The sequence below is a fragment of the Eleginops maclovinus genome, chromosome 19 (genome assembly GCF_036324505.1).
Source record: "Eleginops maclovinus isolate JMC-PN-2008 ecotype Puerto Natales chromosome 19, JC_Emac_rtc_rv5, whole genome shotgun sequence".
Classification (NCBI taxonomy): Eukaryota; Metazoa; Chordata; class Actinopteri; order Perciformes; family Eleginopidae; genus Eleginops; species Eleginops maclovinus.
The window spans coordinates 23,666,304-23,735,976 of NC_086367.1; the positions used below are offsets into that span (position 1 = coordinate 23,666,304).

At 43.3% G+C, this 69,673-nt stretch overlaps 8 protein-coding genes and 1 long non-coding RNA gene across 10 annotated transcripts in view; 4 read left to right on the forward strand and 5 right to left on the reverse strand.

Moving 5' to 3' along the window:
* The first annotated feature begins 4,693 nt into the window (after positions 1-4,693).
* ccdc177 (coiled-coil domain containing 177) lies at positions 4,694-8,212 on the forward strand. Its single transcript, XM_063908330.1, has 2 exons — positions 4,694-5,099; positions 5,707-8,212. The coding sequence occupies exon 2, from the start codon at positions 5,719-5,721 to the stop codon at positions 8,128-8,130; it is 2,412 nt and encodes an 803-aa protein (XP_063764400.1). The 5' UTR covers positions 4,694-5,099; positions 5,707-5,718; the 3' UTR covers positions 8,131-8,212.
* A 170-nt stretch (positions 8,213-8,382) lies between these two features.
* LOC134881179 (uncharacterized) lies at positions 8,383-10,803 on the forward strand. Its single transcript, XR_010168011.1, has 2 exons — positions 8,383-8,644; positions 10,427-10,803. It is a non-coding gene; the product is annotated as an uncharacterized LOC134881179 (long non-coding RNA).
* plekhd1 (pleckstrin homology domain containing, family D (with coiled-coil domains) member 1) lies at positions 9,930-20,116 on the reverse strand. The gene is made up of 13 exons (XM_063908331.1): positions 17,932-20,116; positions 16,483-16,576; positions 16,149-16,238; positions 15,209-15,285; positions 14,964-15,055; positions 14,829-14,881; positions 14,481-14,575; positions 14,288-14,381; positions 13,740-13,966; positions 12,613-12,745; positions 12,259-12,403; positions 11,215-11,358; positions 9,930-11,132 (listed from the first exon to the last, which is right to left on the reverse strand). Exons 1-13 carry the CDS (start codon positions 18,084-18,086, stop codon positions 10,975-10,977), a joined length of 1,557 nt encoding a protein of 518 aa, XP_063764401.1. The 5' UTR covers positions 18,087-20,116; the 3' UTR covers positions 9,930-10,974.
* Positions 20,117-20,467: 351 nt separating this feature from the next.
* Positions 20,468-26,046, reverse strand: slc39a9 (solute carrier family 39 member 9). Its single transcript, XM_063908189.1, has 7 exons — positions 25,508-26,046; positions 24,273-24,381; positions 22,741-22,938; positions 22,590-22,661; positions 22,192-22,277; positions 21,548-21,682; positions 20,468-21,469 (listed from the first exon to the last, which is right to left on the reverse strand). The coding sequence occupies exons 1-7, from the start codon at positions 25,601-25,603 to the stop codon at positions 21,233-21,235; spliced, it is 933 nt and encodes a 310-aa protein (XP_063764259.1). The 5' UTR covers positions 25,604-26,046; the 3' UTR covers positions 20,468-21,232.
* An 857-nt stretch (positions 26,047-26,903) lies between these two features.
* On the reverse strand, positions 26,904-39,459 carry rbm25a (RNA binding motif protein 25a). Its single transcript, XM_063908766.1, is given in 19 exon segments — positions 26,904-27,407; positions 27,540-27,587; positions 27,737-27,835; positions 28,556-28,860; positions 28,963-29,267; positions 29,269-29,396; positions 29,639-29,789; positions 29,859-29,932; positions 30,044-30,133; positions 30,223-30,334; positions 30,612-30,874; positions 35,513-35,596; positions 36,664-36,864; positions 37,094-37,254; positions 37,362-37,419; positions 37,916-38,083; positions 38,189-38,238; positions 38,871-38,977; positions 39,284-39,459. Coding segments are annotated over 18 exon segments (2,496 nt in total). The 5' UTR covers position 38,977; positions 39,284-39,459; the 3' UTR covers positions 26,904-27,314.
* A 5,653-nt stretch (positions 39,460-45,112) lies between these two features.
* Positions 45,113-54,187, forward strand: arg2 (arginase 2). Of its 2 annotated transcripts, XM_063908169.1 has the most exons (8): positions 45,113-45,395; positions 45,491-45,563; positions 50,200-50,374; positions 51,287-51,446; positions 52,146-52,240; positions 52,348-52,452; positions 52,532-52,668; positions 53,340-54,187. In XM_063908169.1, the coding sequence occupies exons 1-8, from the start codon at positions 45,282-45,284 to the stop codon at positions 53,528-53,530; spliced, it is 1,050 nt and encodes a 349-aa protein (XP_063764239.1). In that variant the 5' UTR covers positions 45,113-45,281; the 3' UTR covers positions 53,531-54,187. The 2 variants fall into 2 exon arrangements, with proteins under 2 accessions (XP_063764239.1, XP_063764240.1); XM_063908170.1 differs by lacking the exon at positions 45,491-45,563 and having other exon boundaries at positions 45,173-45,395.
* A 406-nt stretch (positions 54,188-54,593) lies between these two features.
* On the reverse strand, positions 54,594-59,961 carry vti1b (vesicle transport through interaction with t-SNAREs 1B). The gene is made up of 6 exons (XM_063908172.1): positions 59,651-59,961; positions 59,487-59,545; positions 58,367-58,558; positions 57,782-57,955; positions 57,306-57,367; positions 54,594-56,474 (listed from the first exon to the last, which is right to left on the reverse strand). The coding sequence occupies exons 1-6, from the start codon at positions 59,745-59,747 to the stop codon at positions 56,384-56,386; spliced, it is 675 nt and encodes a 224-aa protein (XP_063764242.1). The 5' UTR covers positions 59,748-59,961; the 3' UTR covers positions 54,594-56,383.
* Positions 59,962-60,708: 747 nt separating this feature from the next.
* On the forward strand, positions 60,709-68,061 carry rdh12 (retinol dehydrogenase 12). The gene is made up of 7 exons (XM_063909652.1): positions 60,709-60,834; positions 63,154-63,272; positions 64,163-64,318; positions 64,399-64,503; positions 65,105-65,314; positions 65,527-65,716; positions 67,065-68,061. Exons 1-7 carry the CDS (start codon positions 60,758-60,760, stop codon positions 67,165-67,167), a joined length of 960 nt encoding a protein of 319 aa, XP_063765722.1. The 5' UTR covers positions 60,709-60,757; the 3' UTR covers positions 67,168-68,061.
* Positions 68,062-69,043: 982 nt separating this feature from the next.
* zfyve26 (zinc finger, FYVE domain containing 26) overlaps positions 69,044-69,673 on the reverse strand; it is a 27,294-nt gene continuing 26,664 nt past the window's right edge. Inside the window, 1 exon segment of the mRNA XM_063908702.1 lies at positions 69,044-69,673. This exon segment is cut by the window's right edge and continues 1,882 nt beyond it. The gene's annotated coding sequence lies outside the window, so the exon portion shown is untranslated.

A 69,673-nucleotide genomic window follows, 5' to 3' on the forward strand; every position in this document is an offset into this window, starting at 1 on the left:
CTGCATTGTGAATCTGTTTCTGCTGCCCTCTTAACCGATAGGAATCAGGCGTACTGAGTTCCTATTCTACCTGCTCAGTTATTTCTCTGGTGTCGGAGTGTCTCGCGATGTTTGTGATTTCTTAAAAACTAAACACCACATCATTTAAAATGTGTTGTACTGCGTTTCTGAGAATTGTAACGGGTATTATATTACCAACATTTCAGAAGTAATGCGTTTTATTACTGCGTTACTTTTGTAACGCGTTACACCCAACTCTGATAATAATAGATATAGGGTGGGGGTAAAAACCACCTTAGTTGTCCCATCAGAATAAAAGCTCATCTTCCTGTTTGAGTAGCTTATGGTATTACTAATAATAGATTTAGGGAAACATAACGTAACTCTTTAGTTGTCCAATTTGTTCTTTTTTCAAAATAAAAGCTGTGATATTGCAATTTAGTACGTATTTCCTGGCATGACTACAGGATCTGAGAACGTCCTCCTGCAGTGAAGCTTTACATGGTTGAGGTACCGGCACTCCAAGTTATACGACTTCATACTTCTGTACATTACGTTTCATTTCTAAATGTATTATAACTTAATGTACGTCCTCAGCTACTTCATTACAGTCTACACGCCAAACATCCGTTATTAGTATATGTGTATCGACTTCGTCTTAAATGCTGCTTACAGAACAGTATTAGGGAAAGTGAGTGCTTTGATTTAGATATTTGAACATACTGTATGCTGATGATACCTCCGTTTATTTAGCCAATACAAATCATATTCATTGTAACTTAATTACAGGTCTGACACGACGTCTTAGAGTACAGTTCACTAACAGGACATGTGTGATGCCTGAAAAGTGAGCGTTTACAACACAACCAAAGACACACAGACGGGGGGGGGGCACTCCTTTTAAGAATCTTCTGGATTTCATTTCATAAATTCCTCATATCTTAAATGTACTGGCCGCAATTTTCATTAGCTCCTGAAAGAGAGGAGCCGGCCCTCGGATCAGAACAGAAACCTGGCCTCTTATTACCCTCTTCAGACACACACTCGCACGTAAACACACACACTGAAGCATGCCCGGTGAGCACAGTGCACTGCAACAAACAAATAAGCCCACAAAGGGGATTATCCGTCAGAGAGGGGAGGGACTCTGACGCAGGGAGACCAGCACAGAGCCGGGGTGTGAAAAGGGCTTCTGAGTCTGGACCGGGGTGTCCCGCACCTGCGCTGCTATTCACCCCTCTGTTTACACACTGTCAGCCACAATTAATACCTCGTGGGGACGGGGCCTGCCCTCTGCGGGGCCCCTACACCCATCCCGGGCCCTTATGGGTGCCTAATTGAGCATAGCGCTCTGCTGATTGAATTAACAGCTCTGTCTCTGGGACCTTTTCCCCTTCCAGCGAGGAGGGGGACTGTTCGACACCTGCATGGGACCCCTGTACCGTCCCACAGAGGACTGTTAGTGGCTGCAGAAAGCGGAGGGTCAGAGGGGGGGTTGTTGAAACTGTCCACAGAGCGTGTCTCTCTCTGTTGGCAAAGCCAGGCTGGAAATGTGAACTGGGGGCAACGAAAGGTCTCCGCCTTCACAGGACCGCAGGGTTCCTGCAGGGCAGCGCTGAGAACCAGCTTCCTGCAGAACCAAATACAAGTGTTCAGTCGTATTCACCTCTTCTATTAATACTCTATTAGAGTGTGCATTCATCATGCAACCTGCAGGCAGCGATGGGGAGGAATTCAGATCCTTTATGGGGGGCGAAGTATTGTGTGATCTATAGGTTTTCGTGCAGGGAAATGATCTGCAGAGACTCAAATCCCTGTTCCCTCCACAGCGAGTTTCTCTCCAACACATCGTACGTGATAGGATAAGGGGCGGGACATCTCTCAGTGGTTGACCAATCAAAACAGAGCTGGCCAACTAGCCAATCAAAGCAGATTAGGCTCTGGTTTCAGACGGAGGGTGAAAAGAGGAGCTGCAGCACAGTATGAGAAACATGAAGAGCTTTCTGGACATTAAAGCACTCAATTCTATTGTCAACCTGGAGATGAGCAGAATAAGTGAGTGTTTGAATGCAGGAGTTATCTATTTGCTTCAGTAAAGCTCAGGGGGTTTCTCCCCCGCTGCTCTGGAGCAGAGCTTGTAAATGCGTATCACGATGGATGTATAATAATAAATGACAGGAACATGTTTTATCTTCCCACTCACTGAACAGCATTATCCACCTTATAAAATGCTCTGCTCTGAGCGACCCCCCCCACACTGTCCTCTTGGCACGCTCCACTACAATAGTAGTCAAATTTAATAATGTGGAAAATCAGAAGCCCTCCTGAGAGCTGGAGCTGCAGGATGAATATCCGCCTCATGTCCAGGTCTGTGAAACGGTTTGCCATGTCTTTATCCACACTTGTCAAAGTCCAGAATCAGATCTCCGTCCTGAAGGGAAATGAAACGGCTCGATTCATCTCAGCCGAGGCCGCTGAGTCATGAAAGCAGAAGTGATTATTGTCCCCAGAGTTCCTGTCCGGCTCTGATCTCCTGGCTGGGTTTGCTGCTTCCTGCAGTGGAGAGAGCGGCACATACATCCTCTTAGCTGCTCTGATCCTGCTTTCACTTTGTTTTCAGGTTCATTTGCATAATTTAAAATCCACAAACATCACAAAGATAAAGAAATAGAGTGCAGGGAGAGGCTTGTTCGAAACCTCCATATTATTAAAGTTATAAGAGCAGAATATAAGTTAGTAATGTCTTCATCTCAGCGCTATTTGATCTGTGCTGGAAGGGACATTACTCCATGCCTAAGAAAGAACAGAACCAAACAGAACCTCTATGATCATTTTTTGAGGTGGGAAAGCCTTTCAATAATTTGGTACCCCTAATTATGTCGAAGGAGGCTCCAGTTGAAGTTGAATGAGTGTGAGACAGTGGACGGGGTCTCCAGGACAGAGGGGTCTGCAGTATGATGTCCGGTGTAGCTCACATCGTACAGAGGGGGGTCACAGCGGCTCTCCGGGACCGTAGCTGTGTCGACAGTAAGTCAGAAACCACAGATTATTATAAAGGTTTTAATCGATGGACTGTTTTAAAGCGGCCTCTGCAGAGAGCGGCTCACCTCTCGATGAACCCCCAGTCCCGCCCCGGTGCTGGGGAGCATGCCCTACCAAAAACAAAAACAGAGATTGTGAGGACATACCCCCGCAGCAGTGACCTGTGCAGCGTGCCCCCGCTTAACAAGCCAGCACGCTGCCTGCGGTCACTCGCTCCCCGCGGCCCTCCTCACACGGCTCCCGGGCGGGGCCAATTAAACCCGCACTGTTCCCCACACCGGGTCAGGAGTTTAGTGGGTCACCAGAATCTCTGGGTTATCTAAACCTGGTTGAACCGGTCCGGTCTGACTGGAGAGAGTTTCTATAAACATGTGAAGTAGCTAAGTACATTTACTCAAGTACTGATCGTAAGTACAATTTTCAGGTACTTGTGCTTTACTTGAGTATTTCCTCTTCATTCTGAAATGGACCAATCAGACAATGACTACTTTTACTGTCACTACTTTAAGTACATTTAGAGGAGAGTACTTTCTACTTTCACTGGAGGAACATTTAGAATACTTTCACTGTGACACAGTATTCCTACACTCTGGTACTACTACTTTACTCAAGTACAAGACCTGAGTACTTCTACTTTACTCAAGTACAAGATCTGAGTACTTCTACTTTACACAAGTACAACACCTGAGTACTTCTACTTTACTCAAGTACAAGACCTGAGTACTTCTACTTTACTCAAGTACAAGACCTGAGTCCTTCTACTTTACTCAAGAACAAGATCTGAGTACTTCTACTTTACTCAAGTACAAGATCTGAGTACTTCTACTTTACTCAAATACAAGATCTGAGTACTTCTACCTCCTCTGGTCTCAGTTGTATTTGAGTTGTGTAGTAATGTGTGCAGAGACAGCATGCACAATAACAGGACCAAAGAAATGAAGCAGCTTAAAATAATTCAGGCATGAATATGTTTTGAAATTACATTAGTGCTTTTAAGTATATGTTGATTTTTAACCAAACACTCCTTATTGAGAACAGCTGTCTGTGTGAAACTCCACATTACTTCATCATCATACACATTAAGAAAGCCTAACAGATATATTAGAAGGTTGTCTTTGTAGTGTGTGTGTGTGTGTGTGTGTGTGTGTGTGTGTGTGTGTGTGTGTGTGTGTGTGTGTGTGTGTGTGTGTGTGTGTGTGTGTGTGTGTGTGTGTGTGTGTGTGTGTGTGTGTGTGTGTGTGATGCTGATTGGCTGCTGACCCTCCTTTGTCTGCAGGATACCAAACCCTCATATCTCTGATGGTGTAACAGCGCCCTCTAGCGGCGGACTGTGGTCATTACAGTGTTCGTATTTCCACACAACCAGGATGACAGATGGCAGCTGTGACTCCTGATGGAGGAGCCTGCCCACAACAAACCTCCATTTATACAGAGATATATGCACATTTCATAACATGTATTTAATGTTTGTTGTACTTACTATCTAGATACAAATACAATGATGAAGCGTAAATCATTTGTACTACTGGTTTAATGTAGTATTATAACGGTGTAATCTCTCAGGTAGAATGACAGGCCTTTATAAACAGCTTTGCCCCTTCAGCACCTTCATGATTACGTCACATGTCAAACGCATGTAACGTGACTGAAAGAGCGCTTGGTTTGTTGCACCGGGTGGACCGTGTGATTTTAGCATATGTGGCACAAGCGGGCGGAGCTAAGCGGGCTGAGATGCAGATGCTGCTGAAGCAGGTGGATGCTCTGTGCAGCTGAGGGACCATCACAGGAAACTGGGAAACAGATTTGGAGGTTTTTTCCGTCGTGGGGAACACATTTCGCTCCACCTTTTCTACTTCTCTATCCTCGCGGATCCCCCCCCCTCCTCCCCCGCAGTGAGAGGCTCCGTCTGTCTGTCTGCGGCTTGCGGGGATGTGAAGCTCCATCGGCCGCAGCCTCTCCCCCCTGAACCAGCCTGATATTATGCGGGGAACCAGGCGCTCTGCACGGACACAAGGGGAACAAAGCACCGCTGTAAAGAACCGCTCACAAACTGGCAGGTCAGTGCGGGGGGGGGGACGACACCGAAACAACCAAAGCTCGGGAGGAAAATGCAGTAAATAATCTCTGTGTGATACAGCAGCTCACAGGAGCTACACATCTGTAATATCCTCTGCGTTTAGATCCGTCTCTAGTCGTTTGGAAGTGAGGATGTTTTCCTGTGCGGGCCTCGGTGTGAGCAGCTTGTTTACCTCACAGAATGTCCCGGTTCTGATCCAGATTTCACTACCGACTGGTTCATAATGTATATGATGCAGAACCTGGTTCTAATCCAGATGTATTTTTAGACTGATTGTGATGTAGAGTGAAAAATATTGCTGTGAGTAATCAGATTCTCTCAGCCCAGTAACTCTGCCAAAAATAGCCTCTATTAAAGGACTCGTGTGTGTGTGTGTGTGTGTGTGTGTGTGTGTGTGTGTGTGTGTGTGTGTGTGTGTGTGTGTGTGTGTGTGTGTTGTGTCAGTTCCCTGAAGGGGAAATGTCTCATCTGGTGTAAAATCAGTGCATGAATATGTGCTCATGCATGCTTCTGTGACCCCCCCCCCCCTTTTAAGCTGGGTCTGAGTAGTCCTCTAATAAGAACTCTCCCCCCGACTCCTCCTGCAGTATTCGCCAGCCATGGTCGACCCCTCGGAGGCTGAGGATCAGTGCAAGGGCCCGCAGCTCAACGCCCCGGCTGTGGCCCCTGAAGACCCCCGCCTGCCGGACCAGGCCGATGGCACCACGGAGGAGGACGGGGACGCCGGTTTCGAGACGCCGCCGTCCGGCAGCTCGGTGGCGAGCCCCTCCCATGTGCCTGCCCCCGCCACTTCTGAGACTCCGCCCCCTGCTCCTGAGCAACCACAGACTCAGACTGACAGACCCCCCTCCCCAAAGCTGCACCTGGACCTGTACAACTTCGAGTCCCCGGTCGCCGAGGGCAGTCGCTACGTGCTGACGAGCCCCCACTCCCTGGAGGCCTGCGCCCGCTGCGGGGTCAAACCGGTGGAGCTGCTGCACCGGCCGCTCGGCGACTTCGCCCGCGAGGCGCCGGGCCGCTCCATGCGGGTCGCCACGGGTCTGTTCGAGGTCTTCGAGAGGGAGAGACACGGCAAGCTGCGGCAGTGCCGGGAGGAGCGGGAGAGGATCCTCAGGGAGGAGAAGCGCCGGCTCCTGCAGGCGGGGGTGAACACCGGCAGCAGGGAGTCCGCCCCCCCTCAGGACCAGCAGCACAAAACCCCCTCTGGACCTCAACCTCCCAAATCTGGGTCGCTGACCTCCAGCTCAGACTCTGGAGCTTCCTCTAGAGTCCCCCCACCCTGTCCCGCATCTAAACCGGCTCTTTTAGCTAAAGCCTCGACCGGTTCCTCCCCGAAATCTCAGTCCTCCAAAACCGGTTCCCTGCTGTCCTCCAAGTCTGAAGTAAAGACCAGCCGCCCCCTCTCCGGCCCCCCACCCATAATCAGGAAGTCCTCAGGCGGTAAATCCTCACACACCTTCCCCAGACCCACACCCAAACCCCCGTCCTTCCCTAGAGCCAACTCCACCCTCTCCTCCTCGGGGACTAAGCCCCTGAACGGGGTCTCAGGTCCGCCTGTCCCCCAGCACAACGGAACGGGCCTCCAGTCCAAGGTCCGATCAAAGAGCCATTCCCTGGAGTCCCTGCAGCGCCGGATGGACCCCTCCTCCACCTCCAACACCACCACCACCTGCACCTCCTCAGAGTCCGGCGCCTCCTCCTCTTACAGCTGGGACGGGGTCCGGGACCACTGGGCAAAGGTCTCCAGCCCCCGCGCCCGCACCATGGCCACCTTCAACTCGCTGATGGGCCGCAGCCTCAGCCTGGGCGACCTCAGCCACTCCCTGCAGACCACGCAGAAGGTGGAGCGCATCGTGAAAGAGGTGAAGCGCCGGGGCCTGAAGGCGGTGTCGGAGCGGGACCGCAAGATTGCGGCGCTGATGCTCGCCCGGTTCCAGGAGGAGGACATCATGAGCCAGACGCGCTATGTGGCTCACCTGCAGTGGGACAGCGAGCGGCGCATGGACGAGCTGCGGCGCGAGCAGGAGGACCGGGAGAAGCAGCGGGCGGTGCAGGAGTGCCAGCGGGTGTGGCAGACGCAGGTCTCCACCCGGCAGAGGAGGCTCAGCCAGCAGGAGAGACTCTCCACCGCCGCCAAGATGCGCCAGGCGGAGGAGAGCGAGGAGCGCTGGAGGGAGCTGTCGGAGCAGCAGGAGCGCAGCCGGCTGCTCCGCTTGCAGCAGGCAGCGCGCGAGGAGAAGCACAAGAAGTCCCTGCAGGAGCAGAACCTGAAGGCGCTGGAGGAGGAGCGCGCCGCCATGCTGGAGCAGGAGCGGCTGTTGCTGAAGGAGAAGCTCACCATGGCTGAGCTGAAGAGGCAGGAGAAGGAGCACCAGAGCCAGGAGGACCGGCGGGGGCTGAACAAAGCGGAGAAGAGACGCCACGCCGCCCTGATCCAGGAGATCGCCCGCCGAGAGCAGGAGGAGAGGGAGGAGGCCCGGCGGGCGGCGGAGGAGAAGCTCAGCCGCTCCCTGGAGAACTACGAACACATCGTGGAGCGCCGGGGCCAGGAGCTGAAGGAGAAGGCCAGGCGCGAGGAGAAACAGATCCAGAAGGCGCGCAATGCGGCGGGGAAGCGCGAGAAGCAGCAGCAGCAGCTCCTGGAGGCGCGCGCCAAGGAGGCGGAGAAACGGGCGCAGCAGGCGGCGCTGGTGGCCGAAGTCCGGGCGAAGGAGAAGGCCCAGCGCGCCGTGCAGAGCCGGCAGGAGAAGGAGAAGCTGCAGAAGCTCAACCGGCAGCGGGTGGAGGAGGAGGAGAAGCAGAGGAGGCAGGAGCTGCTGCAGTCCATCGAGAGGAAGCTGGAGAAGAGCGAGCAGATCTTCAAGGAGAAGCGTGCGGTGCTGGAGAGCGCCCGCTCCGTCGCCCAGGCCTCCTTCCACGTGCGGGACAAAGTGCGGGAGGAGACCAACATGAGGACCTTCGATAAGATGGCTCTGGAGGCGCAGCTCAAAGCCAGCCTCAACCCCCAGTAGGCTCTGAGGTCACTTCCTGTGCCGACAGCTTTACCTTTTCTCCCAAAGTGTGTTCTTTACTTCCTGACATCACCCCCCCCCCCCCCCCCCAACCCATCAGCTGATTATCGTTTCTGAGAGATCATTTTGTTCCGTGGACCGTGTCACATAGCAGCAGCAGAGCCTGGACGGGACGGACTTTATAAAGAGGGTAGAGGGCTACAGCAACCCCCCCCCACCCCCCCACTCTCCTTCTGCTCTGTTTGTGCAGGGATGAAAAGAGTCTTTGTTTACCAGGAAGCACAACTCCATGACGACTGCAGAGGCTTTTAAGGAAGCGGGGGGGAATAATCACAAATGGGTTTCTGCCCCCCCCCCCCGGACCCTTTCTATGACACGGCTTTGAAAAGCACTGAGCTGCTGACAATGCAGGAGGGGCCGTGTGCAGCCGCAGAAGACGGGTTCTGCAGCAGGACCCCCCCAACCCCCCCCGCCCCGCACCTTCAAGACACCTTGACATCGCCGGGGTCAACAGGTAGGAGCTTCCTCTCATTATGCAACGCCTCCCGGCTGATCCTCAGATTAAAAAGAAAAGGATATACAGTGGGGTGGGGGTGGGGGGGGGGGGGTGTTAGCTCTCTGATGTTGCCATAGCGATCTGAATCACGATGGAGCGGAGAGAGAGAGAGTGCGTGGGAACGTCAGGATGGTTCTGGGTGTTTCTGTGCACGGCGCGACTGGAAAAACACTCCGACAGTTTGTACTCACATCTGGGGGGGGTGGGTGGGGTGGGGGGGGTGGGGGGGGTTAGCAGCATTCCTGCTCCTCACTCAGACAGGAAGTCTTTTCAGATAGACTCGATGTTTCTAAACTACATTTATTGCACAGTGGAGTTTGAATTCCTGCTGAAGTTCTGACCCGGTTGTCTCTGCGTTCTGAGGATTCCTAACCCGGTCATCGGTCTGTTTATGACTTTAAGAGTAAACTTCAATGAGGATGGAGTGAGGGTATCTGCCAAGGCCGAACGGTGCGTTCAGGGGCTCCTCATCTTCAAATGGATCAGCTTCATTTGGATGAAGTTTAAAAGAACCGATTTCTGTTTCAGGATTACTGTCCCGGCGTTAATGTGAATTATTCCAGTCGAGAACTCATTGTTGGGATTATTCCCTGAGCACTTTAATGCAGCACCAATGCCCTCTGTTATCCCGGGTTAGATGTGTCCCCTATATCTGGATGGATTCATTGGGTTCTTCCCTGGCCTTCAGACACGTTTCATGAAAACAGCGCCGGTAGATTCCTGTTATCTGCTGCCGACAGATAGTAAATGAAGTTATCTATTGACTTATGTTATATTTATTATAGGAAAGGTTAGTAAAGCAATCATTCAACATCAGAAAGGTGATGTATTCAGCTTTGTGATGAAACCCTGGGATTGGATCGGATCTCCAGACAATACGAGGACTGATCCTGTCCGATGTCCAGGAAGTAGACGGGGCCGAGCGTGTCTCTGACTGATTCCTGCTCACGTCACAGATATAAAAACCAGCCTGAGGTTAAAACACAGCTTCAGAGCGGGGAGTGAGACACGCTGTCCCCACAGATAATCTGAGAGGTGACGCAAGAGGGGAGGGATGAGTCGGCACAAAAAGGATGAGGCTGCTGATCTGGAGAGGGCTGGGTTTAAACGCAGCGGAATGTAAACTACAGGAGAAGGATCATTAAAAAGAAACCACGCGAGGTAACGCTGCAGCGAGGACACGGCTAATTGATTCATTGACAGAAAATCAATTAACGATTCCATTTGGAAAGTTTTTCTTTCAACGGTTTTTATTTAGTTTAATATTTTCAACATTGTAAATGAATACTGAACACATCACCTCTATGAAACATGGAATTATGTAGTAAACTAATACAGATTTTAGACTCTTCAGAGTAGCCCGGCGTCTGTCAGTCAGGTTTTTCAATTAACAGGTGTGCCTCGTTAAGAGTCAAGCTTCTTCATGTGTGTGAGACCCTCAGGTGAGCAGAGGGGGGGTTAGTGCACGAGTTTCTCCACAAACCAAAAGAGAAAGCACAGACGTAGTGAGGCGTCTTCATCTTATTCAAGGCAGCTCAACTCAAGACCCTCGTTTTTAATTTAGCTTTTAACTGAATTGTTTTCGAGTCTTCTTTTATTTCTGTGTGTGCATGTGTTTGTGTGTGATCATTAACGGGGAACAGTATCTGTGAATGGTCTGTGTTTCTGTGAAGCCCTTTCTTCAGCTGTTTCTGCACACTGTGTTCTGACTGAACCTCATCTATGTCTTATATCTCGCAGGTCCTGCTGAGAGCTGGTGACGCTAACTCCTCCTCTTCCTCCATCAGCGAGGGAAACCCAACATCCATATCAACAGAGCGTTTTGTTGTTTAACACCAGTCCCAGCGCCATTTCTAGAAACCCACGGCCTTCCACCTGCACATGCTCCAGGTTCAAACCAAGCTTTATTAGCATCAAGGCATGTTCAGTCCATCCTGTTCCCCCCTCCCCCCTCCCTCAGTTCCGGTGTTCACCTATCATTCAGGAGATGCTTCGTCCAGGAGACATTTTTTAAAGATGTAGCAATAATGACAGGTGGAAATCCCAACGTGTGTGAGTCCATTGTTTCCTGTGCATCCAATCAGAACCAGAACAATAAAAACAAACATTTTACAAGATCTGCCGCGTGTGCTATGTGCTAAATATATGAATGAGTATCATGCTGTGTTTGCACCTCTAATAAATACTCTGGCTAAATGAAACCAGTGGGAGCCCTCAGACCTCCCCCTCTACAGCGCGTGTGGTCAGGATCTCTACTCGTTCGAGGTGGAGAAGGTCAGTTTCCTCCTTCAGTCCTCCGGTTTACTGGCGGCGTCCTGCCGAGCGATGATCTTGTAGACGCTCTCCCTGAAGCTGCTGTCAGAGGTCAGCCGCCGGGCCGTCTCACGCAGCTCCTCCATGCTGCTGTCGTCGGCGCTCGCCACCGCGAAGGACTTGGAGTGTTTCACTGCAGCGGGGGGGAGAGAGGAGAGGGGAGTCAGGGGACAGCGGGCAGCTTTCATTCAGACGCTCAGAGGCTTCGTACTCACACCAGTGGCGTCTGGAGGCCCTCCTCTGGATCCGGCAGCTCTTGATTCTGCGGGCGGCCGCTTTGTGCAGGTACACGGCGTTCTTCATGATCGCCGGCAGCTTCGCCTCGATCTCCGCGGCGCTGATGCAGTCCTCGAAGAACCCTGGGAAACGGAAACACACACACACACACACACAGAAACACAGCGTTCAGACACAGGGAGCTGCAGTTTGATATCAGGCCCCAGAAGCTCATCCAGAGTCCTGCAGATGCATCGGACAGATTCTCTGCTGATTCAGAATCGAGCGGTTTTAGTGAAACTGGAATCTATAAAATGAAATATGAAAATGCTTCTGTCCTTTGTTTTAAAAATAACTTTTTATGGAAACAGATCAGCAAGTGGACCTCTGCCTGTTAGATATGCATCACAATTGTTCTCCCTATAAGACAAAACTAAATGACAACATCATCTAAATCTAAATATGTGAGTGAAGTATTTCAAATATAAGGAACAATTGAATTTATTTTCCAGCATTTTACTGGAAAAAATCCAAACATTTTGCCCAAAAATACATCATTTATAGTGATTTAAACTTGAGAAGTATGAGCCATTATATATTAATAACCATTTAGATTCTGAACTATTGAATTAATACACAGGTTTGGTTCACTACCATTTTCATACTGTGTACTTTTAGAGCTGCAACGATCAGACACTAAACTATTTAGTAGAATAAATCTCTTCTTTTTCACTGAGAATTTGATGCTTTATTTCTCATATATTATGAAAGGGTTATAATAAGAACATCTTCAGGTTCAGGGATTTGTTAAATATAAAATATCTACATCATTGGATTACCTTACTAACCCTGATTGAAAACACCAAAACTATCCCTTTAAATGCTTATTACTTGATGTTCTTCACTGGGAGATACTCAGGATATTCTTGCTGCCATCCAGGAGCCTCTCATCCTCCCACAGCTCCCAGTGGGATACCCCTGCAGCACATACTGGGAACACGCATGAGTATTTGAGGTGTTCAGGTATCAGGGAGAGCACTCACTCCTGAGCTGGGTGACGTCGCCCTTCATCTTCTCCTCCGTCTCTTTGGTCCGCTCCAGAGACTCCAGGCCTTTCTCCAGATCCTGCAGAGCCTCCTCTGCCTGGTGCAGCCGCTTCTCCAGCTCCACCCGGGACTCGATCTCCGCCTGGCAACAGCAGGGAGACACACAGGACGTCAGGGGGGTAAATGTGTGTGTTGATATTTAACAAAGCTTTTGGACCCGAACAAATGTCTGTCGGATCATTTTGACTCTCTATGAAACCCTAAACCTCCCTGCTGGTTATTGAGTGACCTTTGCCCCCTGACATTGATTATTTTTTGCCGTGTCATGCTTGCTGAGTCGTGCCGAGTCACCTTGAGCTCGGCCTCGGTCTGCTGCTTGTCCACAGTGAGCTGAGAGAGAGACTGCTGCAGAGCTCTGGCCTGAGACGAGAAGAACTCCCTCTCCTGCTGCAGGACCAGGGAGCGCTGCTCGTTGTCCCTGAGCCTGAGGACACACACACACAGTCATTTAAAGCTTTGTTTCAACCAGAAAAGTGAATAACTCTACCACCTCTTCATCAGTGCATGCACATACAGTATGCCCTGTGTGAGTGTGTGTGTATGTGTGTGTGTAAGTGCATTGCATCTGGGGGTCCGTTTGCTTATAAATGCTGATGCTTCGTGCACCAAAACTAATTATATTTCAGTCTTTGTATTGGCTGAGGACATTGCCCTGCAGACAGGGTCAAATGAAGCAGATTTAAGTTGTGCAATAGTGTTTAAATACGAGATGCAAAAACTACCAACAACATATTGGAGTTATAAATAAGTATCACCTTTGATTCCTGAAAAACACGTTTCAATTGTTTAAAAGCTCAAAGATTAAGTAGAAAGGCTGTTTCTGCTGCTCCATCAGAGGTACAGTTAGTCTTATTCAAAAGCTCTCACAGATTTGGGTCAGCATGCATTGAAGAAAGCTGACCCGTTTCTGAGCATCTATAGATTCTGTATTTGCTATGAAAACTATTGTGTTTGTTTGCTCAGTATTTGTTCCGTGCAGTCTGGCTCCGTGAGGCTGATGGAAACACGGCAGCTCGTTCCCCTCAGAGTCATCAGAGCCGCCCAGTCGATACGAGCTGCGGTAACATCCCACTCTCCGCTCATCGATGCCCCGCTGCTCCGGATCGATACGCATTTCCACTAGCACTCACTTCCTCTGCATCAGCCACAACCCTGACACTCAAATGTTATTTAAAACACCGTCTAAACGTCGTCTTTTGGCAGAAATTGGGCTTTAAAGTCCTCTGTTCTGATTGGTCAACCGCTGACAGCTGTCCTATCACGTACAAAGTGTTGTAGCGTTAGCCAATAGGAGCGCAGGTGTTACATAGAGACATCACTGTGATAATGCAGTAAACAAAGGAGGCCTCTTTAATGAACTAGTTTGAATCTGTTGTTGTTGTTGTTGTTGTTTTGTTTACTCCCCGTCTCTGACTCACTTCTCCTCGGCCGTCCCCTTCTCCTTCAGCAGGATCTTCATCTGGTCCTCGATGTGCTTCAGGTCCTGCAGCAGGTCCACCTCCTCAGGATCCCCCCCGCCCTCAGGCTTCTGAACCTCCTCCTCTTCCTCCTCCTCCTCCTCTTCCTCCTTATCCTTCACCTCCTGCTGCTGCTGCTCCTTCAGCCCCAGCAGCTCCAGAGTCCTCTGCTTCTCCTGAGAGAGCTCCTGCAGGGAGACAGTAACCTCGAGGGTTTAAAGTTACACAACGTATGACATCATCAGTAGTAACGTCACATGATCTGATCCATACGTTAAACTAGAGAGAGGGAGGGAGAGAGAGAGAGAAAGAGAGGGACAAAGAGAGAGAGAAAGAGAGAGAGGGACAAAGAGAGAGAGAGGGAGAAAGAGAGAGGAGAGGGACAGAGAGCGAGAGAGAGAGGGAGAGAGGGAGGGAGAGAGAGAGGAAAGAGAGAGGGAGGAGAGGACAGAGAGAGAGAGGGAGAGGAAGGAGTCTGTGGATGATGACAAACGTTTATCATCTCTAACCTCGATGGACTTCTGCAGCCGGACAGTCAGACTGCTCAGCTCCTCCTTCTCCGTCTCCACCCCCCGCAGGGACTGAGCCGTGCCGTCCAGGTCTCTGAAAATAGGGGGGAGGGGGGGAGGGGGGTGAATGGCTTTATTGGCGGGTTTCTGCAGAATAATGAGAGATGGGCGAAAAAGGAGGAACGGTGTTTACAGTTTGATATTCTCCTGCTCCGCTTTCAGCTCCACCACCACCTCCTCAAACTTCATCTTCTCCTCCTCCAGGACCTGGTTCAGACGCTCCAGCTCCTACACACACACACACACACACACACACACACACACACACACACACACACACACACACACACACACACACACACACACACACACACACACACACACACACACACACACACACACACACACACACACACACACACACACACACACACACACACACACACACACACACACAATATAAGAAATAAAGACTAAAGTAAAGTTTATAAATATTGAGGTTTCTTTTGTGAGGCGTTGTGCTGACAGCGTGCAGTCTGACCTCTCTCTGGGCTCTCTGCTGACTCAGCTCTTCCGTCTCCTCCATCAGCTTGTCTGCAGAAGGAAGCGTATTCACCATGAGCTGCGTCCGCTCCTCAAACCTTTATCAAAAAGCTGATTTACTGCAAAGCTTTACCCAGGTACTCCTGCTTCTCCTTGGCCAGCTGCAGCCCCTGAGCCTCCAGACTCTCGATCATCGCCTCGCCCAGCTGACAGTTCTTCCACGTGCTGACGGAGGAACACACATTACACTGATCATCAGCTCATTTAACACAACTGGCGTGACAACAGATGCCCTCCCTCCTGTCAGGGATGATTACTCGTCACATATCGCACTGCCTTTGAAATGTTTGTGCAGATTGAGAGGAGTTGTGCACTCACACTTTCCCAGAGTCCTGTAGCATCTCCATCCACTGGAGCTGCTCCGCCTCCGCCTCAGCAGCCAGCACGATGGTGCCCTGAGGGACCACACACACACACCATCACACACCAGCGTCTCAATCATAAAACAGAGCGTGCAGGACCCCCTCTGGGCCGCTGAGGGACTGAACACTGTTGTGTGTCAGTTGTCTGCAGGATTAGGATGATGGTTTTAAACTCTGTAAACTGCTTAGTCATGCAGCCAAACTGTGACTCAGCACTTTCTGTACGTTCATCTTTATACTGGAGACAGGGGTATTTATTCAGATCCCGTATTCAATTAAAAGTACTAATATAACATACAGAGGAAACACACTTAAGGTAACTGGAGTCATTAATCAGAGGAGGGATTAGTCTGTATGTGTCTCACCTGCACACACAGTGAAATTGGACCTGTGCATTTAACCCATCTTAGTACTGGGAGCAGTGGGCAGCTATGGGGTGACCTAAGACTCCATATTAAGGTCTGTTCAGGGACTTGAACCATAACCCTGACCCAGGCCAAGTCCCTACTCACTGAGCCACTGCTGGACGTAAGAAATCTGCTGAATTGACTTTAATTATTCAATCTAAAAGAACCCAATGCAGAACAGACTCAAAAAAATGTTCATAAAACACAAACAGTTTAAAAGAAATGACTTTAACTCTCTATTGAACCCGGAGACTCATCGAGATCAAACGTGTGTATGGATGTCTTTCGATTCCAGAAGTGGTTATTTAACTGTTTGCAAACTTAATTTATGAAACGAGAAAAAAACCATCATATTTCAGAAACTCTGTTTTTATTCAGATAAAGTAAAGTAAAGTAATAAAGTAATAAAGTAATAAAGTAATAAAGTGAGTATGGATGAAATAGATAGATGAGGCGGGGGCCCGTCTGAGAAAGGATCATTAAACTCACGGTGAAGTCCTCCAGGTTGATGACGATGGCGAAGGGCATCCCCATGTTCTCGTTAGCCGACACCACGCATCCTCCCAGAGGAATCACTCCCTGACACACACACACACACAGACACACACACACACACAGACACACACACACACACACACACACACACACACACACACACACACACACACACACACACACACACACACACACACACACACACACACACACACACACACACACACACACACACACACACACACACACACACAGATCAAACCCTTCAGCAGAAAGTGACGTGATCACATGGTTCCTCTTCCTGAACCTCCCGGATGTTCCTCCTCACCTTAGGATGGATGTTGAAGATCCTGCTGCTCTCGAAACTCCTCTTCTCGCTCTCTGCGTAGTAGAGCAGGAAACTGTCTTTGATGATGAAGAATCTGTGAAGACGAGAGGAAGAACAAGTGATATAACAGAGGTATGTTTGGTGTTTCATCCATGACTTCCTCCTCTGAAGCAGCTGCTTTGTATTTCATGCTTTCAGCGTCTAAAACGCTTTCAAAATGGCTTTTATTGGATTTCACTTGATGTTTTCGGCTGGTTTTCAGGTCTGAAAGCTGCTTTATGAACAACATTTATCCAACAGCTCTTTTTCAATCACAACTTTTATTACTGGTTATGCTTTGATAAAAAATCCCGTGCAGAAAGTTTTTCCTTCTAAATGATTCGAATCATTTCAGATGTTTTTTCTTCCTGATTTGAGGAACTGTATTTATTTGTTGCAGAATCCTTTTAGTTTTCATTCATCACAAGTTCCCACAGAGACCCTTCATGAAACCCTCAAAACAGACAGAACAATTATGGTTATTTAGAGATTTCCAGTGAGAGTTGCTGTAATGGTTTCTCTGGATCCAGTTTATTGTATTTTTATGCGTTACGTAAACTAAGAGCATTATGGTGACATAAGGTCCCAATCCAGCCCACACACACACACACACACACACACACACACACACACACACACACACACACACACACACACACACACACACACACACACACACACACACGCTTCATAACAAACAAAAAATCTCCATCCTTTTTTATAACTTCTAAAAGAAAAGAGATGTTTTAAAGTGCTTTATATATTTGAAGTTTGGCTCTCAATGATCAGATATGATATTAATGATCTAAGAATTAAATCAGCCTTTTTTGTTTTTGCTGAAGGAAAACTTTCTCCCCACTTTAAAGAATGATAAAAGCAGACGTCCTTTAAACTTCACCTCCAGGTTTGAAGTTTCAGTTCTAACGAGGCTTATGATCAGCTAAAGCTCCTCTAAAATAATCAGCATTCTGTAAGAAAATGTAATCAATATTTATATTTTTCAGTGAATAATCGGGCAGAGGATAACTTCCCCCGCACTAAAATAAATATCAATTAATAAGAAAAGCAGATTTCCTCTAAACTTTTCCTGGTTTTTAAAGTTCCTGCTCTTTTTGACGAGGGTTTTTAAGCAGCACATGCAGTTCAATTAATTACAGGTGTTGTTACCTGTGAGTTTCACATCTTAAATATGAAGCATTTAATACTCATGGTGCAAAGAAGTCAATTTAAGTTTAGCTCTACCTCTAATTCTCAAACAATCCGGCTGTTTGTACAGAACAGAGAATCTTTCCTCTGGTTTTTAAAGTTCGTGAATGTTTAGTTGAAGCAGCTCAGAGGCAGACCCCCCCCCTGCTGTATAAAGCTCTCTCTGAGTTAAAACACAAACCCCTCAGGTGGACCCCCCCTCACCTGCGGGACCACTTGGCAGACGGCCGTCCGAAGGGTCTCTTCCACAGGACGCCGTGCAGCTGCACCTTGGTGCTGATGTCCAGCGCTTCGCTGTCCGACTGCTCCATGGACGACCAGGGCGAGAATAGAGAGCTCCTGGACGAAGAGGAGAACATCCTCAGCCCGGAGAGGAGGGGCCGCAACACAACAACAACAACACAGAGAGTCAATAACAATCACTCCCACAACGCATCGAGCTGCAGAGGAATCCCGATAGCTCAGCAGGGTGGAATAACGCAGCCGCCGATAAGAGCTGCGGGCAGACTGAGAGGAAGAGGAGCAGGGAGGGAGCTTTAGGAATCTGAAGCCGCTCGATATCCAGTAAGAGCTGTTCAGATTACTGAGCAGGTACAGAGAGCCACATCTGGGCGGGGGCTGTAAAGAGGATGGAGAGAGAGGTTAGCACGCGGCTCAGAGTATCAGATTAATTCACACAACATGTTGTCAGAGCGGACGGACGGCAGATTACAGAGATATCGACAGCTCAGCCTCCACAGAGAAGAGCCTGAGCGGGGAAACATCCCGCCAGCGGAGGAAAGCCTCTTACACGTTTCAGTCAGGAGGGAAACTGAAACACCTCAGACATCCAGTCATTACATTCTCCTTCTCCTGTACTTCTATAGGTGTTAGTGCATGTCAATGGTCTGCAGAGGCTCAAATCCCTGTGTCCCCCGTCTGAAACGCCTCTATTGGACTCCTTTGTTTACTTCCTGATCATAGTGACATCACTATGGAACACATTGTACGTGACAGGCGGGGATAAGGGGCGGGACATCTCTAAGCAGGTTGACCAATCACAACAGAGCAGACTGGGCTCTGGTTTCAGACAGAGGGTGAAAATAAAGAGCTTTCTGAACATCATCAGTTGAATCATCAGGAAGAAAGGACTTTCGTTTTCACCAGTTTTAAAAAAACTTTAATTTAGTCATAAAACACTTTACAACCGATGCTCACAATCGAAAGTTTGGAAATAAGGCAGACTCATCCTGGAATGACAGAAGAAAATAACCCCCCCCCCACTGATATTAACATTACACATTAAATAGATCCTCCTCTCAGCCCCAACATGTGCCGTTACTCACACCTGACGCACCTCTGAAGTCTTAGAGTTTCTGCAGATTCACACCTGATCACACGGACACTGCTTGATCCTGATTGGTCAAAAACAACCCCTTAATGACCAAAATGCATTTGTGCAAAGACAACATTTTGTCCCACATGAAATCAAATCATAATGGGATCCTTTCAATGCACCTGTGGAGACGAACAGGAGCTCTGTGCCACAAACAAACAAACAAACAAACAAACAAACCACATTTTGGAGAAACATGAGATCAGAGAGACGGCCGCACTCCCTCACAGCCCTGAAGATGGATTTATTTCACACTACAGATCTAAATATCCTTTCCTCTCTGCTTCAAAGTGGGCAGTGCATATAGGCTGAGAGTCATTTTGAGAAATGCAAATAAATAAAAGTAGGGATGATTTTTGATCTCGTTATATAGTCAATCCTTTTTTTTAGGGGGATTTAAAAACTAACATTATGCATTTTTGGTAAACAATGCATAACACACACAGAGCAGCAATCATTTCCACAATCCATTCATGTTTTTAAGCAATTTTAAAAGAGAAAAAGGGCAACATGTTCTGCGTTCAGCGTCTCAAATGTGAATATTTGGGGAGTTCTTCAACAGTTTATTGGATATATTTCAGGTTTTTGATGCAAGAAGACACACAGTGATCATGTTGGTTAACTAATGAAGTAATCATAATCTGCAGCCTTTCGCACGTTCACCAGAGGACGCGTTTGATTTACAGCGTGTTTCTGTAAGGACAGGAAGGACCCCTGCAGAGACTCGGTGTGAAGGAGAGGCGCATGATGGGGCTGTCCTGCAACCTGGGGGGGGGGGGGGGGGGGGGGTTGTATCCCTTTTATACACACACACACAGCGTCCCGTATTAGAAAATAAAAAACAGTCATGCAGCTGCTGGTCAGCATGCGACCCCCCCACCGGGTTTCTTCTCCTTTGTTAAACCGCTTCAACCGGAAATCAGATAGAAAGGTGTGTTTGTGAGAAAGCATCTCACTCTCTGTACAGACCATACATGACTTCAATTCATTTACATGAGCTGAGCACAGTGACCCACCCCCTTGTGGAAACTGACACACAGAGAAAAATCTCCCCCTTTCCATTAAACTGCAGCACGAGGGGAATTAACCTGCAAATTTTCAAGATGAGTATTTTTTAGATAAAAAACCTCAGATATTAGATTTTCTGCTTTCCTGGATTTTTTGTTTCATGAATTTTATTTTGGACCAAAAACAAGACATTCAAAGACTATTTTCTGACCAATTCATTGATGTCGTCATTAATCCTCAGATGAATCGATAATGAAATATTGCTAGCAGCCGTTCTAGCCTACAACATGTTTATGCATCAACAATGCCTTGATGGTGTGGTGCCGTTTCAAAAGCAATCTATTATAGACCCCCTGAAAAAAACCTTCTGCAGCAATTTCGAAAAAGACTCGTTATTGCTCAGGCTCGATCCACTACTGACGAACAACCCCAATAAAAAAAGCTAAATTCCCCAGAGCGATGGTCCCATAACCTCCAGAGACGTCCTTCATTCAGAGCTGCGGAGATCAACCCTAACCCTCCACCTCTAAATACCTACAGTCACTTACTCTACACACATTAACTGCGCCCCCCCCCCCCCCCCCCCTTATTTATAATTACGTGAATCAGAACAGCAATAAGTGAAGAGAGAAAGTAAAATGTGGCGTTCAGGGTCTCTCTTCCTGCAGGATTCAGCAGGAGCGCTGCTTTCCTACTGAGATCAGGAGCCATCACTTCTATAAAGCTGAATCCTAATTATTATTTATTATTCTGTGAGGAGACGACTTCCAACACGTCCTCCGTCCTCTCGTCCCGCTCATATGGCACTTTGACATCAGCTCTGATCCCTCCTGATGCTAAGGGCTTAAACTCTGTACAGGTACATTATATAAAAAAGGAGAGTCTGGATATCATGACCGAATCTCGCTGTGCAACACGCTGTGATGATCTCTGGACGAGCGCGACACCATGCCGGGGACAAACGGAGCTCCCCCCGGGACAGAAAGACTCCCGGGCGGACAGACAGGCAGAGAAGCTGTGAGATGTTTCAAAGAAAAGCTCCGTCTGAGTCACAAGAACTCCTCAAAGAATCCTTAAAGTTTGAAGTCTCTGTCTCCGTCCGTCCCCCCCCCCGCTCCGGGTCTAATGGTGGTGCCCGACGGACAGCACCAGCGGGATGAGGCAGCCCAGCACCAGCGCTCCCACCTCCACCTTGCTCAGTCCCTTGCCTCCGTTCCCCCCCGTGGGAGAGTGGCTGTGGCCCCCGCCGCCGCCCACCTCGGGGAGGACGTGCACGGTGGCCACGTACAGGAAGGTGCCGGCGGAGAACAGCATGGCCACTCCGGTGGCGTTGAAGTCGGACAGCGCCTCCTTACTGCTCTGAGGGGGGGGAGATAAAGAAAAGTCAGAGTCAGACTGCTTTATATTTTGGGTCTCCCCTACCCCTCCGGTATTTACCTGGCTGAGGCCGAGGAAGGTGAGCATGGCGAGGACGGGCGCAGCGAGGGCGAACACCAGCAGATGTTTCCGGATCCGGTTCCTCTCCAGACCGGCGTGCATCAGGAAGGACACGAGGCCGAACGCAGCGGGGGCCTGCAGACCAGAGAGAGGGGAGATCACATTCAGTAAGTGCTGAGCTGCACATAACGAGTATCCCGCAGCTCTGGTGAGTTCAGGGCTGAACAGCTGCTTGTGTTTCTGAGTGTCTGTACGTTTGTCTTTAAATGATTCATTTTTTCATCAGTTATTTTATTTGTTTCCTTTGTTGGCTGCGACTCGGTTGGTTGCGTATTAGTGAGTAAAACACTGTATATTACTCTGTGTCGATATCTGGATTTGTGGATGTCAGTGTTTGTACTAACTCAATAAAAAAAGGTACCAATGACTTCTTCGTTCAAACATCGCTTATGTCAGAAAAACTGCTTTAAACCTAAAAAACATTACATTTCCAACACGATAAGACCAAGAGGAGCAGCTTATTCCCACAAAGTAAAAACACTAAATATTATTGATAATGCAAACACTTGCCAGTCATTTAATCTGCTACGACATAACCCTTAATTACATGTTGATTTACGGTAGAAAAGGAGAGCGACGGTCACCTTGTGCAGCATGATGGCTACGAACACGATGAGCTGGACGCTGGTCTGAGAGGTGGAGGCGGCGGCGCCCAGAGCCACTCCGTCAGCTGGAGACCAAACACATGGAGGACATTAATAACAGCTGTTCATATTCTGTCAAAGATAACCGTTACCGCTCAAACACTGATCACTGGAGAATATTTCCTGATTTATGTAAATATTTTGAGGGTTTGGACTAAAAGAACTGACACCTAAAGACAGTTTGGGATTTAGAGTAACGAGGATGATGCTAACAGATTGAAAAGCACCATCACAGTTAATGTTTAAACGCACAGACCATACTTGATCTGAGACGTGTAATATGTGCCTTTGAAGAACATCTTTAGCCGGAGCATGGTCAAAAGAAACAACAGGTGTACCTGCAGCGTGGACCACCAGCCCCAGGGTGGTGGTGATCTTTGAGGAGGCCCTCGCTGCCTCTGGATCTAAAGCTGAAGAAACAACGTCAGTAATAATGAAGCTATGAGCATTTAATGTAAACTGCAGCCTGGACTGTTGAACTCTGCTGACCTTCGCTGCTGTGCATGTGAGAGCTGCCGATCTGGTCCACCAGCAGCATGAAGACGAAGCCGAGCACCAGAGAGACCCCGATGCAGGCGTGCAGCTGCTCGTGGCTGTGCTCGTGTTTCCCGCCGGCACTCACGTCAACGTCACCCTTCGCCTCCGACACCTCCACCACTCCCACCTGGCCGTGGCTGTGGTGAGCTCCTGCAGGGACAAACAGAGAGACATATTTAGTGTCTCTCTCCCATGCGCTAATGTTCAGAAAGCTCTTTATGTCTCTCATACTGCCTGTGCTGCATCACCTCTTTCACCCTCTGTCTGAAACCAGAGCCCAGGCTGCTCTGATTGGTTAGCTCTGAACCGCTTAGGGATGTCCCGGCCCTTAGCCTATCTCGTACAATGTGTGGGAACACTAGCCAATGGAAGAGCTTAGTGTACTTAGTGTTTTAATTTACTAAGGCTGTGTCCGAAATCACTCACTCATTCCCTAATCCCTACTCACTACACAGTGGACTACACAGTGACTCATGGGTTAAATGAAAAGCCGTTTCGGACACTACTTGGCCCCGCAGTTAACGACGTCATTACTGTGGCACAATGAAAACGTGCCAATTCAATGCAACTTTTTCAAAATAGATGATAGATTAATTATTTCTTGTGATGAATTCATATTATACCGAGCGTGTTTTCCTCAGACCAACACACAGAAAGTGTCTGCTGCAACTTTCAGTTGTTACTCAAGACTGAATGCTGTCCTTTTCCCGCTGACTTTAAGTTATATTTAATACAGATGTTTGATCAGTTCCTCGCGCCGCACTGTAGGCCTGCGTTTATTCCGTTCCTTTGCTTGTTTTCTATTCTCTTGTACTTGAATCTGTTTGTAATGCGTCTCCTCCGTAAATCCAACCCCAACACGCGCGACAGATTATTAATTTGGCGCCATAGCTTTATAAAAAAAACTGTCACGTGGGACGCTGCTCCGTCTCACTCCGCCTTGGTTCGTGCGTCGCGACTGCAATGCATGATGGGATATATTGCTTGGTAGTGACCATCGGTTGCCCACTACATTTCACGGTGCATTTTGGGAAATAGTGAGTGCACTATAAGTGAATATCAACACTCACTCAACATTCGGACACCACTACAAATGTGAGTGATTTCAGGACGATAACTTTTGATGCCTAAATGCGTCAGAGGTTTGGACTTTAAGACAAAGCAAATAATTACAGGACAAATGTGTGTGTTTGAACTCGGACTGTTACGTAAGAGAAGACGTCGTCATGTTTAACTTTACAGCTCTCTGAACTTTGATCCGTTGCAAAGGGATTCAAACTGTATGTCTATATGTTCGGTATTTAGTTTGCAGAGTCAGAATAAGGTCTTGATGTTTTTTTGCACGGATTATTCAAAGTTTTCTGTCATTTCTTTCAATAAAACATCGAGTAAACAAGTCTGTGTTTCACTGGACTTCAGCTTCAAACATGATAAAAGCCTCCATGGGGAAATACAGTCAGGATCCAGAGCCTGTTGAACTCTACCTTCAAGTATTTCTTCATAAAGTGCGTGGACGCCCTCAGGAATGATGACAGCCAGCGCGGTGCCACACAGCAGCCCGGCTCCCAGCACCGTCACCAGCTTCAGCTTCTCCTGCAGGAACACAATCCCACACAAACCATCAGCTCAAATATGTGTTTGTCTATAGACACCAGATCATGATTCAAACAACCAGAAAAGATCTTCAGGGCGGAACAAGACTCAGAAATATTGCACACGGAATAAATTGTAAACTGTGAGATTTTTTAATCCGTTAAAATGTAGAGAAAAGGAAGAAGTGCTTTAATGTTCTGGACCTGTTGCATGGATTATTCTGCAGAAAGGCTTCTCAATGTAAAACAAACGTAAACAATAATAAAAACAACTAACTAAGCATTTTTTCTCCTACACTTACACCTGTGACTCTTATAAATGTCTCTTCTGAAGTGATTGATGTTTGGTTCCTATGTCTATATTTTATGCGTTCTATCTGTGGCTTTGAGTTTTTGTGAAATAGACATCACAATGAGTCCGTTCGAGTTTTTTAATGTAATTCTGCATTTACTTCTCTATATTCTCAACAATGATTGTGTTTTTACAGTCAAACAAAAGATGATATTCATCCCAACAAAGCATTTTATCCATCTCCAGAACTTTGTATCGTCCTGTTATTTGTTATTCATGATGAAATCAGTGTCTGTGATGAAAAGACCCTGACTGATGAACATCTACCTCTCTGTCAGAGGTGGAAAAAGTACACAGATCCATCCACTCAAAATCTTACTTGACTTAAAGCACAAAAGTCAGCAAAATGTTCTGAAAGTATAAAAAGTAAAAGTCATCGATATGCAGAAAAGGTGTGTATTTAATGATATTTATATATGTGACATTTATAGATAATATTGTTGCATTTTACTGTTGTATACAAACGCATTTCTGATTGACTTTTTGGTAAAATATTTAAATAATGTGACTCTTTTCTGAAGAACTAGTCCACCAGTTTACGTTTGAGAGATGCATTTTGTAAAATCAGCATACTAAATGACAGTATTTCCTTTGTAATTGTAGTGGAGTAGAAGAACAAAGTAGCACTAAATGGAAATACTCAAGTACAGCACCATACAGTTGTACTGAGGTACAGTACTTGAGTAAATGTACTTCCCACCTTTGCTCTCTGTGAATCTGGAACAAAGTTAGCCCAACATCAAGAAGCCCTTTAAGCAAAACGTCCCACACTCACCTCTGAGAAGTTGACAGCCAGAGGAATGGTTCCTGCCACATAACATCCCACCAACATGGAGAGAGACAGCAGGCTGATGGAGCTGAAGTCGTCCATTATTACTGCACTTTATGCTAATGCTAAGCTAACCAACAACAACCAACCGCCACCTCTTTATCAGTAGTAACGCTTACAGTTAGATCACATGCCACGAGATGCAGCTGTTAACTAACAATGGTTACTAATTAAATACACGTCTCTGTAATCTGGTGTTGGTTCAGGTAGCTGCTAAACATCCACGTTTATGTCTAAACAGAGACGTTTCACCGAGCTAAGCTAACTATGCTAAGCTAACTAGCTTTGGTATCAACGATTCACAAACTGAGAATCCCCGACACGTTCACGTTCACTTGCAAACAGCCGCTACTCCTCATAGTCTCCTCCAGATTTAGCTGTCAGTGATAATAAGGTAATTATATTTGCAGCTTCCCGACTTGTGTAGCAGCTGGAGCTCAGACTGCTAACCGAACATCCTGTTGTTAGGGGCTGCTGGAAGAACATCCGGGTCACAACTCATCTCCTCAACCTGTGGGAGAAAGCTGCCACGTTTCATCCTCACAGGAGGAAGTCAGAGCAGCGATCATAACAACAACAACAACAACAACAATAATAATAATACATGTTATTTAGAGGAGCCTTTCAAAGCACCAAATTACAATTCATAAAATATGATTGTATTAATAAACCTTAAAAATGATTTCATACAAATATTTTTAGTTTTGTTTTTTTAACTGATTCTTTTTGGGGTAGAATTTCACATCCACAAGAAGGAATAGACTGACTCTAAACCACGTTTTTTATATTAAAAATAAGAAGGCAATCCTACAGGATTAGGGCCACATGAGAAAGATGTGCTGGGATGTGATCAAGAGTTAAAAGAAATGTTGACTTTTTATATTATTTTTCCATGAAAATCTCAGAACTCAGACATAATGTGTTTTTCTGGAAAAATATAATATTATTTTTAGACTTTTGTATATTTTTAAACACTTTTTCTGTTTTTCCTGAATATCTAAAGAAATTCTGATTAAAAAGTCTGAACTCTGACTTTCATATTGTTTTGTACTTTTTCTGAAAATCTCTGAATTCTGAGAAAAGACTCTTTTAATCAGACAAAACAATATCACATGATTAAGATGTTTCTGTACTTTTAGTCACATCCCAAAAAATGTTCTCATATGGCCCTACTCCTCTTCCATACTATGAAAACCAAATGAGTATTTAATGGAGAGTTTACTTTAAATGTTACATATCGTTTTTATATCTTCCAGATCTTCCCCTGATCTCAATATTCTGAGTACCGTTTCTCAAGGACTCATGAATCAAATTAAAAGAAGGAAGGAAAGACCAGCGACCCTTTCTTAGAAAAAAGCATATTTATTATCAGTTCACAAAACGGAGCCTCAACAGGACGACAGTAAATCAAAGCAGAGTCCAAGGTGTTGCAGAACCGACGGGAGGTGGGGGGGGAGGGGGGGTGCAACTGTCTCCTGCCTCAAACGGCATCAACAAAAGGAACAAAACACAACCAAAGATTCATCATGCAGTTTCATGTTTTGTGCAAACCCTTTCTGTTCACAGCTCACACTCTCCCTTCCAAACACACTCTCCCTTCCAAACACACTCTCTCTCGCTCTCTCACACACACACACACACAAACACACAGAAGGCTGCTCCTGGCTGATGGAATGGAGGGTGTGATGTGTTTACAGTCTGTGGGCAGCAGATCTGGGATTTGAAGGAAGTCAGACGGAGAGACGAGCGCCCTTTATTTCGCCAGTCCGATCTTCTTGGCCTCCGTTTCGTAAATCAACAGCCTCCACATCTTCACGATGAACACTTCTGCCTCTTCGTCCAGAACCTGAAACACACCAGAGCGGTTCTTTAGACACACTTTACATCAAACAGCTCAATAAATAATGGGAATTAATCTGACGTCTACATCAACGTCACATGGATTACTGAGCAGATTTCTATCTGTAGTTCAGCTTACCATTGCAACATCATCAAGAATACCCTGAGGGGTGCCGTGAGCCATCACCTGGGGGGGGGGGGGGGGGGGGGGAGCAGTGCAACACATTATAGACACACAAATACAAAATACATAAACATCAACTAATTATAAAAAATAACATTCAGAACCTGACATTTATTCAACGGGGACTTTCAATTAACGGAACCATCACAAACCTTTGAACAGACGAAGTCCACCAGCGTCGCCTCCTCCTCTCCGATGTATTCTATGATCTTTTTATTGATCCACGGTTTGATGCGGCGATCCATCAGAGACTGCAGGGAGAAACACAGAGTATTACTGATCATAGTATGTACTAAAATGAGTGATGCAGCGATTGCAATTTTCTTGGTTGATGTCTGATTTATTTTAAATCCAACCCATCGACTCTGATTTTCAAATCATTATTTAAAAATAACGATCGCTGACATTTTAGAAACATTTGAGATTCTTTTTTTGGAAAAAAGTCTGAATTCTTATTTGGGTTTTTTTTCCTGAACATATTTTTTGTTCTAGAAAACAGACATTTAATTTGATTCAGATTTTTCTTTTAAACTTTCAGTTTTTTCCAGAAAATCTAAAGAAAAAAAAAGTCTTATTTTTCCTGAGAATCTCAATATTCTGAATAATGTTTTTATTTATTTATTTAACTGAAAATGTCAGAATTCCGAGCAAAAAGTAATAATTCAGAAATGTTCATGATTATCAATTATAATGAAATGAAATGTTCCCCATATTGACTATTAAGTAAATGATATTTCCCCCAAAAGGAAATTGGACAAATAAAATCCTACAGATAATAACATGTTCCCCTTTCGCAGAATGTCCTCTACATCAGGTTTCTATCTTCTTGTTGGTGAGGCGTAATGCTGGAGGTTTGGCGTCACCTTTGACCTTTTTAACTTTGGTTAGCAGCAGACTGCAAATCCTTGATCTACACGAGACTGTCTCTGCATCTCCACCATAAACCTCCATCAATCTAAGAAGCCCTTTACCGAGTCCACCATGGTCCAGTCCAGCGGGTAGGAGAAGAGCTCCGGTCTGGCGGTGGGGATCTTCTCGATGAGGCTCTTTATGTGTTTCCGTTTCTCCTCCGTGTTGACGCTCCCTTTGGCCCCCGGCATCTCGGCCCCGTCCAGCCCCAGGCTCTTGTCGTCGTCTCCGTAATCCAGAGGAACCAGTTTCCTTTTGCGAGGCTGCTCATCCGCCTCCTCCTCGTCAAACTTGTTGAACACACTCTCCACGGTCGCCAGCTTCTTCCGCTTCCCCACAGTCAGCTGGCTGGGGCTGTTGGTGGCGCCTGGGGGAGAAGCACAGGTATTTATAGTCAAAGCTACATCTATTTCTCATGGATCCACAGAGATGAGCCCAATATCAGATCCTGAATCAGTTCACAACTCACCCAGTTTGAGGCTGAGGCCTATCTTGGGCCGGAGCTCCTCTGGCGGCTGCACCTCGGGAGAGTTCTCCCCCGGGATGATGATGCCGCAGGGGGACTCGTTGCCGGGTGAGTTGGGGGTGGCGTTCCCGCTGGCGGAGGACACCGAGGGCGCCGTGGTGATCGGCCTCATCACGGGTTTGACCTGCGGCTTGGCCTCCTGCGAGTCTTCGTTGTCGGGGAAGTCTTCCTCCATCGCCTCCTCTTCGTCGTCGTCGGATTGCTGCGGGGGGGGCGCGGGGAATCGGCTCTTCTTCTCTTCTTCCAGAGCTCCTCTTCTCCCGATCCCGATCCCGGTCCCGGTCCCGGTCCCGGTGAGACTTCTCCCGGTGCACGACCTCCTCCTCCGGCTCGAGTTTGAGAGGAGGCTGTCGTCGGCGCTCGGCCTCCTCCTCCATCTGCACAAACACACATCATGCATCAACATAAACTGGGGGCTCCTTTTATTTACGTGTTGCATTATTTATACCTGGTAGCATTTAAAGAGATGCATTTTGGGATTTGGTGCCACAAATTCCGGCTACAGGGGTATGTCAGTTCAATTTTTTACCCCATAAAGCTTCCCTCAATCAAATCAGTGGCAAGAGGCCGAGTTAGGTAAGGCCGCTTGGTATGCATTAAAGCATCCTGCAGGACTCACCCTCTGCAGCTCAGCGTCCGGGTCGGGATGACCTTCAGCCAGCAGCCTCTGTCGGATCTCCTCGTGCTCCTCCTTCTCCCTCTTCCGGTCTCGCTCGTCCAGCTCCGTCTCCTTCTCCCGGTCGCGGAGTCTCTTCTGCAGAGCGCTGCCCCTGAGGACGAGAGGCAGAGGTCAAACAATGAAAACCTCACGCTTCTACAACGTGCACAAAGATATCTACCTGTAGTATTTGGGGTCGTCTCTATCGTCGTCATAATCTTCAAGGAACTCTTTCAGCCTTTTGGCTTCCTTCATCTGAATCAAACACAACAGTTGCTTTAGAGGCATGAATCCTCACATACCCAACCGCTTTATTGTCTGAAACCAACAGCTGTAATGTTATATGGAGTATGGCTTCATGAATACCATTTCTCGACGCCTCTCATCGTCCCGCTCCGTCTCTTTGCTGTAGTCGCGCGCCTTCTTCCTCTCCCGGATTTCCCAGTTTTTCAGGCGCTTTAAGAGCAAACAGAACCATCACTGAGTCAGATATAAACAAACGACAGGTATTCAATTAAACTTAGAGCGGAGACGATGAACCGTACCTCTTGGTAAGCGGCCTCCTTGTCTCTGAGCCTCCTCTCCAGTCTCCTTCGCTCGTAGACGTCCTCCTCGTCTTCCTCACGGTCTCTCTTCTTGTCTTCTCGAGTCCTCTCTCTAAAGAACACTTGCATTAGCATGCACCAGACTCATTGTCCACGTTAGCCACTCAAACACATACATTTATAATGCGTTAATTAAGATTCACTACCCAGATGCAGCTTAAGAGGATCTCTGCCAAACAAGGACTTCTTTATCGAGTCGGTTCAATACTGTAAGTAGTATTTCTGCAGCTCTACAATAAAATCAGGTATTTTGTTTCCTGAATTTTAGGAAAGCAATGAAGACACGAAGATTGCAGGTGTGCAAATGCATTGAACTTCCTCCCACTGACCTGGACCTGCTGCGACCTTCGCTGACATCTCGACTCCTCTCTCTCTCCCGCGTCCTCTCTCTCTCCTTCGTCCTCTCTCGCTCCCGATCCCTCTCCCGGTCCCGGTCTCTCTCCCTCTCCTTGTCTCTCTCTCTCTCCCTCTCCTTCTCCTTCTCCCGATCGCGGCGTTCCCTCTCTCTCTCCCGCTCTTTGTCCCTCTCCCTCCTCTCCTTCTCGATCTCCAGACGCTCCTTCTCCTTCTTCCCTTTTTCCTCCTCCAGTTTCTGCAGGAGCGCGACAGGAAGAGACGGGAAACAAAGTGTGTTACTAGATTCTGCATATTTAAAAGATCATAATTAAAAACACAAACATGTTTTAACTACTGGAAATAATTCGCCTCCGTTGGCCAGACATGCTCACATACTGCCAGGACTCACAGCGGCTCCTCTTGTTTCCTGCAGGTCCGCTGTTTAATGCACACACACTAACTCAAAACCATAAATTACAGATAAATCCTGAAAAAAAACACCTAAAACTTCTGTTAAGGAAGGAAAGGAAGTCAAAACCTGACTGACGTTGCACATTATTTACTCATTTTATTTGAAAACCGTCCAAACAGCTTCATCTTACATGTGAGTTATACAGGGAGCGTCACCACTGGTCTCTAGTGATTCATATTTAACCTTTTGAGAAGCCTCCTGTGTATGAAAACCGCTCTACAAATAAGGCATTTTCATTATTATCATTCTGTATATTTCTTAATATTTTATAACTATTTTAATAATAATTAATATATTCTTAATATTTTTAATGTTTACAAAAATTATGGATTTATAAATAATTGTTATAATTGTATTCTTGATGTTTAAATTGTGTATTATAAAGATTAATATTATTAACATAATGACATTTATTTTTGATATTTTGTACGTTTACAATTATTGAGAGTTTATTATTTTATTTATTCTTAATATTTCTTATCAGATCATTATTTTGTATTCTTCATATTTTTAAATAATAACAATTATTAATAACGGTATTTTATTTATTATGTATTTTATTCTGTAAATTGTAGTTATTTTTATACTGCATGTACCTCTTTTGTATATTGGTCATATTGATATACTTAGTATATATATTTTCCATTATTCTGCACTTTACTGCTTCTCTTGCATCATCTTTGTTGTCCTCGTACTTATACAATGACAAATCAGTGGAATCTATATCTGAAGGGGAGCGCAGTCCTGTGTTTTACGGACGTTTTCTGGCTCTACACGTTAATAATATTGTATTTTTGTTGCATCAAAGTGCCGCATGGATCCCTTCCTGTCCCATTCCTCACTCTAATATTGAGTGTTTTATTCCCACATATAACAGGTCATCCCGTCCTCTGCACCGTGGGGATCTGAGATTACGCTCTGATGTAATACGAGGGCCAGTCTGATTAATACTCTATATAGTGGAACACATACTGTGTCCATCTACTCTACAAACAATCAATTCAGGCTATAAGTGCTGAAAAGGTAACAGATTTGACCTGATGCAGAAACGCACGGTGGGTTAAATGCATGACGTTTGACACCACAGCGTCACCGAGCAAATATTATGCAAGTGGTTGATCTTTATTTTACATTATCCTTTGGGTTTAAATCAAAGCAGTGCTGTTCATACTCAACCAAAGGAGGGCTGCCACAACTTAGATTTGATTTCTACATTTGGAGCTTATTTGGAGGTGTTGGATGAAGCATTACATGTGTCTGGTCATATTTGATATCATTTGGTCCTAAAGAGAGGAATCTGCACACACCATCCTGAAGTGAAGAATCAGATCTAATGACTTAATAATAACATGTTTCAACTGGGGTCAAAATATAGTTTTTAAAGCTTAAAGGACAGAATTATGCATGGGAACAGAATATTAGGGATAAAAGTGCATTTTGACAATTATTACAATTATATTTATGATAAATTTCTGCCCTTAAAATCCCTCCAAATGTTTGCATCACACAACTAAAATAAATGATACAAATAATATTAATTTAGCCTCATCTTGATATTTTACTGAGAGTTCAAAAATCATATATTTAATATTAGTGCCAACTCCGCTTTGAATCAGCAGGTCATTCAGTTCCAACGTCGCTGTAAACGTCACCACTCACTGCGTAACCCTGATCTCACCTCGGGGTGCCAAGTGGATTAACACAAGCCCCAAGATTAACGTGGCGACCGGCCCGACCCACAGAATTATAGAATCGGCTGCAGTGGCTTTTATTGCGATGCAGTGTGTTTCTTTTTAAACTGTATTAACCTTTATTATCATGTGGTACACTTTGCATCGTTGCTATTTCAATAAACACATCTTTAAAACCTGTATTTAGAGAACAGATATTCTGTACAGCACCAGATACTTCTTGGAAATCCATAGTATATATCGTAGGGAACATTTTTACTCCAAATGATTTTGTTTATACAAATATTTTTAAGGACATTTTGAATTAATTTCTTATTTTATATAAAGATTTTTACACTTCTTTATTTATCTTTTATTGCACATTTATCTCAAACCTATTATTTTTATAGAAATATTGAAATGTTTTACATTTTTTATTTGACCTATCTTCTACATCTAAATATGTTCACTATTTATTTACCTGTTAATATAAATATCTTCCTATTTTTTTAGAATTTATCTTCTATTTTATTTTATTTTTAAATTGCAATTTTCCAACAAAAATAAATAAATGAACCGGGGAAATTAAGTATTCAGATTCTCTTGAAAAATCTATTCCCTCAGAGCGAACACGAATTATGCCTTGACTGAACTCTAAATACGTGCGGACCATTGGTCTGCTTTCCAGCTAGGCCTCATAAGAGATCATGGTGTTTTCTACAGACCGTTGTGGAGCTACAGGTGAGACACTCACAGGTGGTGAACTACAGGCTACGTGTGGCAGCAAAACAGCTCATGTGTAAAGTCAAAAATAATCTGGAACCAAAAGCTCCAAACGACACCTGTGAAGCGTCTGATTACAGCTCATTCAGCCACAAAGTAAACATCAACAACAACACATTTCATTTTGTCACAAGGAAATGAGAGAAACAGTCTTACCTGGGGGAAGTCTTCTGGCATCTCTATGGTCTCTCCAACCCCATAAATAATAACAAAAGCCTCAGCTGTGGGATTCAACAAACCTCTAAGTGTGAGAGCGCCAAGTGCTGTCGGAAAACCAGCGATAAATTATAAAGAAATAAGTAAAAAAGGAGGAAACTGGATCTACTAGAGCTCCTAATATGAGGTTCTTTCCAGTTATTTGAAGGAAGGGCTTCAGAACATCGAGGTGTCCTTTAATCACGGCGCTCTTATTGTGTTGTCCGGTTTTCCTCCCACAACTTACCTCAACTAAAGCTCCATTTATAGGGAAATGCTGATTTGTAAAGAGCTACTTTGAGATGAACTGTGTGAGAACATCCACATTTCAAACACTGTCACTGAGGCGCTGTATTCAGATGCACGCAGAAGTTGTTCACAACCTCATCGTTGCGTTTGAAGCTCTTCCTCTTTATTTTGTGATATCCATCATGCATCTCAACTTCAAAACACTACCGTCTATCTGTGGGCAAGTTGCAAATATAAAAAGGGACATTTTCTGCACTCACTTTTCCCCTCTGCATGCATCTGAGTAATCAATACATTATTATATAAGTATGTGCAGGAATTGTTCTTCTTGTTGTACTTAAAGTGCAGTGTTGTGATCTTTCAGGGCTCTGTTATTACTATAAAAACATAGCAGCACTTATTTAGTATTCTTTTTTTATACAGAAGTACAAAATAACTTCTCTATAACACTTTAGCCACCTAGGGCTGCAACTAATGCCAATTATTCTGCACATTATGGGTTAAACTATAAGGTTTGAAGTCTTGCTTTTCCATTTGATATGATATAACACATGTGTAATGTAAGGATTTCTATATCTGAGGCAGAAAGAACCTTTCTCTGACATTTTGTATTAAAAAAGGACTGAAATTTACAGCCAAAATTTGCTGGAGATGATTTTCTGTCCAAAGATCAGTAACAGTGTTTGAAGTTCAGCCTCGTCCTCCTCGTTAATAACACTTGTATATTTCCTTTTCCTCTCATGTCTTACTAAAGGAGCGGGGCTGGAGTCACTAAAACAGAGACCAGAAGGAAATCCGCTTACCTTGCATGTCTTCAGACCCAGAGTGCTGTGGACGGGCGCTCCCTGCTTCAGCTACACTACAGGCTGCAGTTCAAACTCCTGCAGTGGTTAGACTCATACAGGCTGTGTCCCTCAAACACATCATCTATCATGTGAGGATCTGCAGAGGTTCACTGAGCTGCCCCGACATCTGTGCATCACCAGAAATGTGTATAAATCCCTCCAGAACACCCCCACGTTTAACTTAAAGATATTCACAGTGACCTGAGAGCCAGTTGCCCCTCTGCAGAGCCTCCAGCAGGGGGCGCCCAACACGGGTAGAGAAGAAATGGAGGATCATACTTACATCCTATCCTCGCAACTTTTTCCCAAAGTAGAGATTGTGAGATTCATCTTGCTCTAGTCACGAAATGAACTCTACCACATTGGTGGGGTTTAATCAATAGATTAGCTTTAGAGGGAATTTAACATCGTGTCCATGCACTCTGAGAGAACACCTTTAGTCTCAAATCAGAATTATAGAGACTAAGATGTACTCTGGTCCAATGTGGAAACACTGACAGACACTATCAAGCTAGAGATAGAATATCATCTTTATATAAACACATTGCTTTTTACTGGAGTAACAATCTTACGGAGGAATTCACCCTACAGGTTATCTTAACTGCAGCTCCACAGAGGTGTAGAGGAACTATAACAGGATTTCATATCCAAAATGACTGAGTAATAAGTCTGATCGTTACCTTGTGTGTGTCTCTGAATTTACTGATCTCTCGGGAAATCAAGTCCCTCTTGTCATCCTCCATCTCCATGGCATTGATATCCTCCTTACACAAAGGAGAGAAGGAGCAGGAACACACACTAAGTACTCGAAAGCAAAAACATCCATTGGAAAAGTAAATTAAAACCCTGAGCAAAAGAAAAACTGGCTCTAAATTAAACACTGACTGATTTAGTCAATACGGACATGCTGCACGTCGTTGGATTCCCCATGAATAAAAGGTTGAGTTAATTGACAACGAGCAGCAACCTATTATAAGTCAGACTGACCAGTGTGGGAAACAAGTTGAGAGGAAATAAGAGGTCACATCCTATTTTTAAGCTGTCTTCAAGTCAGACTGCATCCATTACATCAATTATTCATATTCCTTCAGTTAGTAATGGTCTTCCACACCGTCACACTTACTGTACATATCATACCCTGCTCTATATTTGATTTTTGTTTATATTTTATGTACATTTTCAGTCTTTCTTTTTAAAGGTTGTTTTATTGCCTTGTTTTTATGCTGCAACGAGAAAATGTCCAAAATTGGGACCAATAAAGTACTTCTATCTTTCCATCTATTAATCAACTTTGTTTTCATAGAAAATGTATTCAAGGTGTAAATACTTTCAAGTGACTTTAATTTTGACATACCCAACCCTCTTAAGTTTCCACTCCTCTTCCTTTTCCATATGCATAATAATAATTCAGGCAGGTATGAGGAAGTGCCTATTCTCACGACTCAAGTTCCAGATGTATTCGGCCCCAGGTGTGTGCAGCTGTGAGCAGAGTCACCCTCGCTATTCCCAGTCTTATAATGTGCAGACACTCGAACTGGGGCAATGATGACTTGGACTTGGACTCGAAGAGAAGGGACTTGAGAGTTGGTGAGTTGACTACAACACTGGGTAGGTTGTACGATGATAAAAAGAGCTGTGTAGAGATCACGAGGGCCGTAAAACGAGCGCCACAGTAAAGTCATATTTCTATAACTGTAAATAAAGAATCTGATCGCATAAGGAATGAAAGGCCTCTCCAGATGTGGTGGACTTTAGTGGTTAAACCAAATGAAAGCCAGGGCTTTTAACTACACTTTGACAGCTACAGATCCTCTTCCTTTAGTGAACATACCTCCTCTTTCTTCTCTTTCCTCTTCTTGTTACGGGGCTGGCTGTCGGGGTCCTGTGACGGAGCGTTCAGCTCGCTGGCGTACTCTCGGATCAGGACTTCTATCGCTCCGTTCACCACCTGGTCCCGGTGCAGGGTCTCCTCGTCCAGGACGTCCTCGTCATCGCCATCATCGTCCCCATTCTTTGACCCAGCGCCGGCTCCCTTGGAGAGAGAATTGGGAAAATTACAAACTATTGGGACTGTTGGGATGTTATGGACTGTTGGGATGTTATGAAGCCACGGATGAGAGTTTCAGCAAAGCATTTAAAATAAAGATACACTTTCTATATATTCTGATTGACAGTTAGAAGCTTCCCGTTCTGTGACGGATGTGATGCGTGCTCTTTGATAAAGACATGAGAAGAAGTAAACCATCAGGTGAAGAGCGTACCCCGTTGGCGCTCCTCTTCTTGGCCTTCCACTCATCCAGCTGGCTCTTGGTTTTAGCGTCGACCTTCACCAGCAGCTTTTTGTCTCCTAACAGCAGCTCATGAAGGAGTCTGAGCGACCGTAGAGTCGACTCGGGCTCCTTATACTCACAGAACCCGAACGCTTCAGGAGAGAGGAGCAGAAAGGAAGGTTAGAAACCAAACATGCTAACTTAGAAAACGTTTGGCATTTCAGAGTTTGAATGTACGAGGTGTCTTTGTGTTTCCTACCTTGAAGTTTCCCAGAGGCACCTTGAACCCTTTTCCAGCTCAGAACAATTCCACATTTCTGTTTGGAAAGAGAAAACATTACAGTTTAGACTTGGATTTTCTCAATGGATATGTAGAAGGGTTAAAAGAGTATCAGATTTTCCCAATAATGTTTAAATGAATTAGAGTTTCAGAGTATTAGATTAGTGTTAACAGTAATCATATTTTTGTTAGGATGATCCTCAAAGGAATGAGAATAATTATAATTGAAATATAACTGTACCTTGTAACATAAACATGTCAACAGTCCTAAAGCCTATTAAATGAACTACAAATTAATAATAACAAGGGCTATAAGCTTTTAAAATAATGTAAATGACTATTAAAGACTAGCACACACTCTAGGTACACCTGTAACTTTAACTCACACACACGGTATGATAACATTAAAACAATTCTGTGACACAAGGTCCTGCAGAATCTGATGTTTTGGAGTTTTGAGTTGCATCAAAACTGAGTTTACAAAAAGGGTTGCCTGAAACTCATTTTCTGAATTACAGAGTTAGGCCACCCACCGCTAGCAGCTGTCTGACCAACATGTCAGAAGCCTTTTCAGAGATGTTCCCCACGAACACGGTGGTGGTCGGGCCTCCGTTGTCGTCGGAGTCCTTGGCTCTGACAGTCGGCTCCTTCTTCATCAGCATCGGTTTGTGTGCTACAGACACTGAGGTCGGGACCAGGACCTGCGACAGCAAATAACAAGTGTTACTGTTATCCAGAACAACAACAAAAAAAGGCTCAGAGGACGCTTTAAATCACATGCAGAAGAAGAACCGTTTCTAACTCACTGTGGGTGAGGGGGTCACCACACCCATGTGAACCGGGATCATGGGAGTACCTGCAAATAAAGACAATAAACAAACCATGTATTTAAGAATACAACATCACACAGTTATATATTTTGTCTTGGGTGAGATTACGCATGGTTATAGCAATAACACTTGCTAAGATATTATGGAAACTCTCTTTCTATTTGCCTTTTCTGCAGAAAATCCAGATGATAAATTAAAGGCACAAACTACTTTATACTTCTACAACATGTTGGATAGAATCAGAGCATGAAACCCTCTTTATTAGTCACACATGCACACAGCAGAGAACACACAGTGAAACTGGTCCTCTGCATTTAACCCATCCTAGTACTGGGAGCAGTGGGCAGCTATTGTGCAGCCAATACTATACTTTCACTCAATACATGTATGTGATAGATTTAGTAACTTATTACTTAATTCAGATATAAATCAACTGTTGACTAGTGTGGTAGCAGCTAGATAACAGTAAGGTCTGTGTTATGTGTAAAGGAAGAATCCATTAAGCATAACAAGTAGTTATCATTTTGGAGCTAATTATGTGGTAGTTGAGCAAGGTTTTCAATGCGTGACTTTGATTCGTCACAGAGTATTTTTACAGTCCGTTTTTACTACTTTGACTTCAACATATGGCTACCTTCTGATGCTAACAGTAACGTACCTGGGGGGACAGCCTGTGCAAACCCCGCATACTGAGGAGGCGGGATCCGGGGGGGTAGCTGCGGGATACCGATCTGCTGGCGGTTCATGGGAGGAGGGTACGACATCCTGGGGAAATAATCAACAAATCAGAAACACTTTTAATGCACAGAGAAGCTAACAGGAAGATGATCAGCTGAAAATCAGGGAAACAGTGTTCCTCAGGGGCTAACCTGGGCTATGTCATGTTAATCATAACATTACACTTTATTTTAACCATATATATATTAGCTGACGTCTCTAGCTAACCAGTTACTACCTGTTCATTAAAAAAAGTCTCATTCCCTCACGTTAACTAGCATAATTAGCTAAAGCTAGCTAGCGGTGGCCTGGCTAGCTCGGTTAGCTTCAGCGGTCATGGGAGGATTCACTCACCTGCTGCTAACACGTGTGAAATAAAACCCAGCGGCTAGAAACACTGCGGGATATCCGGATAAAAGCCCATTAAATACGGTTAACGGGAAAACGTAACGTGTATGATGAGGGTTTTTATTCCGCTGCAGGAGCCCCACTGGATGCTAATAACTGGGACCCTTTCTGCTCGCAATGGATTCTGGGAGAATTGAGGTAGAGTTTGTTTGTATTGCCCTAAATTCAGTCTGTCAGGCAAATCATATTTTATATTTTATAAAACCAAACAAATATCAGTGATGGAAGTAACTAAGTACGTTAACTCAAGTACTGTATTTAAGTACAATTTTGAGATACTTGTACTTTACTTGAGTATTTCCAAATTATGCTACTTAGAACTTCTACTCCACTACATTATTTAATCCCTGTAGTTGCTAGGCGGATTTGGATTAGCTACTGATGGTAAATATATTCTCCCTTAAATCAGACTGTAGTTCACCTGCAGTAAATCCAGCAGCTACCCTGCAGTATACAAAGCCATTCAAACTAGCTGCACCTTTACCAGCTCTGAGAACACTTTAATGATCAATCATTATAAAACATATCAGAGATATTATTCTGAAATGGACCAATCAGACAATGACTACTTTTACTGTCGCTACTTTAAGTACATTTAGAGGAGAGTACTTTCTACTTTCACTGGAGGAACATTTAGAATACTTTCACTGTGACAGAGTATTCCTACACTCTGGTACTTCTACTTTACTCAAGTACAAGACCTGAGTACTTCTACTTTACTCAAGTACAAGACCTGAGTACTTCTACTTTACTCAAGTACAAGACCTGAGTACTTCTACTTTACTCAAGTACAAGACCTGAGTACTTATACTTTACTCAAGCACACAATCTGAGTACTTCTACTTTACTCAAGAACAAGACCTGAGTACTTATACTTTACTCAAGTACAAGATCTGAGTACTTCTACTTTACTCAAGTACAAGACCTGAGTACTTCTACTTTACTCAAGTACAAGACCTGAGTACTTCTACTTTACTCAAGAACAAGACCTGAGTACTTCTACTTTACTCAAGTACAAGACCTGAGTACTTCTACCTTTACTCAAGTACAAGATCTGAGTACTTCTACTTTACTCAAGTACAAGATCTGAGTACTTCTACTTTACTCAAGAACAAGACCTGAGTACTTCTACTTTACTCAAGTACAAGACCTGAGTACTTCTACCTTTACTCAAGTACAAGATCTGAGTACTTCTACTTTACTCAAGAACAAGATCTGAGTACTTCTACTTTACTCAAATACAAGATCTGAGTACTTCTACTTTTACTCAAGTACAAGATCTGAGTACTTCTACTTTACTCAAGTACAAGACCTGAGTCTACTTACCAGTACAAGACCTGAGTACTTCTACTTTACTCAAGTACAAGACCTGAGTACTTCTACTTTACTCAAGTACAAGATCTGAGTACTTCTACTTTACTCAAGTACAAGACCTGAGTACTTCTACTTTTAATCAAGTACAAGATCTGAGTACTTCTACTTTACTCAAGAACAAGACCTGAGTACTTCTACTTTACTCAAGTACAAGACCTGAGTACTTCTACCTTTACTCAAGTACAAGATCTGAGTACTTCTACTTTACTCAAGTACAATATCTGAGTACTTCTACTTTACTCAAGAACAAGATCTGAGTACTTCTACTTTACTCAAGTACAAGACCTGAGTACTTCTACTTTACTCAAGTACAAGATCTGAGTACTTCTACTTTACTCAAGTACAAGACCTGAGTACTTCTACTTTACTCAAGTACAAGATCTGAGTACTTCTACTTTACTCAAGTACAAGATCTGAGTACTTCTACTTTACTCAAGTACAAGACCTGAGTACTTCTACTTTACTCAAGTACAAGATCTGAGTACTTCTACTTTACTCAAGTACAAGACCTGAGTACTTCTACTTTACTCAAGTACAAGACCTGAGTACTTCTACTTTACTCAAGTACAAGATCTGAGTACTTCTACTTTACTCAAGTACAAGACCTGAGTACTTCTACTTTACTCAAGTACAAGACCTGAGTACTTCTACTTTACTCAAGTACAAGATCTGAGTACTTCTACTTTACTCAAGTACAAGATCTGAGTACTTCTACTTTACTCAAGTACAAGACCTGAGTACTTCTACTTTACTCAAGTACAAGATCTGAGTACTTCTACTTTACTCAAGTACAAGACCTGAGTACTTCTACTTTACTCAAGTACAAGATCTGAGTACTTCTACTTTACTCAAGAACAAGATCTGAGTACTTCTACTTTACTCAAATACAAGATCTGAGTACTTCTACTTTACTCAAGTACAAGATCTGAGTACTTCTACTTTACTCAAGTACAAGACCTGAGTACTTCTACTTTACTCAAGTACAAGACCTGAGTACTTCTACTTTACTCAAGTACAAGATCTGAGTACTTCTACTTTACTCAAGTACAAGACCTGAGTACTTCTACTTTACTCAAGTACAAGACCTGAGTACTTCTACTTTACTCAAGTACAAGACCTGAGTACTTCTACTTTACTCAAGTACAAGATCTGAGTACTTCTACTTTACTCAAGTACAAGACCTGAGTACTTCTACTTTACTCAAGTACAATATCTGAGTACTTCTACTTTACTCAAGTACAAGACCTGAGTACTTCTACTTTACTCAAGTACAAGACCTGAGTACTTCTACTTTACTCAAGTACAAGACCTGAGTACTTCTACTTTACTCAAGTACAAGACCTGAGTACTTCTACTTTACTCAAGTACAAGACCTGAGTACTTCTACTTTACTCAAGTACAAGATCTGAGTACTTCTACTTTACTCAAGTACAAGACCTGAGTACTTCTACTTTACTCAAGTACAAGATCTGAGTACTTCTACTTTACTCAAGTACAAGACCTGAGTACTTCTACTTTACTCAAGTACAAGACCTGAGTACTTCTACTTTACTCAAGTACAAGACCTGAGTACTTCTACTTTACTCAAGTACAAGACCTGAGTACTTCTACTTTACTCAAGTACAAGATCTGAGTACTTCTACTTTACTCAAGTACAAGACCTGAGTACTTCTACTTTACTCAAGTACAAGACCTGAGTACTTCTACTTTACTCAAGTACAAGACCTGAGTACTTCTACTTTACTCAAGTACAAGATCTGAGTACTTCTACTTTACTCAAGTACAAGACCTGAGTACTTCTACTTTACTCAAGTACAATATCTGAGTACTTCTACTTTACTCAAGTACAAGACCTGAGTACTTCTACTTTACTCAAGTACAAGACCTGAGTACTTCTACTTTACTCAAGTACAAGACCTGAGTACTTCTACTTTACTCAAGTACAAGATCTGAGTACTTCTACTTTACTCAAGTACAAGACCTGAGTACTTCTACTTTACTCAAGTACAATATCTGAGTACTTCTACTTTACTCAAGTACAAGATCTGAGTACTTCTACTTTTAAATTACTTCAAATACAACAGTTCATGGCCCTAGTATATGTCATGTACTTTGATTAGTATGTGTGTATTTATTTCTGTCGCGTTGTTCTTTCTCAAATTCTTCTACAGAACACACATGATGCAGCCCCAGGCCTAATAAACCCCTTAATTCCAAAATGAAAAACCCAAATAAAAAAGAACTCCTAACGTTTAGGATTCAGGTCAGACTAAATGGGAGCAGGATGTCAGTGTGTGATATCGATCTCTCCGACACTCAGAGAGCCTCCATGTTTCCAACGCTGGGTGGCGCCAGATGGTGGAGACGTCCTGGCCCTGCCTGTACATTACTGTAACTGTTGATCGTTTTAGTCCAATCAGCGTTCGGGAAGACGGTGACGTCAGCAGACAAACACTTGTTGGGGTGTTCGGAATCGCTTAGCAACCACCGGAAGTTCAGTCGGTTCGTTAACGAGGAGTTTGTTCTCTTTCTTGTAATCGTTAAATCAGTTTAATGTTTATTAGTGTGTTCTCAAACATTAATAACACGTGTATTCATCTTTTCTTTGGTTTCAAAAATATGAAACACACATTAAATATGTTCATTATTGAATGTGTTTATTTATCCCCATTGTTGGAAGCAAGGCATTACATAAGACATGTATTTAAAGAAGTGAATATATACATATTGAACATAAATGTAAAATATATAAGAAATGGCAAAGATACACACTACACTATAACTGTAATTACAATTTGAATTTAATGAGGAAGAGCGTGAGTACAATCAGTACAGATTTTTAAGGGTTATTTAAAGGACAACAGAGTGGAGTGTCTATTAGGTCTCATGGGTCTCTGCACACAATTTATTAAATATATTAAAGTTCTCTACGCAAACCCAGGTGCAATGGTGTTATCAGGCAATACTTGTTCACCACATTTTCAAATCCCTAGAGGTTCTCGCTAAGGAGGCCCACTGTCTCCCCTGTTATTTCTTTTATCTTTCTATTTGGAATAACACAAAACAAGCTTCAAAGAATCCTAATCATCAAACCAGCACTTAAGATTTGTACACAGGGCTTATGCAACACCTGTATTTAGACACCGGGTCAAGTTAGTGCCATCTTCTCTTTGCCAATTACGTTCACAAGGTTGCATAGGTACTTTTACACACATGCTTTGGGAGTGCTCTGAGGTACAGTCCTTTTGGGTACAAGTGGAGGAAGGGGAGGGGCTGAAGATCACTCAGCAGGGAGGGACATAAGGGTACTGAATACACTTATATTGTGTGTGTGTGTGTGTGTGTGTGTGTGTGTGTGTGTGTGTGTGTGTGTGTGTGTGTGTGTGTGTGTGTGTGTGTGTGTGTGTGTGTGTGTGTGTGCATGCTTTTGTGCATGCATACGTTTGTGTGTGTGTGTGTGTGTGTGTGTGTGTGCATGTTTATAAGTGTATCGGATTAAGTTTCGTATACGTATGAGCAGGTGTACGTCTGTATCTGCATGTAATACCAATCTAAGTTAATGTGTATATGTATTTTATTTGCAAATTACCGGGTGTATGTACAAGCACAATATGCCATGAATTTATTTAAGTTTAATTTAAAACGACATCTGTGTTAATATGAAGCAATCAAAATAACAATAATAATAAAACTGAGTGGAGTGTGGTTAGAACAAAATATAAATAAAAACCCTGCATTCATTATAATGATCCTATGTATACAAATATTCTGCACAGTATACTTTCACTATGATTGAATTCATTGTAATGAATATAACACTTTTATTCGTAGAGGGTTTTTCTACATTGTGGCTGGCTTATGTAACAGGGTTAAAATACTTCCTTCACCTCGGAAAGAAAGGGACCCTAGACACCTGTCACCCTATAGGGGTAATTTAGGCTTTGGAAAGTTGGGTCTTAGTTCTGACCTGAATACCTGTTTGTTTGGGTGTGCCTGGCACCGGGGAGGGTCAAATGCTATTTTGTAAACAAGCCTGTGAATCCCATTGGGATGCGTCGCTGGAAATTTCCACACAGATGAGACTGCAGGATATGTGCTTCACAACAAACATGTCCCGAAAAAAAAGAAAAGCACCTGACCCACATTTACACGCAGGCCACGCCCCATTTTCCGCGCACCCACTCAGTTCCCGGCTTCCTATTGGCTGCTCTGAAGGTGTGTCACTCAAATTGACGTCACACGCTGCATATGGAACAGAAGAGTACGTGCTGAAATAGAAGTTTATAGCATGTTATAAATGATAAACATCGCTGATATTCCTGAAATAATCACACAAAAAGTACCAAATGCAACAGAAGAGGAATGTGTGATGATATGATGTTAATCTTAGTCCTCCTTTTCACCAGCTCATGAATATTAAGTAGCTTCAGGCGCAATAAGACCGGCCTCCTGCAGCCGCGCACTCATTCAGCATCCAGCAGCCAGAGCAACCTCTCACTCAGCTTTCATCAGACAACTGGGATCCGATTGGTTTGGACTGGGAAGATTCTGACTATTTAAAAAGTAAAACATGGCTTTGAGAGGACCTTTATCCCGTCTTCTCAGAGCTCAACTTGGCCAAACGTGCCAACAAAGCAGAGCCCAATCCGTCGCTGTGCTCGGAGCTCCTTTTTCAAGAGGACAGGTAAGAAAATCCTAGTATCACTTTCTTTTTAAAATCTTAACTTTCACATATCGTCTTTAATCGCTGAAATCCTTCCTGTTTTCAATTTAAATCAGAAAAGAAGAGGCGTGGAGCACGGCCCTAAAGCCATCAGAGATGCGGGGCTCATCGAGAGGCTCTCCGGGTTAGGTAGGTGCGGACAACGGGGGCACATATTGTTATGTAACGGTGGATGGGTGTAACCTGCAGGACAGCTTTCAGACAGCCTTTCCTCCCTCCTCCCGTCTCTTACATCATAGGGAGGCTGTAAATAAAAATATCCGAGGGGATTAAAAGCAGCCAGCAAGCGTCAGAGAACAACGGGGTCTCTGCTGTAATACCCGAAAGATCTCCACAACATCCTTTAACTGATATAATCTAATTAGAATAAAGACTAGATGTAATCATCTTCATTTGTTGCATCACAAAGTTGGGTTTTAATGGCTGTGTGGTGTCTCCGCGGAGCATACACAAATTAAGATAATAGCCTCATTAAGAAAAGTAATGGCGACAGCTCGATTCAGCCCTGTAAAGCGATGCCATAGAAGGGCATTAAGCCATTAAGCAGCACAGGGTGAGACTGCACAGAGGACAGAGAGGACACTGTGGTAACCCTGCACCATGCAAGCTAATGTATTCCGCTCTTTTTTTTGTGGCCCGGGCTGTAGCCACATGTCTGGTTTAGTCATTCTTGCGCACATGCTCGGAAGGCTGCAGGAAGAGGCTGATGAGTTTCCACTGTCGTCACTGCAGTCCCCCCCCCCCCCCCCCCCCCTTAAACTACTTTAATACACATTCCCTTTCAACCCAGCTTCCTGTAAAAAAGGGGAGTGCTGCGGTGGCACATGAAAGAGGACACATCACCCGGAAAGAATCTGCAGTGTATTTTGGAGCGCAGGTCAATGAGGTTGCTTTGTGCTGGAAATACAACGGCCACACAACAAAAGGAGACTTAGCTGTGATGTGCGAGGGAGGGATTTACTCCAGCCAAAGGGGGAGTCAGAGAAGACTCAGTGTGATAATAAGGTCGTTAACACTTCCAGGGAAGTTTATCTGCAGGTCAGAGACAGACAAGCCTCTCTGTACCGAGGACACGCAGTACTGTACAGAACGCGGTGCTCAATCACTGCTGCAGCTCACACTACTGTACATACTGAGATGAAACGATTACAGTGGTGTCTCTAGAGAACAGTGGAACATGTCTCTATGTCCTACTTTCCAAAACCCCGAAGCTATTTCCTTCACGAAAGTAAACCTAACTTCAATTACTTTTAACACTGGCAGGTTTTCAGTTCAATACATAGAAGTTTGAAGTAGCATAACATAGAAATGCTCAGGTAAAGTACCTCAAATGTATTCAAAGGGGCCCTGTTCCGCTGGTGTAGGTTTGTGTGCATGTCAATGGTCTGCAGAGGCTTAAATCCCTACGTTCCTTCTATAGGGAGTCTCTCTCCCACCTTCCCCCCTGCCTGAAACTCCCCCATTACACTCCTTTGTTTACTTCCGGAACATAGTGACTTCACAATGGAACACTCACGCTCCAACACATTGTACGTGATAGGCTAGGGGACACCTCTAAGTGGTTGAGTCAGCTAACCAATCAGAGCAGACTGGGACTTTACGTCCAATACTTGTATGTGAAATAAACTGTTACTTTCAGAGGAAGGAGAGGCGGGGAACGCCATTTTCTTTTTTTGCATTAAAACATTGCTGAAATGATTAATTGATTATCCCAAAAGTTGATCAAATAAGCAGTAAGTTGATATTGTAATCACTGCTACTAATCATGTGTTCTGTAGTGGATTCATATCATGAGATTGCCTGGTAGACGTTAGCCAAAAATGTGTGATTAAATCTGAGTAAAGTATATATATATATTTAAATCAGCCACAGCTTGAAGAAGTCACTGCCCTGAAGAGTCCCCCCCCCCCCCTACATGAGATTAGAACAAGCTTCCTTATGTATGATAAGGCTGCTATAAATAAACTCACTATACACAGACTAAGCACAAAAGTCTGAACACAAACCGGACAAAGACTCTCAGGTTGTTTTATCACAACGCATTCTGCTTCCTCCTTCAAGGCTTGCAGATAAAATCACATGCCAGGCCGAAGGAAATCAACATCAATGGAGGTCATTCCTCCCAAAAGCTCCTCTCTTATCTCCTTGTAGCTCACACAGCAAAGTCCGTCCCTCTACAGAGTCTATAAACGAATATAACGAGATAAAAACACATGAATTGCCAGTGATCCCTTCATTCTGTGGCTCAGGGTTTCATTCCAACAATCAGCGGTTCGATCCCCAGCCCCGGCAGTCAACAAGTCAAAGTATCCTTGAGCAAAACTCTTCACCTCAAATTGCTCGTGCAGGCATGTCCCGGGGTATTTAAGTGCATGCGTGCCACTTTTAATAAAAGCCCTCGGCTAAATGACATGTAATGTAACCGATCCTGTGTGAGTGTGTGACGGTGCGAGCCTCAGATCGTTTGTCGGGGAGCGTGTCCGGGGCATCAGCTGTAAACATCAGATGTTGAGCAACAGGTGCCGCCCTCCCCATCGTCACGCTGAATCTGTTTAACAGCTGGGATGTTGCTTTATTTTTAACTGACTTACCTTTATCCTTCCTCACAGTATTACCCCTGCTTACTGTTGACTGTTTGCTCTTCCTTGAAGGATTCCTGCACAATTCTTTAGCATTTTCCTAAACATTTTAACAGTAGTTTTACTGTATTTTGGTTCCCATTCTATATTTTAAATTTCAACTCTTTTGCACGTGATGACCCACTTGGCACAAATCCAAGAATTCAGAATATTTTTAGAAGTATTTAAATGTATTTTCATGCAGTACATGACTCTGAACTATATCAAATATTCCAGTATAAAAAATGTGAATATTATTAAATAAAGGAAGCACTTAGGGCCATGCAAAATGTACTTTGAATCATTAACAAACAAGAATTATAAACATTATTATATATCATTGCTATAGATCCTGAGTTTGCTTGTCTCCTACATATAAATATAATTTACATGTTTTCTGCTATTAATTACTGCTAAGTCTCAGTGAGGGGTCATTTTATCCTGCTCTACAGGAACCAATATGTTCACAGTATCATGAATATGTTAATGTGTTCAAACAACAAATTAACCAAATTATATGAAAAAATAGATTGATTTCAAGAACAAAAAGAGGAGGATTTCTATCGTCTTCAATTACAGCGTTGCAGAGAAAGAATATATTGTAGAAAAATCATAAAATAAAAAACCTGATGTCTTTCTGACGGGTTTGTCTTATCCTGAATTAAACTTGGCAGCAGTGAAACAGATGTCACAAACTGAGCCAAACTCAGTAAACCCGACCCGAACTGAACTAGACACCATCTTTAAACTCGTTGGGTTACTGTCAGTTTGTCCAACATGTCTCAGTAGATATAAAACATGCGTATAACCACCCAGTAATCTCAGAGTGCAGCTGTACTGTCACAGCATTTTCTCCCCATAACAGACGGTTAATTGTCCTGCAATAGGTGCTGGAGATTGCATCAACACAAGGGCTATTCCTGTCCGCTCTACTAATGGTAATGAAGCTCACTGGTTCCCCTTAGATCAGCAGAGAAACACTACCCTGCCACAAAGGCTCACATTGCCATATGAACCCCCAAAGTGGTATATCACATCACTTGTTTACTCCGCAGTGCGAGCCCCTAAAGCCAGTGGAAATCTTTCGGGTCGAGGGCCTGAAACCACAGCCGACGTAGGACAAGTGGAAAGTGCTCTGTCACTGACTGGCTTTGAATGAATCAGCCTCCTCAGACTCAGAGGCAGACACGTGTTCAGTCACGCTGCAGAAAAAAGAGGCACTTTGTGAACAATTCCCATTATTGTGAGCAAAACCTCTCTGTCTAGCTCACTGTTATCTCTCAAACAGAGCCTGATTTCATTTAATACACTTAGTATTGTGTATAGAAAGGCACAGATGTGTTTAGAGTCATGCTTATACAATAGGAATGGGATAGATGGTGTTATTTCCACTATCAGGGTGAAAAATACAAGCATTAGGATGCAAGAGGTAGAGATGTCTCATGCCCATAAACTGCAGATTGTCTTGGCCTGGCACCTGCAGCCGTCAAAGCAAAAGTGGTAGTTTCCAAACGATTTCAAAGACTATTCCAAAGCCACAAATTGCAGGTTCTTCAGGTGAAACTGTGAGGTGTCGCTCCGTCATTCAGCCTCCTCAGACTGAGAGGCAGACGCTTGTTTGAGTCACTCGTGAAGAAGTGCATTATTTGATGTCCTATGTATGTTATATTGCACTTGGACTTTTATTTGTTGCCACACACTGAAGCTACTGTTCATACGACAGTAAAGCCTTTGAACCTTGATCCACACACTTTCCCTCAGAGGCTTCCTTCTCTTCAGGATAATCGTGACAAATGGATCCTACTTCAGATTATGTTCTCAAGTGAGGCTGGAACACGCAGTCTTTAAAACAAATGTACTTCCTCTAATCAGATAATTGTGACAGTCAGTGTCTAAACAATTACAGGAATTGTGATAAACCCCTTAGATTGCAGGTTCCTTTATTGCACAGTTAAAGGTCCTGGTTTAAAACTCTGAAACCTTGCTCAACACCAAAACCCCCCTGTTTCAACTGCAATGTGTGCCAATAAAATCTGCAAAGAAATGATAAATGCATTTCAAAATACCCTCACCTCACCGAGTGACTCAGCTCAGAAAGCATCTGGTCTTTACTTGACGGCCGCTTCTTGTCCTTGTGTCTTCCTCAGATTACTCCGTGCACGACTTCGGGGACCTGAACTTCCACCACCTGGAGAAGGACGAGCCGTACATGGACGTGAAGTTCCCCCGCTCTGTGGGCGGAGCCAACAAGATGCTGGCCGGCGCCGTGAGCCGAGCCGTCGGTGCAGGACACACGCTCGTCATGCTGGGGGGAGACCACAGGTAAATGTGACGCAAACACACACCTGAGTTAGAGGCATGATGTGTAGCCTTATACGGGGGGGGGGGGGGGGGGGGGGGAGTACTTGTAAGTAATCTTGTACCTGAGTAAAAGTAGAATTACTCAGATCTTTGAGTAAAAGTACAATTACTCTGATCTTTGAGCAAAAGTAGAAGTACTCTGATCTTTGAGCAAAAGTAGAAGTACTCAGATCTTTGAGTAAAAGTAGAAGTACTCTGATCTTTGAGCAAAAGTAGAAGTACTCTGATCTTTGAGTAAAAGTAGAAGTACTCTGATCTTTGAGTAAAAGTACAATTACTCTGATCTTTGAGCAAAAGTAGAAGTACTCTGATCTTTGAGCAAAAGTAGAAGTACTCTGATCTTTGAGTAAAAGTACAATTACTCTGATCTTTGAGTAAAAGTAGAAGTACTCTGATCTTTGAGTAAAAGTACAATTACTCTGATCTTTGAGTAAAAGTAGAAGTACTCAGATCTTTGAGTAAAAGTACAATTACTCTGATCTTTGAGTAAAAGTAGAAGTACTCTGATCTTTGAGTAAAAGTAGAAGTACTCTGATCTTTGAGCAAAAGTAGACTAGTATTTCATCTCGTCTGCAGTAGGACAGCCACTTGCAGCACCAGGTGAAGAGGTCATTTATTGTTATGCAATTCTATCATTTTTAGAATTGCATAAGCTGCCACACCACAGTTTGTGTAACAGCTTATGAAAGACAGGATTTTCTTTGGCCCCGTAAGGGAAAAGGTTGTCGGTGACGGCCAGTTTGAGCCAGAAGATTGACTTCTTGTGTAGTTTGAAGCTTGTTTCCATAGTGTGTGTTTAATGCTACGACTCTCCTGCAAGGATTCTCCCATCCTCTGAGTTTGGCTGATCGTGACTCCTTCTCTTTCCTGCAGCCTTGCTATTGGCTCAGTGGGGGGCCATGCGCAGCAGTGTCCCGACCTGTGTCTGATCTGGGTTGATGCCCATGCAGACATCAACACGCCCATGACTTCACCTTCAGGAAACCTGCACGGACAGCCCGTCGCATTCATGCTCAAAGAGCTGCAGGACAAGGTGAGCAGGAATGAGAGGCAGAGCAGGTTCCGTCACATAGAAAATGATGTAATTCCCCTTGCAGCGTGGCTCCAGCAGTTTCATTTAACACTAGCATTTAAATTCTCGTGTTACGAAAGGTGCATGAAGTATTTGAGTTACTCCCGTCTGCAACAGCTTCCTGTTATGCAAACAAGGACAGATTATGGGATAATAAGCTCCTGTGCACTGATATCTGAGACTTGCAGAAGCACTGAAGAAACGCCTTTAATATTCATTTTATTCCCAATCTCATGTTTTAATTTGATTTATTTCCAGTTGTAATTTAATATTATATTTTTATATAGTTGATATTTTTTGTATGAGTTTTAAATATGTAAAGCACTTTATACATTTGTTTGCAAAGTGCAAAATATTATAATATTTTCTTCTATTTTTATGATTATTATTTAATATAAAATAAAAAAAACAGGAAATCATTTTTTTTTAAACCAAAAAAAACTAAAATAATAAAAACTAAATATTTTTAAATAATTAAAATATTATAAATATTAATAAACATATTTTATAATATTTTAATATTATTATTACTACTACACAATGCCCACATATTTGCTTACCATACCCATTCCCTAAGTGGTCAGATGTCTCTCTGGCGGATGTTTTCCTGACCTCACGTCCCTTCATGTTCCATACCACATTATCTGTGTGTCCCCGCAGATGCCAGATATCCCAGGGTTCTCCTGGACGAAGCCCTTCCTCTCCTCAAGCGACCTGGTGTACATCGGCCTGCGGGACGTGGACCCCGGGGAGCAGTGAGTACACACTATCACCTCCACACTCTTATCATGTGTCGCTCATATCAACCCGATCCTCCACGGGAAAATAGATGTTGATGTTGTTCTGATGTTGTTGATCACAGCCACATCCTGAAGAACCTGGGCATCCAGTACTTCACCATGAGGGACATTGACAGGCTGGGCATCCAGAGAGTCATGGAGGTCACTCTGGACCATCTCCTGTCCAGGCATGTGACTTTGATGACTCCGTTTTGGTTATTTGTGTCTGCTCAGGTCTGTTTTTAATCTGAAATCCTCTCACCTCAGAAAACAGAGACCGATCCACTTGAGTTTCGACATCGACGCTTTCGACCCGTCTCTGGCTCCGGCCACGGGAACGCCGGTGAACGGAGGCCTGACCTACAGGGAGGGGATCTACATCACAGAGGAAATCCACAACACAGGTAAGGGTTAATACAAATCCGAAGCTTCAGACACCAGGGCTGACGTTAGTGGTATTTCTGGGATGTTTGAGAGTTCATAAAGCTTTGCAAACACATTCATTTTGGTCTTGGCCTCGGGCGTGGAGACAGACTTACATTTAATTGTATGGAATTTGGTAGACAGATGTAGCACCACCAGACGTATAAAGAAGCCTCTTGGAGGTTGTTCTGCCTTAAACTTGCTCCAAACTTCAAAAGAAGACATCTGCAGCTCGATGGAGTAAATAGTCATAGCGCCACCTATTGACCAGAGACATCAGGTATTGTGTAACCTCATCAGATTGACATGAGTTTGAGTGAGTGCTCCAAACGTGATGCCTTTGTGTTGACAGTTCTCAGAATAGTTTGTCTTAAATAAAGTACATTTTCCCCAATTTATCCGACTGACCAATGCTGTTTAGTGTCAGAAAGTTTGGAAGGGATGGGGCACAATCATTACTTCTCCCCGACCTGCTGCTAATCTCATTCAGTCTTTACGAAATTGGTGACACAGAAACAAAGACTGACTCTGTGTGTTGTTTCTTTTCTAAAACGTATAACTCCTGCACTCCGACAGGCAAAGTTTGCAGCTTTCATCTCCTGTTTTTTTGCTATGTTTCCATGTCTAACTTGCCCCTGTGTGATTGCCTCAGGTCTGCTGTCAGCCATGGACCTGGTGGAGGTGAACCCGGTGCTCGGGGCGACCCGCGAAGCCGTGGAAGCCACCGCCTCCCTAGCGGTGGACGTCATCGCGTCGTCTCTGGGTCAGACGAGAGAGGGCGCTCCGGCGTCCATCCACGAGATTCCCTCTGGGAAGGACGACACGGAGCAGCTGCGCCTCTAGAGGAGAGAAAGCTTTTGACTCTATATCAACACCGACCCCGTGATCATTCCACAATCCTGAAAACGAGACTGTACAAAGACTGAATCCAAACGTAAAGTTTCTCTTTCTGATGTTTAGTGTTATGTTTCATGAAGAGTAACCGTAATACCCAGGGCTTCACAGATTGAGACCCTCCAGATACCGATTGATGGAAACACTTTTAATTTAAAGCAGCAATACTAACTTATGATAAGTTAAGCGTGAGAGCACACAGCTTCCTCATATTTATTGTGTGTTTGGTTTAAAGAGATGCACCTGCCTCAGAGGTATGATAAACCAAGTTTCCTTTAGTTTGACTCTCCCAACTGTTTCGTGCCAGTTACTAAACCCTAGTAATGATGTGTTTGCACTTTTGGACCAGCTGTGGTTACTGTATTTTCTTTAGAGTTTACTTTTGTATTTTCACATTGAACCTGCTCGTACACTTACTGACATCAGTAGGTGCTGCTATATTTAATGACTACATGAGTATTAATTGGCTTCAAAAGTCCAAAATGCAGCTTTGATTGAACCGCTGCTGAGTAACGACACCTGTGTGCTCGATGTTGCCACTATTCGACTTTGTCCTTGTAACGCAGAGTTTAAATTTTGGTCTTCCATAAATGTGATTACATTTTTTGTGCATGTGTCCAGGTGTCTTATTTCCTAGCTATAATTTATCAAACACAAAGCTGATGGGAATTCCATTGTCTATGCACAACCTGTATATGAGTTTAATGTTCATCTGAGTTTGACCAATAGAAAATTGACTTAACTGTGTTGCTAGGCAGAAAACATAAGTTATTTTATACTGAGTACCTGAAGGAAACATGCATCATTTTACCTCATTTCATGGTAATCCATACAATAATATTTCAGATAATTCACTAAAACACTAATATGAACATCATGGTGGAGCTACTAGAGAAATGAAAAGGCTCACCAACGTTATCGGGGATCATCCTCTGGGGACAACGATTGTCTATTAGATAAAATAAGGCGATCAATTTGAATACACATAAAGCAAATGCAAAGAACTCATTAATAATGGTGTGCAATTATCATTTAATACATCTAGACCTACTGTGATGAAAAAAGTACATTATATTTACCGAAAGAATTAAGAACATTGCACACACTCAAACACATTTTCATTTCATCTCAAACACTCATAAAAACAACAAACAACTCCATAAATAACCTCTGACTTCTTTATTTCATCTGTTCTAGTCCTTGTTTTTGTAAAGATGCAATTTACTCTTATGTCTTACGTTTACTTTACTTTATAGGTCCTTTTTGCCATGTCTACATTTCCGGCCATTTTAGTTGTTTATATAAAATGAGTTTTGTTTACAAGTCTTGGAGCTTTGCTGTTCGGAGAAATATCTGATTTGTTAAGTTTTCCCTAAAAATAAATGCTTAATTACCCTTAAAATATTAGTCTTTTTATAAAACTAGGCTAGAAACCGTTTTTGTTTTTGTATTTTTAAGGGGCATGACGGGCAGCGTCTCAGATAAAAGCACCAAAAATAAATCAGATGTTCCCCCTCCTCTCTCCACCAGCTGCAGAGTCTCACAACATGTTTGTCTGGCATCACCCCAGCCAGGCGAGATATCCGTGCGGAAGGGAAGCATGGCGGCAGATGTGCCACTTGAAAACACAGCACTTAAAAATAACCTTATCAGCGATTATTTGGGAATTAGGAGCGTAGTAACAGCTGCTGTTTGCACCGACCTGCTGCAGATCCGCCGGATGTTTTCAGAACCAGCGCAGACTCAGGTTAACCATTAGCTCTAATGACGTTCAGACTGGGGAATAGGGACAGACTGGTTTTTAAATAGTGATTCTTGTATTATACAGTGATTCGACTTTATTTACGGTTAAGAACAGAGCACATAGTAAGAGCTTCCATATTTCATCCACATCTCTGGGAAAAACTAAGCCCAATACAACCATTGGGACACTGGGCATGGTGACCATTCAAACAGAGAATCAACTGGTGCCATTTCATCAAACACTGGTATTATTTAGGAATATTTCATGGCACAAAGTGAATTTTGAGTTAGAGTTAACTTATGCTTTTTTTCAGGCTGGATGACCTATTTCAGAGCATTAAACACAAGATATAAAGTGGAGGTTTTGCATGATTCTTTGTGGAGGAGCTTAGATTTACAGATTTGAAACACCATCACAGCATCGTTTTATCCTATTAGACATTTGAGTGAATTTGTGATGAATTGCAAAAACGTCTTCGGGGACTTTTGCCTTTTTCCACCGAGTTGTAATCCGTTCGTTCTCGACTCAAAGTGGATGTTTGTGCCGAATTAGAAGACATTTTCCTGCAGGTGTATTTGAGATATCACGCTCACAGGAATAGGACTGCCGATTAATAAACACACACTGCATACACGTCCCACTTTTGAGGTCGTACTGCAGGAAAACCGTAGTGGACAGCAATAAGCATAATGCAATTGTTTGGAGGAAGAATAATAAAGTATGCTATGCAGAGATTGATAAAACTCCCAGCACTTCTGCACCATCGTCTATCAGTAACACTTCACAGGTCACCAGAGGATCTTTATCTTGAATCCTGCAGAGCATCTTCTGGGGTCTGTTGACGCACTTCCAGAAAATCCCCCTGCAGAGCATCAAGGGTAATGACAGTCTGATGAAAAAGTGCAAATCCCAGGTCACATTTCTGCAGATTTTGGTCCTTTTAACAAGTTCAAAGATCTCCGTTTGTTGTCGACAGAATCCCTGCTGAGTAAAAGTTCACATTATTGCTGCAGGGAGTCAGAGGGAGAGAGTCTGCTCTGGGTCCGGAGGCTTGCTCATCATCGGAAGAACTTCAGATAAACCACGGCTGCTAGAATAGCCAGCTCCATTATGATGATGACGCCCAACAGCAGCTTGTTGGTCATCAGCCTACAGGACAACAAAGCAGGAAGTCAACAACAGACAGTTTGAAATATGATCTGGATTCATTGTTTGGTGTATTAAATGTGTCTCAAAGTCCAAAGTGATGTATTTAATGTGTTGACTTGTCAGAAACCCAAAGATGTTCCCTTTAATATGATATAAAACTGAGGAAACGGCGATGAAACAACAATCTTTGCATTAAAAAAACAAATTCACTCACAAACTTAAATATTCAACTGGCTAAAAGTTGCTGCTCTATAGTCAGCACTGTTATTAAGAAATGAATAGATATATATTATTCTTTAACAAATCCACTATAGTATATTTAGAACTAGCATCCAAGCTAAGAGACAACAAGACTCCACATTCAGTGAAGGCTAATATAAGAATAGAGACTAATTCAACTCAAACTTAAGAAAGTGGTACTGGAAACAGTCTTAGGAGTACAAGTGTACAGTAAACGGCAGAAATACAGAGGTAAGGGAGAATTGAAGGGAACATTTTATAGGTATTTATGATATAGGATATTGTTGTTACATCTCCCTCTTCTTTATTTTATATCATTAATCTTATTTATAAGACAGATCGAGAATGGAGAAGAGGGTTCAAATATATGTAGGTAGAAGAGTTATATTTCACTTAACTGAAATGTTCATTCTTTTAAAGAGGACCAAAATACATAAATGAGAAACTGTCCGATGGATGTGTGTGCCTTTTATGATTCAATAAAAGGACAATACAACATTTCAAAAACAGAGTAACATTTAGCATCAAAAACAAGCAACTAAAAAGGAAGATTTGTTAAATGTTAAATATTTGTAAGAGGTTTGCACTCACCGTCGCGACATGGCACGAAGAATCTTCCTACTTTTGCTGAGGTTCTCTCCGGTATCCACCAACTTAATAAAAGACAATATATCGTTAACAAAATCCAACAAACAGCCTCTTGTGTTTTTAGAAATGTGTTTTCATTCATCTTTTATTTCGTAAATGGAGCAACTTTCACGAACCCTCATTTTCCCTGGGATAATCACAGTGTTCTGAGACTTCAACCTGGAATTACCGCTTGATTTTGACCCTAAATTTAGCATAAATGCTGGACTGATAATAAGAGGATAAACACCTTGACTTAAATATATGACATACAGTACCATACATCTTTCTCCACACATAAATATTTCTTGCACAATTCATGTAAATAACTCTTTACAACGACCGCACGTCCTCGCAGCCACAGCGACCTTTTGTAAATCCTGTCTTACTTCTTCGTGGATCTCTTCCTGCACCCTGTTATAATCAGATTCATATCTCACTTTGTTCCTGGCGCGGTCCAGCTGCTCCCGCTGGCCTCCGAGCTCCTCGATGATATCAGTGCCGACCTGATCCGTCTCCGCTGCGATACGGAGAGTTCTCTCGATGCTCTGACTCGCGTTGCTCAGAGAGTCGGTGCCCTGCAGCAGCAACACTCTCTGGGACTGAACGTGGGTCTGAGTGAGAGGAAGACATTACAATTAGGGTCAATACGAGCAAACAAGAGCGGAAGAGAACAGGAAGGTCAATTCAAAAACATACAAAGTGTTCCAAATCACATCCTGTATCTTAAGTGCTGCAGCTGCCCTCATAGGTGTGTACTGTTGTCTGCAGGAGTTCATTTATAGTAAAGAAACTGTGTCAACCTTTCCTTGAACTTCTACTTTTACCGAGAATTTGTTTTTACAGAAAGCAGAAAAGGACAAGTGAGCTTCTTGCTTTCAATCCGATGAGCTGGGAGCCAAATCAGGATTTTCCACTGATGTTGTTTCTATCTGAAACATTTCCTGCTTCACACTTCCTTGTAATTGTTGATATCCCCTCATGACGAGATGACACGGAATTTCTAACTGCCGGGCGGCACTCACACTCTGCTGGTTCTGTGATGAGTAGATGGCTGGATGACTTCCCGCCCCCGCCTGTGAGGAGGATCCAGCATCGGAGGTCTTCATGTCTCTCTGCAGCTTCCCCAGGTCTCGGTGGTACATCCGCAGCTTAGTGCTCATGGTGTTTCTGTAGGAGGACGGAGCGGACCGCAGCTCTTCATCCATTCCCTCTAACTGGAGACGGATAAATAAAGACATTCAAGAGAAAGTCTCAGTGAAGGGTTTATCAAAACATAACACATGCAAAAACACAGAGTCTCTCAATAGCTGTAACACTAATGGGTGAAAGAGCATTTACTCAAATATTTAACTATGTACACTTTCTAGGTTCCCATTGAGAATTGATCATTTAATGCCATTTTAAGGAGCTCCATAAAGAAGAACAATAATAAATAAAATTAGATGTACTTTTATTAATCCCCGTGGGGAAATTCGATCTTCTGCAGCTGACCCATCCTAGTGTTAGGAGCAGTGGGCTGCCATATGTACGGCGCCCGGGGAGCAGTGTAAGGATGCCTTGCTCAGGGACACCACAGTAGCACTTGGTCTTTTGGGGACTTGAACTGGTGACCTTCCAGTTCCCAGGCCAAGCCCCTAACCACTTTTGCCACCACCGCCCCACCAATGAATTACCCGAGTAAAACAAAACAAAAAATGCTTCAAGATAACAAATAAAAACATAGCATTTAAAGCGACTGTATATGTTGCCTTGTGTATTTCCTTTATGGAAGAAGCTGCAGATATCAGACAGTGTCAATATTTCCTGACAGTTATTTGTCATATTGGTATTTTACTTTTGGAGGTATTTATGTTTTAGGAACCTATTTTTTTTAATTTTATAGCATAGATAGCACATTTCACATGACAATATAAACACATACTGCACAAAACAACACATTTTACACAGATAATACACCTATAAAAAACACATTATGAATAAATATAACACATAAACAGATAATAAACCTATAGATAATCACATATTGAACAGATAATAAACCTATAGATAATCACATATTGAACAGATAATAAACCTATAGATAATCACATGATCAGCAGATAATAAACCTATAAAAAACACATTATAAAAACAGCAGCTCACCACTTCCTCAGCCTCCCCCTTCCTCTCATCGAAGGTCCTCACCAGCCTCTTCCTCTCCTCTGTAAACAATAACAACAACATATATCCAGTGTCACAGCACATAAACCACCTTTATTACCCTGTTAGCTACCGTTAGCATTAGCTTGTGTAACAACAACACTTACCTCCCTGGCTCCTCAGAGCTTTCTCCGGCAGCAGCTTCAGCTCCTCGAACAGGGATTTGTAGATCTCATGGAGCTTCTCAAATTCCTCCGACGACATTTCGGAGTAGTTAAAGTCCTCTTTATAGTATAAATAAAGGTATGTTGTTGTCTTAAAAACAGCACTCAGGATAATCTTAAATCCAAATTGTTAGTTTTGCTTTTGACGATAATCAGATGCACGAGACGCTTCCGCGTTGTGGTCCTCGTGATCCAACGGTCGAATCTCCGGACTAGAAATATAATTAGAAACTAATATAAAACATAGAAAGATGAATACAAGCTACATTATACATACCAAATAGGAGTAAAACTTACAAAAAGTATTAAAATGTTGGTGAAATACATTTTTAAACAACCATTAACAATTGTATTCAGGCTCTAGGCGGACAGCTCACACTATGCATCATGGGAAATGTAGTTTAAAACATTTCTAGCTGAATTAAATTAAATTATATGTAAATATATATGATTGTATGTATTAAAATATATGTTTTACACATTATAAGTCCATATTTTTACTTTATGTTTAATGTAATTATGTGTTTGGTTCATGCTCATTGTAGCCTTGCTTTAGTTTTATTGTTCTTTTTTTGAATTGTTTTTGATATTATTGAATGGTTTTGTCCCTCAAGGACTTTGTTTTATAAGGGTAAATAAGCTTCCTAGAGGAAAAACTAAAGGTTGTGTATTCATATGTATTATCCTTAAAAATATTATTTATTATAATCTAATATTATTAATAATTCATATATATCAACTACTTATTAGCATTATTTTGATTTCAAAATTGAAAACATGTTCTTATCTTATATTGAGTATATTTTCTATGTATTTAAATATATATATATATATATACATACATTTCATATCAAATATTTATAGTCATAGTCAAATGAATAAATCTCTTTAATTATAATTAATATTACTGTTATTATAATAACTCATTTATACAACCATATAAAAACTACAATCCCATGATGCAGTTCGCGGCGGCCCTTTGACCCCTCTGCTTTGACATCAGCTGTTCAGCCCACAGAGCCGCGGAGGAGACAGAAAGGCATCCGTGCTATGATGGTGCTCCTGGTGATTGTCGCGGGGCTCGGAGTGGTGACGCTGCTGGTCATTTTATTTGCACCGCACATAAGGTAAGCACGCGCTGAAGCCACTCGTGCATTCTCATCTAAATCCATGCATTTAAACACACGTTTATCAGGGAGTGCACTTGCATTGCACCGATGTAACTCTACCGATGAGGGGGCATTACATAAAGCACTGTGCACTCGCCATTTTACTGGATTCTTTTACATTTCCCACGACGCTGGCTGATATTTGAGGCAGAAATCACTGAAACAGAAACAGAATGATGGGAGCTTTTTCCTCCTGTGCTCAGAGACTCAGGCCTATCAGCAGGCTGAGCGTAGGAGGAGTTTTCTGTGAGAGCTCTTACTCCTGCAGAGCCATTGGTTTCGGCTGCACGGTGGCGTGGGTCGTACGACCTGACGCTGTGTGTGTGTGTGTGTGTGTGTGTGTGTGTGTGTGTGTGTGTGTGTGTGTGTGTGTGTGTGTGTGTGTGTGTGTGTGTGTGTTCAGGATCCAAGTTTTCTCTGTGAATAATTAAGAAAGGAAGTCCATATGTCCCATAATAATGAGGACACTAACTCTCACTGGCTGCAGAAGAGGCACTTGGGCTTGTCCCATGTCCTAAGCATGTGTTCTTGTGTATTAACAGCAGAGGTGGCATGTCAAAGTACATTTACTCAGTTGTAACTGGAGAAACTGGAGGTGCTTTTACATTACTTGAGCATTTTCTTCTGAGGGTACACTTCAGCGACAGATATTGTACTTCTTAATTTATCTTGAAGAATCGTTTGTCAGATTATTCTTGCATTATTTAAATTTGTGAACAGTTTTATATATTTTACTGCTGAAGTCATTCGTTCTCAGGGCACTTTAAACGCCTCAGTTACATTTGGTCTGATAGCTCTACAAATTACACAAACAAAAAAGTACATTAATAATATTTAGTGTTTTTTAAAGAGCTAGGTCATCAATGTATTATATACTTATAAATACCACAAAGTAAATCCAATTCGTATACTCTTGTGTACTTGAGAAATAAAATGTCACTACTAAGCAGTGGTGGCGAATTGGCCTGGGAACCGGAAGGTCACCGGTTCAAGTCCCGAAAGACCAAGTGCTACCGAGGTGTCCCTGAGCAAGGCACCGTTCCCTACGCTGCTCCCCGGGCGCCGTACATATGGCCCCACTGCTCCTAACACTAGGGTGGGTCAGCTGCAGCCAGTACATTTCCCCTCTGTGGGACCAGTAAGGGTTTCTTCTCTTCTATATTCTCAGGTAAATAGGAACGTATAGTTATAGAGTACAGGGTAAAATCATAGATGCTTTGTTTTTGTAAAAAGATAATTGCAATCTTCCTCAAAGTATGACTTTATTTGTAGTTCTTCTCAATTAAGATGACATCATCGTGTATCACAGTAGCTGAATGTATGTTATATGATTCAGTACTGTACTTAATTACACATTTGAGGTAGTTGTACTTCTTCTGCCACCTTTATACTTCTACTCCAAATACTGTACGGTTTACCCCACTGCATTTATCAGACAGCTTTCAAATTCAGGTTGTTTCACATAACACACATTCAATGTCAATAAAAAAAGGTACAGCTGTAACGATAAGATGCTTCACAACCTGACAACACAACATTTCATCTAAAAACTAGCTTTTCTTCCCCTCCCTCGATACATCGATCTGTAAACTTAAATACATTTGATAAAAAATTCACACGGAATACGTTAAAATGCACATCAGTCCGGCAGTGACTCAGTCAGTATAGGGACTTGTACTGGGAGCCGTATGGTTGCCAGTTCAAGTCCCTGAACTGACCTTAAATATGGAGTGATGACTGGTACACCGCCCCCCCCCCCCATCCATCACAAAGTCTGCCACGATGCGATTCCACGTCTGTTCGCCAGCTTCTTAAATGTGAGGATTTGCTGCTTTTTCCTTTTTAATTATGTAACTTTCTGTCTAATAATCTTTGAGGTCTGGACTGTTGGTTGGACAAAACGAACATTGTGAAGGTGTCACTTTTGGGTAACTTTTAACAGCATTTCTCACTATTTCCTGAACGTTTATAAACCCAACAATGAGCAGCACATTCATCCATTACAAACAAATAAGAAGTGGTTGCAGCAACGAGTTGAGATCCACCCCGAACAACAGTAAACCCTGCTTTCCTTTGATGCATGGTAATAATCCCATGATATAATATAAGGTCACTTTAATGCATTCACTACTTCCCTTTATTTCCTTGAAGTGCATTTCCCTCATCACACTGTCATACTTTAACTCGAGTACCATCTTCAATGCATGACCTTTATCAGAGTGTTTGACAGTGTGTTGTAAAGGATATATTTACACTCCCTCCTCCTCTGGTAAACAGGAAATATGCAGCTGGAGGAGTGTGCCGGTCCTCCGTGTCTCTGGAGGGGAAGACGGTGCTCATCACGGGGGCAAACACAGGGATCGGGAAGGAGACGGCCCTGGAGCTCGCAGTGAGAGGTGATTTGCACTTTACCTGTTCAATAAATACCTGATTTATATTTATAAAAACTAAGAAAGAACACATTATATTTCACCAATATAATAAATACCACAAAGAAATAAATAGAGTTGAAAAAACTGTAATATTTTGGCCATTATTATAAAAGTAAATCGGTTAAAATATAAAATAAAAACTGAATTAGAAAAAGAAAATTTGCCCAACTATTCCTAATATTTCTTTTGGTCTAAGTTTATATTTATTTCCCTATTCATTCATCAAGTGTTTTTTTAAAATACCAAATGAATGTAGGATTTAAACACCCATTTATCAAATAGGGTTACATTTTCATTTGGAAATAAATACATCATCAAAAAAATAGAAAAGTATTTTAAAATAATATTGATTTAGTTTTTTGTTCACCTGTTAAAATATATATGTGTATTTTGTTATCGATAAATAAATACATGACTTCAGCTTTGAGCTTATTTAGTAGATCTGCTTTGATATTTGAAACAGATTCAGTGTGTTTGCTTTAGCTGAACATCCTAAATCCCAGTGTTGGACTCTGTAGTCCTTGGTTGACCTTGCTATGCTATAAAGTAGTGTTTGGATTTAGTGCCAGAAGATCTGGGTTAATTTGACAAAATAATTTCCTGAATGAATTCATATTTTTACAAGAAAACTGGATAAAAACCAGGTCAAAAATAAAGCAAAAATATCCTTTAATGAACAATATGAATCCCAAAGATGCGGATAAAATATACACGTCAATAAATAATATGGGGTCATGAGCTAAATGTGATTCCAAATGTAAATGTCTTCCGGCTCCAACAAAAGCCCGTCCCTCCTCTCTTTGAATTAATGCAGCGTCAGTTCATAGTGTAGCTCTGCTCGTTCCGCCCTGCAGGAGCTCGTGTGATCATGGCGTGCAGAGACATCGATAAAGGGGAGGAGTCAGCGGACAGCATCAGAGCGGCCTGTGCTCACGCTCAGGTGGAGGTCCGGCAACTCGACCTCGCCGACACCTGCTCCATACGGGCCTTCGCTCAGAAGTTCCTCACAGGTGAGCAGAGTGTAGATACAGAGCCCCGTTCTGTTTTTGTTTCATCGCATGTTTTATTCATGTGCTGTTCTGTTCTGCAGAGGTCAACCAGCTCCATATCCTCATCAACAACGCGGGGGTGATGATGTGTCCGTACACAAAAACCATCGACGGCTTCGAGATGCACATCGGAGTCAATCATTTAGGTGAGAAATCCCTCCAATCAGTTAATGAATCATTGTGTCTCAATCTAAAACAGAGAAATGTGTCTGAAGATATATTTTATTTTGACTGTTTATATTATTTTACACTTTTAATTTCATTTATTTTTAACATTTAAATACCAGTCTGTAAAAATAACAACCACTGTTTTAATAAAATATGTATTTAATTCAGCTCTTTTTTTATTAGAGATGACTGTAGGAGTTAAATATGCACACAAATAAAATGCATATATTTTTATCATCTTTAGTTATTTTCTGTTTCCGTTGTTTATGTTTATTTCTGTATTTCTTCATTTGTTATTTTCTTAAATTAGAGTAATATTTATGTGATAGTCGTGTCTTTATGTTTACATTTCTTCTTTCTTATTTATTTGATGTATTCATTTAATCATTGGTTTTTAATAATGGCTGCTTTTGTTCCCCATAAAAGCTAAAGGACCTTCCCTTCATACAAGAAATATGAATCAAATCCTAAAATAGTTGTTGTTGTTTGGCAGGATTTCTCAATCAAATGTAAATCTTATATTTTTGGTTTCTTTCTGTTTGGTTATCACTTACTTTGTGTGTGTGTTACCTGTGTCAGGGCACTTCCTGTTGACGTCGCTGCTGATTGGTCTGATGAAGCGCAGCGCTCCGGCTCGGATCGTGGTCGTCTCGTCTCTCGCGCACAACTTCGGCTGGATCCGTTTCCACGACCTGCACAGCCAGGGCAGCTACAACAGCGGGTTAGCGTACTGCCAGAGCAAACTGGCTAACGTGCTGTTCGCCAGAGAGCTCGCACGCAGACTCAGAGGTACACACACACACACACACACACACACACACACACACACACACACACACACACACACACACACACACACACACACACACACACACACACACACACACACACACATATAATGGGCGTTTGCAAACTAAGTCATAAAAGTGAGGACTGTGGTTTAGAGGCAAGTTGTGTAACCAGACTTTATCTGTTGTTGGTTGTGTTGTTCTTCCTCCCAGGTACCAATGTGACGGTGAACTCGGTGCACCCGGGCACGGTGAACTCCGACCTGACCCGACACTCGACCCTCATGACGATATTCTTCTCCGTCTTCTCCACGTTCCTGAAGACGCCGCGGGAAGGAGCGCAGACGAGCATCTACTGCGCCATCGCCGACGAGCTGCACTCCATCTCTGGGAAACACTTCAGGTACTTCAGAGTTCAACGGTTACACAACATTGGGTCTCGGGACAGTTCCTCTCACCATGTGTAAAGAAATACATTTACAGCTGCAATGAGGGATTCAATTCTGCCACGAGCGTGCTCCTGGAGAAGCCCTGTGGTGACCTCATCTGAACTTACTTATAAATGTTTTATTTCCCAGTTTCTTGTAAAACAAACTAAATAACCATCAAGCTTAACCACGGAAAAGCTGCCTGCTTCAAAAGTGTTTAATCTTTAATGACATCACTGGCTTTAACATGGTTTTGCCATTAGACCGTTGTATGTTTGATCTCAAGCAGGCTTACTGTAAGCCTCGGGGTGTGTGTTCACAGCAAGTCAAAATAAATACAAATAAGGCATGGAGCATTGCATCACTTATAGCCCAACATTAGCCTCCTTTAGCTTAGCGGTGGTGACGTGAAGTCATGTGACCGTGCTGTAGTTCCTTTATAGCCCAACATTAGCCTCCTTTAGCTTAGCGGTGGTGACTTGAAGTCATGTGACCGTGCTGTAGTTCCTTTATAGCCCAACATTAGCCTCCTTTAGCTTAGTGGTGGTGACGTGAAGTCATGTGACCGTGCTGTAGTTCCTTTATAGCCCAACATTAGCCTCCTTTAGCTTAGCGGTGGTGACGTGAAGTCATGTGACCGTGCTGTAGTTCCTTTATAGCCCAACATTAGCCTCCTTTAGCTTAGCGGTGGTGACGTGAAGTCATGTGACCGTGCTGTAGTTCCTTTATAGCCCAACATTAGCCTCCTTTAGCTTAGCGGTGGTGACGTGAAGTCATGTGACCGTGCTGTAGTTCCTTTATAGTCCAACATTAGCCTCCTTTAGCTTAGCGGTGGTGACTTGAAGTCATGTGACCGTGCTGTAGTTCCTTTATAGCCCAACGTTAGCCTCCTTTTGCTTAGCGGTGGTGACTTGAAGTCATGTGACCGTGCTGTAGTTCCTTTATAGCCCAACGTTAGCCTCCTTTTGCTTAGCGGTGGTGACGTGAAGTCATGTGACCGTGCTGTAGTTCCTTTATAGCCCAACATTAGCCTCCTTTTGCTTAGCGGTGGTGAGGTGAAGTCATGTGACCGTGCTGTAGTTCCTTTATAGCCCAACGTTAGCCTCCTTTAGCTTAGCGGTGGTGACTTGAAGTCATGTGACCGTGCTGTAGTTCCTTTATAGCCCAACATTAGCCGCCTTTAGCTTAGCGGTGGTGGCCTGTAGTTCCTTTTATAGCCCAATGTTAGCTTTCTACTTCTGCCTTCAGGGTCCAACACAGTAGTATTTCATCCCTGCCCCAGTTTATTACATAATAACCCCCCCTCCCCTCCTCTCCTCGCAGTGACTGCGCCCCTGCCTTCGTGGCCCCCCAGGGCAGAAGTGAGGAGACGTCGAGGAGGCTGTGGGACGTCAGCTGCGAACAGCTCGGGATCCGGTGGGACTGACTCAACCTTTAACCTCCATCTTTCTCAAAGGAGTCCTTAAGTCTTTCTTTAAATCCTTCATTTCATTATGGTTTCGATGTTCCGTACTTTGAAGCGTTTCCTACCTAAAAGCAGTCAGGTAATACTGTCAGAGGTACTATAATGTGAAGTTGCTTTTTTGTGAAATAATGCAGTAATTACTTTATAATAACTTGAGTGTTTTTGGTGCTGCTCCTCAAACCAAAAACCTCTCAACCGTATTATAACGTAACCACAGATAACTTTTTGACTCTATATTTTTGTGACACAATGTGAATACAGTGTAGGCAAAAAAGCAACTTGATGTATGTAATGCTGTAGGATACTGTGAAGGGTCAAGCCAGGGTAAATGACCAGCATCTTTATCAAATATCGTGTTTCATTTACCTGTTTTTCTCCAGAACTTGCAGGCTAAATTGCTTGACTTTTGTGCCAGCCTTTCTAAACAATTGCAGGGGTTCTTACAGTATTTCTAGGTTGATAAGAAGTAAGTTAAATATCGAGGATCAGTGTCGGCTTGAGACATGATTACCGCTTGAATTGCATACATGTATTTTGTGATAATTGTAGTTGATGTAGGATATAAGAAGGTTTTTCTATTTTAACCAAAATCAGAGTTAGGATTGTGTCGTTGCAATATCTGCAGAGAACTTTTCCCATTTGCCAAAAAACTGCACTTTCCCAGAGGAATTACAGTTTTCCATTTCTAAGGATCTCCCCCCCCCCCATGTTCCCTTCTCAGCATTCACAAGCAAGGTTGCCAAGAGTTTACATTCTGTGTTTTATACGAGTCAAACATGCCTTTTACTACACGAACATTCATGTTAAGAGTTGAATGTTTACATTTGATGTAAATAAACGGAGATATTACTATAAGGTGCTGTATCGCTCCGGGTCTTTTTAAGAGCTGTGAAATGTTGGATAACGCTGAATTATTCCACAGAACAAACAAGTCCAATTTGATGCGTGTTATTGCTGAAGGAATAGTTTGAACCTTTAGAAAATGTGCTTATTTATTGCAGAGCGAACAGGGCTCCTACATATGAAGGAACGTTAGATTAAGGATTTTCTTTAATGCCACAAATGATCAGAACAATTTCACATGGAAATTCTTCCCTAGAATCTGTGGGACTGTGAGAGCATTTGGTTAATTACTAACATTGATTAGCCTCTGGTTAAATCTGTCACAAAACATATCTATACAAACATGTCTGAAGTGTTTTGCTCAAAATTCCAAACAGATCCCCCCCCCCCTGCCTCACTCCCCTCTATCTCAGCCCTGTTCCTGAAGTGCTGATTCTGTGACTGGAGCTTTAAATTTGAGCAGAGCTGAAGCTGGCTACGCCCCTTTAGAGCTGAAGCTGGCCACGCCCCTTTGGAGCTGAAGCTGACCACGCCCCTTTGGAGCTGAAGCTGGCCACGCCCCTTTGGAGCTGAAGCTGGCCACGCCCCTTTAGAGCGTCATGCAGCTCTCTGTCTGAAGAGAGAAGTTTCTAACAGAGAAACTCAGCTAAACGCTGCCCTGATTAAACCACACAAGATGTTCCAAACCGAGAGAGGTGGACATTTGAAATGCAGTTAATTGTTAGAATATGCTACGCTCCTGTGGGGATATCACTGTGTGTAGAAACTGAACCTGCAATGAAAAGGTGTAGGTTTCAGGGATTTTAACATCAAGTTTTCATTTGATCCCAACAGACACATAAAACCCTGAGAAAAGTCCATTAAATGACTCATATTAGGATGATAATAAGCTGGCTGCTAGCTTTAGCTTCATACTGTGCTATTTTTCACCGAGCTAGCTCACTAATAGCAGGTTAGCATATAAGATGTGTATCCCAAAACTTTCCACAAATAATCCACATTTTTGAACATTTTTATTATCATCTTTACAACATGTTACTTTACAGGGGATGAAGAAATCAATTCCATTTCATAATCGTCAGTGCATCATCGAAGCAGAAGCTGAATTAGATTCTTGACTTTTTTTTTTTACCAAAACAAGTGTCTTTACTGAGCATAAAGTGCGGCAGTGATGAGTCAACAGTCAGAGTGCACGAACACCTTCATTCACCTCTTGCTGTTTAATAGTCTGTCAGCTCATAGAGTCCTGCTGTGACCCCCGAAGTGTTGAGGACTCCAACGTTTTCTGTTAGAAATGTTGGAGATGCTCACTTACATTTGTTGGGCAATTAGCACAAGACGCATTAATGAACATACGCAGACAATAGTTCAAGTGGCCGAGTTGGACAATTTTGGAGTGGTTCTGGTGTATATTGAGAGTCCATTTCTGACAGTTTCAGGATAAAAAATGTCAGTTTTAAATAGGAAGTGGCCATATTTGTAGTCTCAGTGAACTGAATTTGAATCGATTTAAAGACTTTTGATCCTGAAAATGTCAGAAATGGACTCAGTATCCTCGATACCTCTCCATCGGCCTTTTTTAACCATCGTCTGAATAATGCCAATTAATGCAACGTATGCTAAT

Bases quoted from the DNA above. Each gene is read 5' to 3' on its own strand.
- slc39a9 (XM_063908189.1), bottom strand. From the start codon at position 25,603: ATGGACGACTTCAGCTCCATCAGCCTGCTGTCTCTCTCCATGTTGGTG. The intron at 22,278-22,589 runs GTACACCTGTTG...TTTGGTCTCCAG, and splicing joins GCTGGTGGTCCACGCTGCAG to CTGACGGAGTGGCTCTGGGC. The intron at 21,470-21,547 runs GTAAATACCGGA...CCCCCCCCTCAG, and splicing joins CCTTCCTCGGCCTCAGCCAG to AGCAGTAAGGAGGCGCTGTC.
- ccdc177 (XM_063908330.1), top strand. From the start codon at position 5,719: ATGGTCGACCCCTCGGAGGCTGAGGATCAGTGCAAGGGCCCGCAGCTC.
- rdh12 (XM_063909652.1), top strand. From the start codon at position 60,758: ATGATGGTGCTCCTGGTGATTGTCGCGGGGCTCGGAGTGGTGACGCTG. The intron at 64,319-64,398 runs GTGAGCAGAGTG...TCTGTTCTGCAG, and splicing joins CGCTCAGAAGTTCCTCACAG to AGGTCAACCAGCTCCATATC. The intron at 65,717-67,064 runs GTACTTCAGAGT...CTCTCCTCGCAG, and splicing joins ATCTCTGGGAAACACTTCAG to TGACTGCGCCCCTGCCTTCG.
- vti1b (XM_063908172.1), bottom strand. From the start codon at position 59,747: ATGTCGTCGGAGGAATTTGAGAAGCTCCATGAGATCTACAAATCCCTG. The intron at 58,559-59,486 runs GTGAGCTGCTGT...ATCCGTCTCCAG, and splicing joins AGGGGGAGGCTGAGGAAGTG to TTAGAGGGAATGGATGAAGA. The intron at 57,368-57,781 runs GTGAGATATGAA...TCTTTTATTAAG, and splicing joins TGGACCGCGCCAGGAACAAA to TTGGTGGATACCGGAGAGAA.
- arg2 (XM_063908169.1), top strand. From the start codon at position 45,282: ATGGCTTTGAGAGGACCTTTATCCCGTCTTCTCAGAGCTCAACTTGGC. The intron at 52,241-52,347 runs GTGAGTACACAC...TGTTGATCACAG, and splicing joins GACGTGGACCCCGGGGAGCA to CCACATCCTGAAGAACCTGG. The intron at 52,453-52,531 runs GCATGTGACTTT...CTCTCACCTCAG, and splicing joins CTGGACCATCTCCTGTCCAG to AAAACAGAGACCGATCCACT.
- plekhd1 (XM_063908331.1), bottom strand. From the start codon at position 18,086: ATGTTCTCCTCTTCGTCCAGGAGCTCTCTATTCTCGCCCTGGTCGTCC. The intron at 12,746-13,739 runs GTGAGTCAGAGA...GTGTGTCCTCAG, and splicing joins AAGGGGACGGCCGAGGAGAA to GCTCAGGGACAACGAGCAGC. The intron at 12,404-12,612 runs GTGACTCGGCAC...TGCTGTTGCCAG, and splicing joins AGACCGAGGCCGAGCTCAAG to GCGGAGATCGAGTCCCGGGT.